Source organism: Chrysemys picta, chromosome 13 (assembly GCF_011386835.1).
Source record: "Chrysemys picta bellii isolate R12L10 chromosome 13, ASM1138683v2, whole genome shotgun sequence".
Lineage (NCBI taxonomy): Eukaryota > Metazoa > Chordata > Testudines > Emydidae > Chrysemys > Chrysemys picta.
The window spans coordinates 19,537,232-19,609,320 of NC_088803.1; the positions used below are offsets into that span (position 1 = coordinate 19,537,232).

The 72,089-nt window shown below is 44.1% G+C and overlaps 3 protein-coding genes and 1 pseudogene across 3 annotated transcripts; 3 read left to right on the plus strand and 1 right to left on the minus strand.

Moving 5' to 3' along the window:
• Positions 1-10,795: 10,795 nt before the first annotated feature.
• Positions 10,796-11,927, plus strand: LOC101952572 (olfactory receptor 11L1-like). Its single transcript, XM_024113856.2, has one exon. The coding sequence runs from the start codon at positions 10,796-10,798 to the stop codon at positions 11,774-11,776; it is 981 nt and encodes a 326-aa protein (XP_023969624.2). The 3' UTR covers positions 11,777-11,927.
• A 5,755-nt stretch (positions 11,928-17,682) lies between these two features.
• Positions 17,683-27,988, plus strand: LOC101952836 (olfactory receptor 5A2-like). Its single transcript, XM_005313825.2, has 2 exons — positions 17,683-17,688; positions 27,110-27,988. The coding sequence occupies exons 1-2, from the start codon at positions 17,683-17,685 to the stop codon at positions 27,986-27,988; spliced, it is 885 nt and encodes a 294-aa protein (XP_005313882.2).
• Positions 27,989-32,092: 4,104 nt separating this feature from the next.
• Positions 32,093-33,031, minus strand: LOC101953122 (olfactory receptor 5G9-like). The gene has a single exon (XM_005313826.2). The coding sequence runs from the start codon at positions 33,029-33,031 to the stop codon at positions 32,093-32,095; it is 939 nt and encodes a 312-aa protein (XP_005313883.1).
• Positions 33,032-55,104: 22,073 nt separating this feature from the next.
• LOC135975164 (olfactory receptor 8S1-like) lies at positions 55,105-55,709 on the plus strand (annotated as a pseudogene).
• Positions 55,710-72,089: the final 16,380 nt, after the last annotated feature.

Here is a 72,089-nt window from a genome sequence, read left to right on the forward strand (position 1 = left end):
TCTGTCTGTTATTACTTGGAACCACTTAAATCCTACTTTTTGTATTTAATACAATCACTTTTTACTTATTAATTAATCCAGAGTATGCATTAATACCTGGGGGGCAAACAGCTGTGCATATCTTGCTATCAGTGTTATAGAAGGCGAACAATTTATGAGTTTACCTTCTATAGGCTTTATACAGGGTAAAAGGGATTTATTTAGTGTTTGGACCCCATTGGGAGCTGGGCATCTGAGTGTTAGAGACAGGAACACTTCTTAAACTGTTTTCAGTTAAGCCTGCAGCTTTTAGGGGACATGGTTCAGACCTGGGTCTGGGTTTGAGACAGGCAAGCGTGTGTGGCTCAAACCAGGCAGGGCACTAAAGTCCTAAGCTGGCAGGGAAAACAGACTCAGAGTTAGTCAAAGCACATCAGGTGGCAGTCCCCAAGGGGGTTTCTGTGATCCAACCCATCACACTCAGCTTCTACTGCCATTCAATGATTATTGTCTGACCCACCCTAACTTCCCACAACTGTGAAAATTTAAATCAATAAAAACTGGGGGGGGGGGGGGATGCTTAAAGATCAGTATTTCTCATCACAGTTATATAAAAATAAAAATTGAATTCCTCCAAGCCTAAATATTCATTCACCTTCATTCTGGTCTTCTTAAGTGATTATCCCTACCCCCTCCACCCCACTGCCCCATTCAAGACCTGATGCCATATCCCTTACCAAGAAAAAGTCCCCAAAAGAATTTTAGCTGGGTGAGGACTTTTCAATTTCTTCATAGGAATGTAGCAGTACTTACATACTCACACTAAAGTTCCACGACTGCTTCAAGATAGACAACTGGGACACAAATGAAAACTCTTTAGGAACCGGTATTGAGGGAATATCTAGATGACCGCCTCAGGCAGGGAGAGATGGACAGAAATGTAAAAGGAGACAGCGTGGGATTTTTGCAACATGTTCTCAGCAGTGTAAAGAAACAAATGGCAACACTTTCACGTAGGAATTGATATTCTGTTGTCGTCTGAGAGAGTTATAGGGAATGCATCTTTTTCAGATCATCTTTTTCAGATCATCCCTGGAGACACAATCCCTAAAGCTTTGTATATGGAAGCTTAAATAAAATAAACAAGGTGGTTTGATTCTACCAGCTATACTTTGGACAGAAAGCTCTTTGAGGCTTTTGCTTCTGTTTTTGTACAGCACCTAGTAGAGTGGTGTCCTGGCTCCTAGGGGCTACCATCATCATCATCATCATCATCATCAAATGTTATGTCAGGCATCACCATAGTCTTCCAATTTCTTCTCCTTAGCATGTGCGCAAATTTTGACTCTTGGGAAGACATACAGGGTTGTTAGTGTTGGGTAATGCAAGGTTTGGCATGAAGGCAACTTTAGGAGAGAAAGAACTGCATGAGCAGGAGAGTTTGCTCTGTGCATTGAGCACAAAGTCAGTTCTTGAGGTGGAGTTGCTCCCTGGGAATTGGATATTGCTCTTGGACCAAGGAATGGCCCTGCATGCTGCTTCCCCACATCTGTTCCAGAACTGGTGCATGTGTGTAAATAAAGCATAGAATCCTAGAATCATAGAAGATTAGGGTTGGAAGATACCTCAGGAGGTCACCTAGTCCAATCCCCTCCTCAAAGTAGGACCAACACCAACTAAATCATCCCAGACAGGGCTTTGTCAAGCCGTGCCTTAAAAACCTCTAAGGATGATGATTCCACCTCCTCCCTAGGTAACCCATTCCAGTGCTTCACCACCCTCCTAGTGAAATAGGGTTTCCTAATATCCAACCTAGACCTCCCCCACTGCAACTTGAGACCATTGCTCTTTGTTCTGTCATCTGCCACCGCTGAGAACAGCTGAGCTCCATCCTCTTTGGAACCCCCTTCAGGTAGATGAAGACTGCTATCAGTTGGGGGCATTCTCCTCTCTTGGGGCCTGCTGAAGTCAGCATCTCAGCACCGTTCCAGGCAGTGCATCACTGTAGGAAACAGGGGTGGAGGGTTCAGTTTGGAACACGCTGGTCCATGCTGTCACAGTGCTATTTCTGGTGGAAGTTATATGGCTTAGGTGCGATACAATAATACAAACCCATCTATTGCCACCAAGTTTTCTCTTGTGCTGTTCACAGGTGTAGCGGTGTGCACTAGCTAGTGGCAGTATTTTGTAATAGTTTTTTCCAGCAGGGGGCAACAATGTTACGTCTACACTGGAATAAAAGCCCTGCAGAATTTACTGGTATAAATCACCAGCTGTCCTGGGTCAGCTGACTCGGCTCCCGGGGCTTGGCTTGTGGGGCTAAAAATTGTGGTGTAGATGTTTGGGCTGGGGCTGGAGCCTGGGCTCTGGGACCCTATCAATGTGTAGACATCCCAGAACCTGAACGTCTACACAGAAATTTTACAGTTCCACAACCTAAGCTCCGCAAGCCTGAGTCAGCTGAGCTGGGCCAGCCATGGGTGTTCACTGTAGACGTAGACACAGTTCCCACTTTGCATCAGGTGTTCTCACCTTCCTGCTTTAATCATCTGTTTAACAGTGCTATGTTGGCTTGCCTAGGGTTGCCAACCCTCCAGCATTGTCCTGGAGTCTCCAGGAATTAAAGATTAATCTTTAATTAAAGATCTTGTCATTGAGTGAAACCTCCAGGAATATGTCCAACCCAAATTGGCAATCCTACCTTTGCCCATAAGAGGTGGCTGCATTTCAGTGCTCGGATCCAGAGACCACCAAGTACATTACTATTTCACATTCAGTTTGATGCATTGCTAAAGCGCTTTGTGGTCCTGTGTGATGGAACCCAAGGCAATAGTAACCACACCAGTGAGACGTGACTGTAGTGTTTATGGTGAAGCAAGTACAGATACGGTCATGTGAATTTCAGAGACAAACGCACATGATCTCTGGATTCCAAATAGGCCCAGAAGAGCAGGGAGGGGATTATCTGCTGTTTTTTAGAGACACAAAGTACAGCAACAACTCGGCAGGGAAATGTTGAGTGGCGACAGCTAAAGGACATTGCATCATTTTTGTTGTTCTACATGAAACATCCTGGGAGTACTGTGGGAAGGGAAAGATTCTGCTCCCCCCAGGGAATTATTCTTGCCCTTCTTCTCCAGATGAACAGCTGCAGCTCCCATTGAAGTCAATGAGGCTTCAGCACCAGGGCCCATACGAACACTGGACTGATGACCAGGGACAATGCAAGGTCCAGGAATGTCTCTTGCCCTGGCCACACTCACAAATGCAGGGCAAACAGCTCAGCTACATTGTTGGAATAATTAATACCCTTGATATTAATTACTCTTAGCTGTTCTGAGGATGTTCATTGCCTTTGCCAACAGGGATTTACACTGCTCTGTGCTAACAATGGCAGGAACTGAAGAATTCAATCCCTTGACACCATTTATGACCATCCCTTGACTGCCCCCCCTCATCTCCACCTGCCTCCCAAAGGAAAGTGAGGTGCTCAAGGGATAAGTAGCCTCTGCAGGTGACTGACATGAAAATATACGGCCAGCTCCAGTGACTTACAGACCCAAAGCCTCCTGGGCATTAATTAGATGTTAATCATACTGAGCTGGCTAATGGAGTCTGGTGTAGCTCCACTGAACTGAATAGAATCATTTCAACCAAAGAGAAGTGGTGGAAGACATGGATGGTAATACTGAAATAATGAAACTATAATAATATTGTTCTTAGGGAAATATTGCCCCAGTGCCCATTATACAGTATAGCCACCCCTTCCCCCCAACCTCTGCTACCCCTAGTGCCCATTATACAGTATAGCCACCCCTTCCCTACCCCTCATCTTCTGCTTCTCCTAGTGCCCATTATACAGTATAACCACCCATTCCCCCCACCCTCTGCTGCCCCCAGTGCCCATTATACAGTACAACTGCGGACTTGTCACAAATCTTTTATTCCAGTGTAGACATATCCACAAAATCAAGATGCAGGATTTGTTGTGTCTAAACCATCCAAGACAGGTGACTGTCCAGCTTCCTTTTGAAAACCTCCAGTGAAGGAGTTTCTAGGACCTCCTGAGGCATCTGTTCTATTGTCCTACTGTTCTTACAGTTAGGAAGTTTTTTCTGAGATTTAATCTAAATCTGCTATGCTGTAGTTTGAACATATTGCCCCTTGTCTTGGCCTCTGTAGGAAGAGAGAACACTTTTTCTCCATCTTTTTATGGCAGCCTTTCACGTATTTGAAGACCGATATCATATCCCCCATTACTCTCCTCTTTTCCAAACTAAACATGCAATTCCTTCAGTCTTTGCTCATACAGCTTGCATTCCATCCCTTTGATCATCTTTGTCTCTCACCTCTGGATCCTTTCCAGTTTCTCTACATCCTTTCTATACATTTGTGACCAAAACTGGACAGAGTACTCTAGTTGAGGCCCAGCAAGCACCAAGTAGAGCGATACTATCACCTCCCATAATTTTCATGCTATGACTCTGTTAATGCAACCCAAAATTGCTTTTGCTGACTCATTTTGAGGTTGTGATCCACCACAGCTCCTAGATCCTTCTCAGCAGTGCTGCCGCCAAGCCAGTTACCCCCCGGTCTGTATTTGGGCATTTGTTTTTTTCTTCCCTAAGTGCAGCACCATACATTTGTCTTTGTTAAATTTCATTTTGTTGCCTAGAGTCCAATTCTACAATTTACCAAGATCCCTCTGAGTTTTAGCTCCATCCTCCAAAGTGTTTGCACCCCTCCCCACCAGCTTTGTGTCCTATGCAAATATGATCAGTATATTCTCTATTCCTACGTCCTGGTCATTAATAAAGATGATAAACAACACTGGACCCAGAACAGATCCCCGTGGAACCCCACTTGAGACCTCCCTCCAATCTGATACAATTCCATTAATAGCTTCTTTTTGTTTACAGTTTTTAACCAATTATCTATCCATTTAATGGTAGTTCCCCCAAGACCACCTTTCTCCAGATTACTTATGAGAATATCATGTGGGACTATGTCAAGACCCAAAAGGTAGACCCTGAGCATGTGAACAAGAACCAGCCAGCCCAGCACCTGAGTGAGAGAATGCTCGGTGCGATCTCAGACCCCTGGCTTTCTCCATCCAATGTCCCATCTCCAGCCATGGCCATCCCTGATGCTTTAAAGGAAGGAGACTAAAAATAAAAAACCTTCTCCCAGAATACATTGCAGGAAAAAAATTCCTTCCTGACCTCTGCAGGTGCCTGGCTGAAACCCTGAAGCATGAGCTTTTAGGAACATAAGACATACCTTGGAACTAAACTGTACTGTATTGGTAAATTTAATGGATGGAATGTCTCCATGCCCACAGCCACTAACATGCCCCTTCACACAAGGACAGATCCCGCCTCTGCCTTCATCCCCATTATCTTACGCATCATACTGGGGGAAGAGAAGGCTCTAAACCCAGTGAAAGTATCAGCTGAAAGCTGAGATGACATCCCACCAGTCTCTTCACAGGTTTCCTACTCTAGGCGGGTTTGTTTGACTGGGGAAAAGGTCCACAAGTCAGTCCAGGAGGCAGAAATTTAGTAGGAGGATACCATGGTGTCTCATTCCCCTCTCACTCACCCCACTGTAAATCAGGAGTTGCTTCACTGAGGTCAATAGTGGTATTGAATCACTGTAAGTGAGAGGAAAATCTGGCCCTTAGATGCCACCCACCCACCCACAGTGAGCCGTTGCAGACTTGCGTAAATCTGGAGTATTTACAGTGAGATTAGCACAGCTATTCTTGATTTTGGGGCAGTTCCAACACCCATTGATTTAGATGGATGGACAAGCTTTGGCTTCAGCAGACGCTGGATTGGGTCTTTACAGAGCAACTGAGCTCAGAATCCGCCCCTGTGTGTTCTCCATTGGTTTGACAGCTAATTAACTGTTAGATCCTCCTATGATGATCGGATGGTGCTTTAGGGACGAGGGACCCAAGGGGAAGTTAGAAGAAAAAGTGTTATATGCTCCCCATTTCTGTCACTTCAAATTAGGTGTAGCAAGGCCTGTAATCATCTCTTAAGCCTCCTGTTTAATTAGCTCTGAAATTCAACATTGTGTGGATACATGGTTTTTTCCCCTAATCTATCTGATTTGTTACTGATGATATTACATGTTTCTTGAAGAAATTCCATGCTCTGAACTATTTTTATAGGTGTCTCTTTGTGAAACACAAAACACTGCCTCAAAATATCTGATCTGTTAAAGTAAGTATTCACTTGGCAACATTTTCTAAAAATGTCATTTTTTTTTTATCCAGTGCAACAGCCATTGAATATAAGGGACAGTTTCCTTTTGATTTAAATAGGAGATGTCTACCTTCTCTATTCACAAAAGTTGCTCCACTTAAATTATGCCTGCATACTGTCGCTCTAAGTGAGGCAAAGTGATGTCCATTGTTTCTCTCTGAAGTTCACCATTGCGAGAATGCAAGACTTTTCCTAACCTTTCTGATCAATTCCTGATGTTATTACATGCTTCTTGATGTTAAAACTCCTCATTGTCTTTGAATTATTATTAATATTATTATTTAGGTGCATCTTTGGGAGATGAACAACACTGCAGCAAGATAGCTGATCTGTAGAAATTGCAGAAAGCGTAAGTGTTCACTAGACTTCATTTCCTAGATGTCTTCTTCTTTGGTCCAATCCAATGGCCATTGAAATAAATGAACAGTTTCCTTTTGATCTGAATGGGAAATTTAGACTTTGTCTACACTGGTATAATTAAAGCAGTTCAACTCCAAGTGTGGATGCAGTTATAGCAGTATAAATGTGCTTACACCATTACTGTACATATTGTATATATATCTGCTATTACCATGCAGGAAGGGGAATAAGATTTACTGGTATAAATCACCATTATTCTGGTATAGCTGCACCCATATTAGGGGCTGTACAGCTATGACTGTATCAGTTAAAACTAGACCTTTAATCAACATACTTATACTATCCCTATAACTTTGTGTAGACCAGGCTTTAAAGAATATTAATTATTGGAGAGAGTCAAAGAACTTCTAGAGAGACAGAAGGTGGGTGAGGTAATATCCTTTATTGGACCAACTTCTCTTGGTGAAAAGGACATGCTTTTGAGCTTTATAGAGCTCTTCCTCAGGTCTGGAGAAGGTAACTAGAGTGTCCAAGCTAAATACAAGGTGGGACAGATTGTTAAACGTAAGGCATTCACACAAGCTTTAAGAGACCACTAGAACCAAAGAGGGCAATTAATGGTTAGCAGGCAGTGGGGTGTGCTACAAATTGTTGTAAAGAGCTGTAAAGCCAGTGTCTCTGTTCAGCCCATGGCTTCTAGTGAGAAGCAGAGTTATGAATTTATGTTCTTAGGCTCAACACCCCACACGACACATCTTTCAAGATCCATGGGGCCTACATATGCCTATCACAACATGTCGTGTACTCCTCCAGTGCATCAAATGCCCCAATAAAAACTATGTGGGTGAAACCAGGCAATCACCATGCTCTTGCATGAACTCACACAGAAAAATGATAAAAGACAAAAACACCACATCACCTGTGGGTGAACACTTTTCACAAAGGGATCACTCCATTTTCAACCCATCAGTCCTCATCCTCAACAGATGCAAAAGGTGTGCCCAGGTACTTAAATTAGCAACTCTGCTTTTTGATATTTCTAGTTCCGTTTAATCTAAACTATGGTGCAATGTGTGTTTTATCTCTCTATAAAGACTTATGGCCACTTTTTAAAAGGTATTTAGGGACCTAATTTTCAAAGGCATCTAGGACAGGTGCTAGGCACCAAGGTGCTTTTTTAAAAATCCCAATAGGCACCTAAATACTTTTAAAAAATTTGCCTTTAGCCAATGAAGGTTGGGATTTTTGAAGCAGTTTCAGCGAGTTAGGCACCTAAATCATATTGAGAGGTTCCTTCGACAGTCCCAAAGTAAACCAGGGTCATTAAAATGAGAATCAATCCCATGAAGCATTCCTGCATTCCTGATCATGATTTTATTAGCACTTTTCTCCCCCTTTGCAGAGTCTAAGCAGAACTGAACTGTAGATGGTTGGATGGAATGTTAGAAGATATAACAAAAAGATACTTACTGTGCTTTCCCATAAACTAGAAGTGTCTGAAAACAAAATCTCCAAATACAAACATTCCCAATCCCAACTCTGTAACAAAGGACTTGATCCAGCACTCCACTATTGCAGTTTTGCACTGGGGATTTCAATGGAATTACAGGGGTATATAGCTGAAGAGGTTCAGCACTCAGTCACATTGCCGTAGTACCTACACCTGTGAGTAGTGCAGCTGCAATCAATGGGTTACTCAAGGGCAAATGTGCTGTGAGAGAAAGAATCTGAGCTTCAGGGAAAGATGTGGGATCAGATTCTAGCCACAGTCAAACCAGTGTAAAACTGGAGTAATTCCACTGAAATTTATAGCATTCCTCCAGATTTACCTGATATACCTGAGGGCAAAGGTTATGCCTTAGATAATTTAACCTATTTTGCAAGCAGATAACTATGTTCTTGAGTAGATTTGTTATTCAGAATTATTCTTCACATAATTGCTATCAATCATTCAGAGCACATGAATCTGCTCTTATTTACACTGCTATAAATCAGGAATAGCTTCACTGAAGTCACTGAAGTAAATGAGATCACCACTGTTGTGGATAAAAGCCCGATTCTAGTCTTATACCAAATTAAGTTCGCAGCAATCTGTCTATCTAGGTACTCATTATAAAGAATCAGATGTGTTGATTGGTTTTGATTTGACAGAGTGATATCCATTTGTGACGTTATTGATATAATCTGGGACCATATAGATCATTGTTGCAACCAAGGTCCTGTAGTGGCACGCAAATCTTGTATAAAGGGGGTCAAATGGGGTGTCTAAGACAAGGTTATGGTTTGCGGGTTATGATTATGCTGTCTATATGTGTGTATCAGTTTTGTAGTTGAAGTTATGAATATTGGCTCTATACTGTCTGTATTTCAAACTTATGCTATGCTTCTGGGTGACATCCCAGACAAACTGGTGTTAGCTCTGCCTAGCCTGCTTGATGGCCCATTAAGGACCATCAGCTATACAATGGACCCATTGAGAGAAGGCAGATACGCCTTGTAACTCAGCAAAGTATGCAGGGACTGGCCCATGTGGCTCCAGACTCCATTTTGTTGTAATTTTCCACAGTAAGAACAAGGAGGTGTTCTTACACCTGGAAAAGACTATATAAGGCTGATGCCTCATCTCCATCTGGTCTTCAATCCTGCTTCATACCTCTGGAGGAACTTTGCTACAAGCTGAAGCTTTGGACAAAGGACTGAGGACCCATCCCAGCGGGGGATGTATTCCAGAGACTTGATTTGAACCTGCAGTTTATTCCATCGCTGCTGCAAGCCTGAACCAAGAACTTTGCCATTACCGTATGTAATTGATTCCATTTAACCAATCCTAACTCTCATCTCTATCTTTTTCCTTTTATGAATAAACCTTTAGATTTTAGATTCTGAAGGATTGGCAACAGCGTGATTTGTGGGTAAGATCTGATTTGTATATTGACCTGGGTCTGGGGCTTGGTCCTTTGGGATCAGGAGAACCTTTTTCTTTTACTGGGGTATTGGTTTTCATAACCATTTGTCCCCATAACGAGTGGCACTGGTGGTAATACTGGGAAACTGGAGTGTCTAAGGAGATTGATTGTGGGACTTGCGGTTAGCCAGTGGGGTGAGACCGAAGTCCTCTTAGTCTGGCTGGTTTGGTTTGCCTTAGAGGTGGAAAAAACCCCAGCCTTGGGCTGTAACTGCCCTATTTGAGCAATTTGTCCTGAGTTGGCACTCTCAGTTGGGTTCCGCCAGAACCGCATTGTCACACCATTCTTTCCATTACCTAACTGAAAGAATGTAATGCTTCAAATCTATCTATCTATCTATCTATCTATCTATCTATCTATCTATCTATCTATCTATCTATCTATCTATCTATCTATCTATCTATCTATCTATCTATATACACGCCCCCCTCTCTTTCTTTCTCTCTCTGTTGTTAGATGTTTCACTGCATGTGTGTGCTTTTTTTGTGTGTGCTGCCCCACCTCTGCGCAGACAGCCGGCACAGTAGACGTTGAGTGAACCGCCCAATGACCACAAGATCTGTTAAGATACGAAAGCACCAGGGCAAGTTTATTGTCGCCAAAGCATGGTAATAACATCTGGCATACTGTATGAGGATACTAAGACATGTATGCCTGTGACAATGGACACAGCTCAGTGAATGGAGGGACTTTCCATTCCCCCCTTGGCTGGACAAAACAATCAGATTAGTTACTGCCCCCTGACCTGGCTAGTTATTACTCCTCACCTTATACATGTTGGTTCAATTAAAACATTTTTATTACATACTGTTATCATGACCTTGTCTTTTAGGAGGAGTCAGTATGTTCCTGTTATCCTTGGGGAATGTTTTTGTACAATCTTTGATATCAGAATGTTCTCGTACCACTAAATATTGGAATGTGTTTGCGTAAGTACTCTGTGCTTAGCACTTCTTAGAAATATGTATTTCTGCAATATCAGCCCTGTTCTTGCCAAATTCTGTAAACAGGTCCTGCCTGATACCAGGCCTCTATTACAAGGGCTTATGTCTCAGGCTCTCTTCCTCCTCCTCCTCCTCCTCCTCCTCTTCCTCTCTCTCTCTCTCTCTCTCTCTCCAGCCCACCTTCCTGCCACTTTAATTAATCATGTGTTTAATTCTAATAAGCCATTGTGTATTTTTCTTTGTATTAACCCCACAGATCTGACACTGTGTAGCTATGGGGGTTTGGAACACAACAATAGTAACCCACTTCATCATCCTGGGCTTCCCAAGCCTCCAGAAGCTGCAGCTCTTGCTCTTTTTTGTGGCCTTGATCATTTACCTCATGACCTTGTCTGGACATATCGTCATCATCACGATAGTACGTCTCAACCTCGGCCTCCACACCCCCATGTACTTCTTCCTCAGCAACTTCTCCTTCCTGGAGATCTGGTACACCTCCAACATTATTCCCAAGATGCTGCAGATTTTCCCGGCCACAGACAGGTCCATCTCATATGCCGGCTGCATCGCCCAGCTGTACTTCTTCATCACCTTGGGTACTGCCGAGTGCTTCATCCTGGCCATCATGGCCTATGATCGCTACTTAGCCATCTGCAACCCGCTGCGCTACCCGATCCTCATGAACAACAGGGTTTGTGTTTGGCTGGCCATATGCTCTTGGGTAGGCGCCTTTGTTGTCAATGTTCCACCTCTGGTCTCCCTCTGCAAGCTGCCATTCTGTGGGCCTAACGAGATCAACCATTTCTTCTGCGATGCCCCACCCTTGCTGAAACTCTCCTGCAGGGACCCCCACGAGGCTGAGACAGTCAATTTCATTATGGTCACCAGCGTCACTGTCAGCTCCTTCCTCTTGATCCTGGTCTCATATGTTCTCATCATCGTGACGATCCTGAAGATCCCTTCGGCTCTGGGGTGCCGGAAAGCTTTCTCCACCTGTGGCTCCCATTTGGCCGTGGTGGCCATCTTCTATGGCACCCTCATGTTCATGTATGTGCGGCCGACCTCCAGCTACTCCAACGACTCGGTCAACTTCAGCAAGCTGGTGTCCATGTTCTACACGGTGGTGACGCCCATGCTCAACCCCATTATATACTGTCTGAGGAACAAGGAAGTTAAAGAAGCTCTGAGGAAAGCAGTGATGGGAAGGTGTGTGCTGCTGCCCAAGGCTGGGAGCATTTCTAATGGGGGCTGGTAATAGAGGGGAAGGTGAAGCTGAGTATGGCAGGGAGTGCGTGTGTGATGTTAAATAAGTATTCCTCTAAGTCAATATGTTTCATTCCTTTTAACGTAACTAATTTTCTATGTGCTTTCTCTCTTTTTAACTCTCTCTCTCACTCTCATATGCAGGAAACCAGACTAGATGATCATAGATGTTTATCTGGCATTAAAAAATCTATCTATCTATCTATCTATCTATCTATCTATCTATCTATCTATCTATCTATCTATCTATCTATCTATCTATCTATCATCACCAAGCAAACATCCCCCCCGCCCGAAACACACACACTCTCTTTCTAACCTGTTTTCTATAGTGTCCAAGGGACATATCTTTAAAGGTATTTAGACAAATAGTGGGATATTCAAAAGCACTTCGGTGCCTAAAAGTAATTTATTTTAATTAGGCCTTGTCTACACTACAGGATAATTTGATGTATGTTACGTAACTTGTATAACTTAAGTCAACATAGTTTACATTGACTTACCGAAGTGTCTATGTCGGTGGGAGAGGCTCTCTCGTCAACATAGCTTCTGCCTCTTATTGAGGTGGTGTGCTGATGCTGATGGGAGAGCGCTCTCCCAGTGACTTATCGCATCTTCACCCGACCCACTAAATCAACATCGCTGCATCAATCACAGCACCGCCAATTTAGCCCCATAGTGAAGACAGGCCCTTAATGTTAGATGCCTAGGTGCATATGAAAATCCCATGAGCTCCTAAATGTCTTTAAAAATCTGAACTTGTATCTATTCAATTGTCTGCCAGTCGATTGTCTGCCACTATAATCTATCCACTATCCTTTCATAGACAGTGACTCTCTCTCTTTCTCTCTCTCTCACTCTCTCAGTCCATCCAGGGTCTTGTACTACACCCATGATACCTGAACAACTTCCTGCTGGACCATTCTCTTCTCCTCCATTATTATACCATATTGCATAGTTTAAACAGGTATATATACAAGCAGATGTTTTAACTATTGTAAAAGTCATTTGCAATTATAAGTGTAAATGAATAAATATATCTGTCATCTAGCCAATCTCTCTCTCTCTCTCTCTCTCTTTCTAATGTATCTATGAACGTATCATCTGAGAATCCTGCGTAAAACCCTGGCCCCATTAAGACCTATTGGTGCATGATTTTACCTGGACTAAGTTATTCCCTTTGGGTAGATCTGCCATCTGAGCTGGGAATGTGGTTCCCCTAGCGGGAGTTTAAAGAGCAGTATAGCCGTAGTAGCACTGCTAGTGGCAGCAGGGGCACGGCTGAGCTGTTCCAAGTACAAAACCTGCCTGTGGAACAGCTTGAACAAGAGAGACGGAGGGAAACCCACAGCAGAATATCCCATAGGCGTCTGGCTAGGACACCCACCCCAGAGGTGGCGGGGTTCCTCATCTACTCCTTTCTCCCCTCAGACAGAGTGCAGACTTCACTTGATCCAGAGGCACCCCCTACCCCCGCCTTGGCATCTCCCATTGGCTAGGTTAGATGGCTCTCTGACTAGTGTGCTGGCTAGTGTGAATCCCAGTCTGAGGCAGCTATCTCTCCGCATTCATTAGAGAGGGAGCTGAGGCGCCTAACCCAGGCTTTGGGGATCCCAGTGATTTCCTAGGTCCCTACAAGCTAGGTGCTGTCAATCAGTATCAAAACACCTAAGTCCCTTTGGGAATCTATCCCCATGTATCATTATCAGAGCAGCAGCCTCTAACCCCAGTTTAATTCAACAGCGGCATGAGAGCACACATTTCAGAGAGAAGTTCTCCAGGCCCGAGGCAGCCATTGCTGTGAGTGGCTGTAACTCTACAGAGTTCCAAAGAGTTGTATCTGTTAACACCAGAGTTAAATGCGCCCCCTTCTTGCCCTCCAGAAAGCACCCTAGATCTACAAGTCTTGTCTTAAACAAAGGAAAAACACCTATCTGTTTTCTTTTATTGAGCAGGTTTGTAACTGGCTGAAGTTTTCAATTTCTTTATTAATTTCTGCTGGTGAAGAATAAGTAGCAAGTGACGTGATGAACTAGCTGGCGCAGAGTGATCCAGATACATGACTGGCTTGCAGACAGCCTCCCAGCAATAACTTTGAGTGATGCATGTTCATTTTTTTCCTAGCTGCAAGCCATAACTAATGTGTTTATGGACATTCAGTGACGATAACTATTTGAGTCACAAGCAGGAAAAAAACTGATCTTGTAAAGAGTTCAGTGTATTGGGGATCATGGATTCTGGGTTCAATTCTCATCTCTAGCACAGAGTCACGGTGTTACCTTAATAGGTCACTTCAGGCCCAGTTTATAAAGATATTTAGGCACCTAGTGGGAATTTCAAAAGCATTTCAATGGCAATTAGGTGCCTAGGTGCTTTAGAAAATACCATGAGGTGCCTAAATACCCGTAAAATATCTGGTCCTTTGTGCCTCAGTTTCCCCTTGAAAAATGAGGATGAAGATGATGATAAAATTCCGACTGCCTAGAGGTGATGAGAGGCTCAGAGCTTGGCTACACTTGAAATGTTCCTGTGGCACATTTGCAGTGCTGTAGCTGTGCTGCGGAAGCTCTTCAGTGTAACCCTACCTACGCCAACCCTGAGAGGTGGGAGCTAGGTTGATGGAAGAATTCTTCCCTCCGCCTAGCACTGTCTACACGAGGACTCAGATCAGCTTAACTATGCCACTCAAGGGTGTGTTTTTTTCCCCACATCCCTGAGTGAAGTAGTTATGTGACCTAATTATCGAGTGTAGACTAGGCTTGTATCATTTAATTCTTGGGAGTCAGGTATTACAGTGACCAGTGCTGTATAAGTGCCAAGATAAATGAGTGGTAACATTTAGGATAATTACTAAATCAGAAATACCTGTAATTAGTTAAGAACAAGAAAGTCCATTAATCAAATCTCTAATGTAATAAATGTCTATTTCATGACTCTTCCGGGAATAAATTATTAATCTTCAAATCCAATAACAGCAGCCTCCTTTGTCCCAAATGAAAGTAGAGTGGTGGGACTTTAATACCTACAAAAGACCACATCCTGAGCCAAAGATCATTATGTAAAGATGGATTTGGTTGCTTGGAATCATGAGGACACAAAGTTCCTGTGGTTACATACAGGAAATGCAGGTAAGATAGGACATTGCAGAGATCTGGATTCTGAAAGTCATGCAGTCTAGCCTGATATCATTTGCAGCCATTTCATAGAAACTGGGGGAGTTTGATTATATTTTATATTCATAACATTCTAATATACCTTAAATAATAATAATCCAAGTACATATGACAAGGAGGAGGGAGAAAATTGTTCTTCTTAACCTCTGAGGATAGGACAAGAGGCAATGGGCTTAAATTGCAGCAAGGGCAGTTTAGGTTGGACATTAGGAAAAACTTCCTAACTGTCAGGGTGGTTAAGCACTGGAGTAAATTGCCTGGGGAGGTTGTGGAATCTTCATCATTGGAGATGTTTAAGAGCAGGTTAGACAAACACCTGTCAGGGATGGTCTAGCTAATATTTAATCCTGCCATGAGTGCAGGGGACAGGACCAGACGACCTCTTGAGGTCCCTTCCAGTCCTATGATTCTGTGATTCTTTATCAGGACAATATGACAGTATTTTTTGAAGTACAAAACACTTGAACAGATGCACTTGAAATTAAGTAGGGAAGATGGGAAGGGAAACAAAATAATATATCATTTTAAAGTGTTGATTGCAGTAATTCTGTAACCAGCTTGGTGCCAGGATATGAATGAGAGAAGGTGGGTGAGGTAATAGTTTGTATTGAACCAACTTCAATGGAATAGATGAGCTCTGGAGCTAAAAAGAGCTCTTCTTCAGGTCTGGACAAACTAATCAGAATGTCCCAGCTAAATACAATGTGGGTCAGATTGATAAAGGTAAAGGGTTACCATATTGCAGGAAACCAATTAGAGTGAAGTGGGCAATTAACACCTGTGCAGGCACTGGACAAAAGAGGTTACAAATTGGGACACTCTGATTGCTTTTTCCAGACAGGAAGAAGAGAGCTGTGTAGCTGGTGAGCTCACCCACCTTGTATCTCTCATTTAAAAAAAAACATTTGAAATAAAATCTGTTGTTTCTCATCAAAATTTGTAAAATTCTCATCCGCCCTTAAGCTTCATGCTGTTGATCATCTCAGGCATATTTCTGACACCCAAGACTGTTTTACTAACATTTTATTTTTGCTTAGATATTTTTTTAAACCAAATACTCCTTGCAAAACTCTCTCTCCTTGCAAAACTCTCTTTTCTACTGGCATTGCTCCAATACATGCTCCAAGGTGCTTCGTGCCAATGTTATGGTATAAGAACATAGACAGAGAGATGTTTGAAGCATAACTCATTTGGAGCCCGGTTCTGTCTTCCATTGTGAGGCACTCAAGTCCCAGATCCAGGCATTGTAATTTTACTCGACTAAGGTCTGGAGGATCAGACCCCGGAGTAATCCACACTACACACAAGAGTAGATTTTGATACGGTCTCCAACAGTATTCTTGCCAGCAAGTTAAAGAAGTATGAGCTGGATGATTCGACTATAAGGTGGTTAGAAAGCTGGCTAGATTGTCGGTCTCAACAAATAGTGATAAATGGCTCCATGTCTAGTTGGCAGGCGGTAACAAGCGGACTACCCCAAGGGTCAGTCCTGGGGCCGGTTTTGTTCAATATCTTCATTAATGATCTGGAAGATGGTGTGGATTGCACCCTTAGCAAGTTTGCAGATGACACTAAACTGGGAGGAGTGGTAGATATGCTGGAGGATAGGGATAGGATACAGAGGGACCTAGACAAATTAGAGGATTGGGCCAAAAGAAATCTGATGAGGTTCAATAAGGACAAGTGCAGAGTCCTGCGCTTAGGATGGAAGAATCCCATGCACTGCTACAGACTAGGGACCGAATGGCCAGGCAGCAGTTCTGCAGAAAAGGTTGTGGTGGACGAGAAACTGGATATGAGTCAACAGTGTGCCCTTGTTGCCAAGAAGGCTAGTGGCATTTTGAGCTGTAAAAGTAGGAGCATTGCCAGCAGATCAAGGGACGTGATTGTTCCCCTCTATTCAGCATTGGTGAGGCCTCATCTGGAGTACTGTGTCCAGTTTTGGACTCCACACTACAAGAAGGATGTGGAAAAAATGGAAAGAGTCCAGGAGAGGGCAACAAAAATTATTAGGGGACTGGAGCACATGACCTATGAGGAGAGGCTAAGGGAATTGGGATTGTTTAGTCTGCAGAAGAGAAGAATGAGGGGGGATTTGATAGCTGCTTTCAACTACTGGAAATGGGATTCCAAAGAGGATGGATCTACACTGTTCTCAGTGGTATCAGATGACAGAACAAGGAGTAATGGTCTCAAGTTGCAGTGGGGGAGGTTTAGGTAGTTATTAGGAAAAAACTTTTGCACTAGGAGGGTGGTGAAGCACTGGAATGGGTTACCTAGGGAGGTGGTGGAATCTCCTTCCTTAGAGGTTTTCAAGGTCAGGCTTGACAAAGCCCTGGCTGGGATGATTTAATTTGGGATTGGTCCTGCTTTGAGCTGGGGGTTGGACTAGATGACCTCCTGAGGTCCCTTCCAACCCTGATATTCTATGATTCTATGGAAGTCAATGGATCGGTGAAACACACCATCCAGTATTTTGGTGTGGTGGGATTTGAGCTTGGATTTTCATTTCATGGCTACTTCTGTGTAAATCTTCTGTAAACACAAACATCCACTCCTAAGACCCACATCTCACAAACACAAGCACACTGCACATAGATGCACAAACACACACAACAAAACAATGAGAGCCAAATCCCCAGCTGGGGAAAGTCAATAGAGCTACAGTGATTTACTCCACCTGAGGATCGGCCTGTGATGTGTGTTTGTGCATGTGTTTCGCTTTATGAAGGTATGTATTTTGTTTTTCTTTGTACATATGGATTTGTGAGTGTGCATGATGGTGTGCTTGTACATTTGAGTGTGTTTGTGTACATATGTTATTTTGAGCATGTCTGTGCCATGGGTGTTTACACATACGAAAAAGAAAAAACATGCAAGACATCCATGAATGTCATAAACACTCATATAAAACCATACCCAATTTTGTAATGTTTATTGAGATCAGTGGATTAAAAGTGCTGTAAAAGACAAGTACTATTATTGAACAGGAAATTTTTGATTTTCTAAAAAAAAAAAAAAAAAAAAATTCCTGTAGTGGGTTAAACTTTTAACCATAGAATAACTCACCCTGGCCTTAATTTTAATTTATGCCAAAACCATGGGTTTGAATGTTTAACACAAGCTATTGTATAATGTTTTTGGCTGGGACTAATGCTGGGGGATGAGTGGAGGTGGAGAAAAAATATAGTTTGGGGGGGGATAGGAGTTAATGAGACAATGAAAAATGAATGCATAGAGACAGGGAGAAATGAGGAATGCAGAGAGAAAAAAGCCATAGGTTGGAAAAGCAAGGAGAGACTGACGCTGAATGAAAAATGTAGAGTGACAGAGACAGAGAGAAACATCTACTTTGGAAGTTTAGTGTCCATGGTACTAGAGTATAGACAGGACCCAGCTTCTCATTATAGAAAGAGGATTCTTTCCTGGGGCTTTTGGAAACAGACAGATTTTGCGGTTCTCTAGTCCCCGGACTGTCACGAAAAAACTTCCTCTGCTCCCTTTTTCCCAGTCTCCCCAAAAAGCAAGGCAGATTTTGTCATACTTTCAAAGCTATCATTTTTTACTCAGTTTAAGTTAATGCATAACAAGTTCATCCAGAGTTTATTAAAACCCCTTGGCAATAACAGGAACTGTAAGTAAAATGGGAGCTTTTGAAAACATTACCATACATAATTACTAAAGAAACCTCTGGTTTATTAATAGTATATACTAGGTGGGGTTCTTATCATTTTCCTGTTTTACATATGGAGTGGGGAAAGTGGAGGTTACCTGGATTTTTGAAGCTTCAAGAGACCATTGTGATGTCCAGTATATCACAAGCCATAGAATTCCACCTGATAATTTCTGAATCTATTCCAAAAAATGTGTTGCTGTGGTAGAGCATATCATTCAGAGAGACATCCAGTCTTGATTGGAGGTTTTACAATGCTGGAGAATCCACCAACTCATCTGTCACATTGCTCCACTGCTTAATTATCCCCGGTGTTAAAGGTAAAAGGCCAATATTTCAAAGAATGGCCACCAAATGGCAGTGGGATCCTTTAAAGCAGATGAGACCACTCACCATGAGTAAAGGTGGTAGAACCAGGCTCACAACTCGTGAGGTTCATGGGACTGGTAAGTTCATCCAGCCCTATTTATTTTTGCCATGATCTCCATGCTGTGAATGGTACTCCATAAAAAATTCAAATCAAATTCATTTTTCCTTCTCTCTTCTTCATCACATACAACAAAAAATATGACCTGCATGAATAATAGTGGCAAGAACTTCCTATGCTTTATCTATATATCTATTCCACAACTGGGTCTGTGGATGAGGGGATGGGTCTGTGGATGAGGGGAAAGCAGTGGATGTGTTATTCCTTGACTTTAGCAAAGCTTTTGATACAGTCTCCCACAGTATTCTTGCCAGCAAGTTAAAGAAGTATGGGCTGGATGAATAGACTATAAGGTGGATAGAAAGCTGGCTAGATCGTCGGGCTCAACAGGTAGTGATCAACGGCTCCATGTCTAGTTGGCAGCCGATTTCAAGTGGCCTGCCCCAGGAGTCGGTCCTGGGGCCGGTTTTGTTCAATATCTTCATTAATGATCTGGAGGATGGCGTGGACTGCACTCTCAGCGAGTTGGCAGATGACACTAAACTGGGAGGAGTGGTAGAAACGCTGGAGGGTAGGGACAGGATACAGAGGGACCTAGACAAATTAGACGATTGGGCCAAAAGAAACCTGATGAGGTTCAACAAGGACAAGTGCAGAGTCCTGCACTTAGGACGGAAGAATCCCATGCACTGTTACAGACTAGGGACCAAATGGCTAGGAAGCAGTTCTGCAGAAAAGGACCTAGGGGTTACAGTGGACGAGAAGCTGGATATGAGTCAACAGTGTGCCCTTTTTGCCAAGAAGGCTAATGGCATTTTGGGCTGTATAAGTAGGGGCATTGCCAGCAGATCGACGGACGTGATCGTTCCCCTCTGTTCGACATTGGTGAGGCCTCATCTAGAGTGCTGTGTCCAGTTTTGGGCCCCACACTACAAGAAGGATGTGGAAAAATTGGAAAGAGTCCAGCGGAGGGCAACAAAAATGATTAGGGGGCTGAAGCACATGACTTATGAGGAGAGGCTGAGGTGGGATTGTTTAGTCTGCAGAAGAGAAGAATGAGGGGGGGATTTGATAGCTGCTTTCAACTACTGGAAATGGGGTTCCAAAGAGGATGGATCTAGACTGTTCTCAGTGGTACCAGATGACAGAACAAGGAGTAATGGTCTCAAGTTGCAGTTGGGGAGGTTTAGGTTGGATATTAGGAAAAACTTTTTCACTAGGAGGGTGGTGAAGCACTGGAATGGGTTACCTAGGGAGGTGGTGGAATCTCCTTCCTTAGAGGTTTTTAAGGTCAGGCTTGAAAAGCCCTGGCTGGGATGATTTATTTGTCAATTGGTCCTGCTTTGAGCTGGGAATTGGACTAGATGACCTCCTAAGGTCCCTTCTCACCCCGATATTCTATGATTCTATGATTCTATGAACTATACTCTTACTCTCTCTCTCTCTCTCTCTCAGCAATATCAAAAGGGAAATATGGTGGCATTTCTGAAAGCAAGATTCCTTCCGAAGATAATCTTAGATAATTTCAGATTGCTAAATACTGGGGTGTGTGTGCAGGTAGATAGATAGATAGATAGAAGAATCATAGAATCATAGAAGATTAGGGTTGGAAGAGACCTCAGGAGGTCATCTAGTCCAACCCCCTGCTCAAAGCAGGACTAACCCCAACTAAATCATCCCAGCCAGGGGTTTGTCAAGATGGCCCTTAAAAAACGCTAAGGATAAAGATTCCACCACTTCTCTAGGTAACCCATTCCAGTGCTTCATCAGCTTCCTAGTGAAATAGTTTTTCCTAATATGCAACCTAGACCTCCCCCACTGCAACTTGAGACCATTGCTTCTTGTTCTGTCATCTGCCACCACTGAGAACAGCCTTGGAAAGCTCCAACCCCTTTGGAACAACCTTCAGGTAATTGAAGACTGCTATGAAATTCCCCCTCACTCTTCTCTTCTGCAGACTAAATAACCCCAGTTTCCTCAGCCTCTCCTTGTAAGTAATGTGTCCCAGTCCCCTAATTATTTTTGTTGTCCTCCGCTGGACTCTCTTCAATTTGTCCACATCCCTTCTGTGTGTGTGTGTGGCGGGGGTGGAACTGGACCCAATAATCTAGATATGGCCTCATCAGTGCCAAATAGAGGGGAATAATCACTTCCCTCGATCTACTGGCAGTGCTCTTACTAATGCAGCCCAATATTCCATTAGCCTTCTTGGCAAAAAGGGCACACGACTCATATCCAGCTTCTCGTCCACTGTAACCCCTAGGTCCTTTTTTTCAGAACTTCTGCTTAGCCAGTCTGTCCCCAGTCTGAAGCAGTGCATGGGATTCTTCTGAACTGCTCTCTTTTCTTCTTTTTGTCAGGATCCTGAACTTGACCATATCATGCTCACTGCTGCCCAGGTTGCGACCCACTTCTACTTCCCCTACTAATTCTTCCCTGTTTGTGAGCAACAGATCAAGAGGAGTATGACCCTGTCATAACTATAAAGGGAAGGGTAACAATTCTGTGTGTGTGTGGAGGGGTGGGGGCGGGGGGGGGTGGAACTGGACTCAATAATCTAGATGTGGCCTTGTCAGTGCCAAATAGAGGGGAATAATCACTTCCCTCGATCTACTGGCAATGCTCTTACTAATGCAGCTCAATATTCCATTAGCCTTCTTGGCAATAAGGGCACACTGTTGACTCCTGTATACAATACTATAAAATCCCTCTTGGCCAGAGGCACCAAAATCTTTTTACCTGTAAAGGGTTAAGAAGCTCAAGTAATCTGGCTGACACCTGACCCAAAGGATCAATAAGGGGACAAGATACTTTCAAATCTTGGGGGAGGAGGCTTTTGCTTGTGCTCTTTGTTTTGGTGGTGTTCGCTCTTGGGACTAAGAGGGACCGGACATCAATCCATGCTCTCCAAATCTTTCTGAACAAATCTCTCATATTTCAAACTTGTAAGTAACAGCCAGGCACGGCGTATTAGTTTATCTTTGTTTCCTCAACTTGTGAATGTTACCTTTGCTAGAGGAAGGTTTATCCCTATTTTCTTGTAACTTTGAAACTTAGTCCAGAGGGGGTTCCTTTGGGCTCTTTGCATCTGATTACCCTGTAAAGTTATTTTCCACCCTAATTTTACAGAGATGATTTTTACATTTTCTTTTTAATAAAATCCTTCTTTTAAGAACAGGACTGATTTTTCCATTGTCCAGAGACCCAGGGGTTTGGGTCTTCGATCACTTTGTAACCAGTTGGTTAGGATATTATTCTCAAGCCTCCCCAGGAAAGAGGGTGTAATGGCTTGGGGGGATATTTTGGGGGAAGAGGAATTCCAAGTGGTCCTTTACCTGTTTCTTGTTAAATCACTTGGTGGTGGCAGCATACCAGGTTTTACCTAAGCTAGTAGAAATAAGTTTATGGACTTTCATGTGGGTCCCCACATCTGTACCATAGAGTCCAGAGTCATGAAGGAACCCTGACAGACCCCTAGTTGGTTTCTCCAGCACTTGAACCAGGAAGTTGTCCCCAACACTCTCCAAAAACTTCCTGGATTTTCTGTGCACTGCTGTATGGCTCTCCCAGCTGGATTTTCTATGCACTGCTGTATGGCTCTCCCAGAAGATTCATAGATTCTAGGACTGGAAGGGACCTTGAGAGGTCATCAAGTCCAGTCCACTGCCCTCATGGCAGGACCAAATACTGTCTAGACCATCCCTGATAGACATTTATCTAACCTACTCTTAAATATCCCCAGAGATGGAGATTCCACAACCTCCCTAGGCAATTTATTCCAGTGTTTAACCACCCTGACAGTTAGGAACGTTTTCCTAATGTCCAACCTAAACCTCCCTTGCTGCTGTTTAAGCCCATTGCTTCTTGTTCTATCCTTAGAGGCTAAGGTGAACAAGTTTTCTCCCTCCTCCTTATGACACCCCTTTAGATACCTGAAAACTGCTATCATGTCCCCTCTCAGTCTTCTCTTTTCCAAACTAAACAAACCCAGTTCTTTCAGCCTTTCTTCATAGGTCATGTTCTCTTGACCTTTAATCATTCTTGTTGCTCTTCTCTGGACCCTCTCCAATTTTTCCACATCTTTCTTGAAATGTGGTGCCCAGAACTGGACACAATACTCCAGTTGAGGCCTAACCAGCACAGAGTATAGCGGAAGAATGACTTCTCATGTCTTGCTCACAACACACCCGTTAATACATCCCAGAATCACGTTTGCTTTTTTTTACAACAGCATCACACTGTTGACTCATATTTAGCTTGCGGTCCACTATAACCCCTAGATCCCTTTCTGCCGTACTCCTTTCTATACAGTCTCTTCCCATTCTGTATGTGTGAAACTGATTTTTCCTTCCTAAGTGGAGCACTTTGCATTTGTCTTTGTTAAACTTCATCCTGTTTACCTCAGACCATTTCTCCAATTTGTCCAGATCATTTTGAATTATGACCCTGTCCTCCAAAGCAGTTGCAATCCCTCCCAGTTTGGTATCATCCGCAAACTTAATTAGCATACTTTCTATGCCAATATCTAAGTCGTTAATGAAGATATTGAACAGACCCGGTCCCAAAACAGACCCCTGTGGAACCCCACTTGTTATGCCTTTCCAGCAGGATTGGGAACCATTAATAACAACTCTCTGAGTATGGTTATCCAGCCAGTTATGCACCCACCTTATAGTAGCCCCATCTAAATTGTATTTGCCTAGTTTATCGATAAGAATATCATGCGAGACCGTATCAAATGCCTTACTAAAGTCTAGTTATACCACATCCACAGCTTCTCCCTTATCCACAAGACTCGTTATCCTATCAAAGAAAGTTATCAAATTGGTTTGACATGATTTGTTCTTTACAAATCCATGCGGGCTATTCCCTATCACCTTACCACCTTCCAAGGGTTTGCAGATGATTTCCTTAATTACTTGCTCCATTATCTTCCCTGGCACAGAAGTTAAACTAACTGGTCTGTAGTTTCCTGAGTTGTTTTTATTTCCCTTTTTATAGATGAGCACTATATTTTCCCTTTTCCAGGGCAAGATTGAAGTCCCCCATTAGCACCAGGGCCTGTGATCTGGAAACTTCAGTTATTTGTTCGAAGAAAGTCTTGTCTACCTCATCCTCCTGGTCTGGTGGTCTATAGCAGACACCGACCATGACATCACCCTTGTTGCTCTCACCTCTAAACTTAACCCAAAGACTCTCAACAGGCTTTTCTCCAGTTTCATACTGGAGCTCTGAGTAATCATACTGCTCTCTTACATACAGTGCAACTCCTCCACCTTTTCTCCCTCACCTGTCCTTCCTGAACAGTTTATACCCATTCATGACAGTGGTCCAGTCATGTGAGTTACCCCACCAAGTCTCTGTTATTCCAATCATAGATATACAGATAGATAGATAGATGATGTTGTATATGGTCCAAATCCTAGTGTACCTGCATCTCTTTTAATTCAGGGAATCTTTCTGATCTACATTGGCTTAAAAGAGAGGAAACATAAGAACATAAGAATGGCCCTACTGGGTCAGACCAAAGGTCCATCTAGCCCAGTATCCCGTCTTCCAACAGTGGCCAGTGCCAGGTGCCCCAGAGGGAATGAACAGAACAGGTAATCATGAAGTGATCCATCCCCTGTTGCTCATTCCCAGCTTCTGGCAAACAGAGGCTAGGGACACCATTCCTGCCCTTCCTGGCTAATAGCCATTGATTGACCTATCCTCCATGAATTTATCTAGTTCTTTTTTGAACCCTGGTATGGTCTTGGCCTTCACAACATCCTCTGGCAAGGAGTTCCAGAGGTTGACTGTGCATTGTTGCGTTTTATGAATAAATACTTCCTTTTATTTCTTTTAAACCTGCTGCCTATTATTTCATTTGGTGACCCCTAGTTCTTGTGTTATGAGAAGTAGTAAACAACACTTCCTTATCTACTTTCTCTACACCAGTCATGATTTTATAGACCTCAATCATATCCCCCCTTAGCCTTCTCTTTTCCAAGCTGAAAAGTCCCAGTCTTATTAATCTCTCCTCATATGGAAGTCGTTCCATACCGCTAATAATTTGTGTTGCCCTTTTCTAAAGCTTTTCCAATTCCAATATATCTTTTTTGAGATGGGGCTACCACATCTGCACACAATATTCAAGATGTGGGTGTACCATGGATTTAGATATTTTCTGTCCTATTATTAATCCCTTTCTTAATTATTCCCAGCATTCTGTTTGCTTTTTTGACTGCCATTGCACATTGAGTGGATGTTTTCAGAGAACTATCCACAATGACTCCAAGATCTCTTTCTTGAGTGGTAACAGCTAATTTAGACCCCATAATTTTATATGTATCCTTGGGATTATGCTTTCCAATGTTAATCAACATTAATTAATAATGTTTATCAACATTAAATTTCACCTGCCATTTTGTTGCCCAGTCACTCAGTTTTTAGAAAACCTTTTGTAGCTCTTTGCAGTCTTCCTGGGACTTAACTATCTTTAGTAATTTTGTATCATCTGCAAATTTTGCCACCTTACTGTTTACCCCTTTTTCCAGATCATTTATGAATATGTTGAATAGGACTGGTCCCAAAATAGACAGCTGGGGGACACCACTATTTATCTCTCTCCATTCTGAAAATCGACCATTTATACCTACCCTTTGTTTCCTATCTTTTAACCAGTTACCAATCCATGAGATTGCCTTTCCTCTTATCCCATGGCAGCTTACTTTGCGTAAGAACCTTTGGTGAGGGACCTTGTCAAAGGCTTTCTGAAAATCTAAGTACACTATATCCACTGGATCCCCTTGGTCCACATGCTTATTGACACCCTCAAAGAATTCTAGTAGATTGGTGAGGAATGATTTCCCTTTACTAAAACTATGTTGACTCTTCCTCAACAAATTATGTTCATCTATATATCTGACAATATTGTTCTTTATTATAGTTTCAACCAGTTTGCCCGGTACTGAAGTCAGGCTTTCAGGCCTGTAATTGCCGGGATCACCTCTGGAGCCCTTTTTAAAAATTGGCATCACATTTGCTATCCTTCAGTCATCTGGTACAGAAGCTGATTGAAATTATAGGTTACAGACTACCGTTAGTAGTTCTGCAATTTCATAATTGAGTTCCTTCAGATAAGCTTCAGTGAAGACTCAGAAAAATCAAATATAGGCTACAAGATTGGGAGACAATTTATTTATTTATTAGCTTAGATAGTTAAAAAATGTACAAGAGATATAGTTATTCCTGCTACCAAGTATCAGCCAATCCCAAAGTGATATGGATTATGAAGAAGCAGGCAGGTTATTCCCTTAATGTCCATTACATTTTCTTTCACCTTTCTCTGAAGTCCTGGTACTGGCCACTGTCACAAGGTACTGGGCTAGATGGACCAGTGGTCTGATCCAGTCTGGCTGTTCTATAACCCTGTATAGATTGGATGAGTAATTTTCAACCAATGAGTTATTCATGAGTGTTTCCCTTCAACAGCCTGCTATCCTTACTCATAGTGTCTGGCTGGTCATCAAAGCTACATAATATCATCCTCTCTCTACCAAGGCACCAGTAAGGTCTGCATATACCTACCACACAAACCTTAATGATGCCATGATCATTTAGTATGTTTACACTGGTCCGCCCTTCCCCTTCTCTCAATTATTCGATAAACCCACTTCACTGCCAGCAGTCATCATGCTATTCATGCTAGGTGAATTTAAGCACCTAGGTAGAAAGCCAGTGCACCACTTACTTTCCAATAAACCTTCAAATAGATATTTGGTTGTCCATAGATCTTGTGTTAGTCATTTGAACAAGGACACACTGGATCCATTGCTGTACACTTTATCACCTTTGACTCAGAGTTTCAAGATTATCTAGAGGGGTTATATACCTAATGATCATTGGAATTCAATTGTTGGGGAGTGGGCACATAATGCGGTTAGGCTCCTTTGAAAACCCCTGTTCTCACAACTGTTAATGTTTGTATTATTTTTCTCTTTACAGATTAGCATTTTGCTCAACAAACGAGCATGGAAAATCAAACCACTGTGACTGAGTTTATTCCAGATTTTCCTCTTCCTGGTGTTTTTGGTTATTTACCTAATCACCCTGCTGGGGAACATGCTGATCATGCTGGTGATAAGGGCTGACCCTCACCTACACACCCCCATGTATTTTTTCTTGAGTAACTTGTCCTTTGTAGATATCTGCTATTCCTCCATTACTGTCCCGAAGATGCTGGTGAACTTCTTATCACAGCAGAAAACTATTTCTATCGACAGCTGCCTCATCCAGATGTTCTTCTTTCTGGCATCAGGAACTACAGAGATCTTCATGCTCTCAGCCATGGCTTATGATCGCTATGAAGCAATATGCCACCCCTTGAATTACATACAAAACATAAGCAAATGGGTCTGTATCCAGCTTGCCGGAGGGGCATGGACAATTGGATTTACTGTTGCACTAGTAAACACCCTTCTTGTCCTAAGAGTGCACTTCTGTAAATTCAACAAAATCAACCATTTTTGTTGTGAAATCCCTTCCGTTCTGCATATCTCCTGTAGTGACACCTTGGCCAATGAGGTGGTAGTTCTCACATCCAGCGTTATTGTAGGACTGGGTTCGTCATCAGTTATCATTGTCTCTTACATTCTCATCATCTCCACCATCCTCAGAATCCGCTCCACCGAGCGGCGTCACAAAGTCTTTTCCACCTGTGGATCCCACCTGACTGTGGTTCTATTATTCTATGTAACAGGATTTTTTAAGTACCTGAGACCAGCCTCAGGATCCTCCTTTGAAAAGCTAGTTACTGTGCAGTACAGCATCTTAACCCCTATGCTTAACCCCATCATTTACAGCCTGAAAAACAAAGAGGTAAAGACCGCCCTGTGGAAAGTCCTAGGGAAAGGCCCATGTTTTCCAAGCACAGTGGTTCCAAAATAATTGTTTAATAAAGGTGCATCCATGTATGCCAGTAAACCCCTGGTTCTGTTTATCTTTATGAGTATTGCAAAGTGAAAATTAGAATTTTCTTCCCATGGGAAATTCTAGTATTTCAACATTCGTTTTTTGCCCTGAAAACAAGCACACACACACGCATCTATATCTATAGCGACATAGATAGAAATAGAGATAGAAATAGTGAAATGAAAAGTTCTGAAAATTTTCAATTTGGAAATGATAAGATATTTTACTTTGGCCTTTTTCAATTGAAAGAAAACATTTCAGTGTTCCTGAATTGAAATATTTTGGTCCCCTTTGTTGGGGGACTGACTTTTAAACAAAGTGGTTTGAGTCAATTCAGCATTAATCTGTATTTCCTTATGGCCATGCACAGCCTCAGGGGAGCTGTAGTTTGGGTTCCTGATGCCCCTATTCTCTGTTAGGGTATGTCTACACAGCAACTAGACACCCATGGTTGGCCAGTGCCAGCCGACTTGGGTTCACGGGGGCTGTTGGATTGCTGTGCAGACATCTGGGTTCTAGAACCCTGCGGGGTAGGAGGGTCACAAAGCTTGGGCTCCAGACCGAGCCCCCAAATCTACACAGCAGTGAATCAGCCCAGCAGCCTGCGTGCTATGAACCCAAGTCAGCTGGCAAGGGTCAGCCGCAGGATTTTCTTTATCATACCTTTATAGGCCAGGTTCCCTGGCCAGATTACATTTTTCATTTGCAGTGACGTGACTCCTGTGGAGCATGATGATGGGTGATGAAACAAAAAACACTGTTAGCACTTGTGAGAAGAAGGAGAATAATAATAAGAAGTGGTGGTGGTGTTAGAGACTCGGATTTTCAGAGGGAGTTAGACACACAAATATCTTGAAATCAAATGGGAATTTAAATACAAACTCTCTGATGCTCATTTGAAAAGGTCTGTCTCAGCCAAAGAGTCGAAAGTATTAGCATGACCCTGTAACCGTGCAACATTAAAGAGTGTTAAACACAGTTTGGGATTTGGTAATACAAAGACCTCAGCCTGTTTAGTATCATGGAAAACGCCCCATTAAGTATCTTTTAAACTTTTTATTAACGATAAAGGGAAAAAAAGAAAAAAACATTAAAGCATTTGAAATGTAAAGTATTAAGTCAGGCTGTCATTCCGACGACATCCTTTGTTCCCTTTCCTGTTAGCTGGAGAGGTTTTTTTAAAGGAAACACCCCTTGTTCAACAGTCTCTTAGATGATATTCAACATGGGAAGAACTGTCCTTCTTGGGACAAAGAGAAGAAGTGAGTTGAGATGGGTTGAAGCTGTCGTTGTTGTAAAAGACCTTTCCCGTCTGCTAGAAAACCAAACAAGACAAGCACACACAAAAAAGGAAAGAAAAGAATAACAAAGATATAAAATGCAGCTTCTGTCTCTTGTGTTGACTCTCACTTGCAGTCTCACTGTTGGAAAAACATGGGCAGAGCACCTGATCTTACCAGCCACTCTGAGACTTGGCAAACTTGAATGAGCATTGGGTTGTTCCGGTCATTGCATTTAGATGCCTCTCTGGTCACACGCTTACAGCAGTGTTGCAAATAAAAAAACCCAAACCCCACAGTTTTGGCTGTCTGAGCCAGGCTCTTTTTAACCAGAAGGACAAAAGAGAGAGCTAGGTAAGAGAAAAAATAAGGTAGGAAGGAAAAAGACACACTGGGAGAGAAGGGTAATAGAGTCTCATATCCATGGTGGTGTTTGATATTTAGCCAGAGCCACAGTGTCATCTGGCTCAATCTCTCTGACCCAATCTGGTCAGGATATCTCTCAGAATTAGGATGAAGAAGGTCCAGGGTCCCAGGACAAGTTGGGGGTGGCAACTATGGTGGTGAAATTTGCTCCTTCCCCTTCTTCACTCAGCTGGTTGCCAGCTTTCCCCCAAACGACTCTTCTTGTAAGGAACGGAAGAGGGAGTGATGGGTGGAATAGCTCAACCTACGTTATTGTGCTCACCAGTTAGGCCTAATTTCGGACACACCGATTTTGGTTCATCGATTGCTGGTCCCACTCTTCTCTTATTTACCAGGCATGATCTTAGCACAGTCCTTGAATTATATTGGGCAGACTTTTTGTTTAGACTCATTCAGTCTTTCTTTTTCCCTTTTCCCATCAACATTTGTTGTTATAGGTTACTGTGACTCCTTATAAACTTTCACTGGCTTTTCACAGTTAAGATCTTAATTAGGGTAAATTTATGGACCCAGTTACCACAAGAATACACAGACAAGAGTTTAAAGGAGTGTGTGAAAGTTGCTATTATTATCTCTAGGATTAACCTACATTTTCAGAGGTACCTACAAGATATTGCTCCCCAATTTGTATTAATATCACAGATCAGGGGTCGGCAACCTGCGGCACACGTGCCAAAGGCGGCATGCAAGCAGATTTTTACTGGCACGCTGCTGCCAGCTGGGGTCCTGGCCACCGCCCCCACTCAGCCCACCGCCGGCCTGGGTGAACGGAACCCCAGGCTGGCAATGGGCTGAGTGTGGCCGGCAGCCGGGACCCCGGCTGGCAGGAGCCAGCAGACCGAACCCCAGACCGGCGGTGGGCTGAGCTGCTCAGCCCGCCGCCGGTCTGGGGTTCTGTCCACTGGTGTAGTGTATTAAATTTCTCCCAGTAGGAATGTGCTACTTGCAGAGCACCAGGACTGGCAACCTAAGTAGTACACCATAAGTAGCACATTCCTACAGGGAGAAATTTAATACACTACACCCCGGTAGGGAAGGCTGTGCCTCCCCATACAGCCTGCCCCCTCCCACTTCCCGCCTCCTGACTGCCACCCACAGAACCGCCCACCCATCCAACCCCCTCTGCTCCCTGTCCCCTGACTGCCCTGACCCCTATCCACACCACGACCCCTGACAGGCCCCCCTGGGACTCCCACGCCTATCCAACCCCCCCTGTTCCCCATCCCCTTATACGGTGACCAGACAGCAAGTATGAAAGATTGGGACAAGGGGTGGGGGGTAATAGGAGCCCATATAAGAAAAAGACCCAAAAATTGAGACTGTCCCTATAAAATCGGGACATCTGGTCACCCTATCCCCTTACCATGCTGCTCAGAGCATCAGGACTGGCAGCCTTAAGTAGTACACCGTAAGTAGCACATTCCTATGGGGAGCAATTTAATATACTACACCTGGCCCCACTCAGCCTGCTGAGGTCTGGAGTTCTTAAAATATGTTCTCGCACCCCTTATCAAAAATTACACTACAATTAGCTTAAAAACTTGAAAACTTAAAAACTTTGTATATTACATTAATCATTAAAAAATGTATAATGTTAATAAATACATAGGTTTGATGAAACAAAATAGTTGTACTTACATGCCTGTGCTTAATTTGTGTTTTCGATGATTTACCTTCTAAAAAAATCTTGCATGTCTCGAACCCCCAGAAAGGGCATCCCAGGTTAAGAACCACTGCACTAAACTGATAAGATCTGCATTTTAATTTAATTTTAAATGAAGCTTCTTAAACATTTTAAAAACCTTGTTTACTTTACATACAACAATAGTTTAGTTATATAATATAGACTTATAGAGAGAGACCTTCTAAAAAGGTTAAAATGTATTACTGGCATGCGAAACCTTAAATTAGAGTGAATAAATAAAGACTCAGCACACCACTTCTGAAAGGTTGCCGACCCCTGTCATAGAGCAATGAAGATCATGTGGCGAGCTCCCATGAATGTAGGCTTGGATTTTTTTAAAAGATTCTCAAAGATTTAGGCACAGAAATCTTTGATGAAAATCTCATCACTAGCCAGTTTAATATTCATGGGCATTGTGGACCTACATCAGTTAAGTAGCTTTGAGAACTTCAGTGTAGGTGACTCACTAGAGGACTCAAGAAATGTAGAGAAGAGCCAGAAATTGAACTCAGATCTCATTAGTCGCAATCCAAAAGACCATCCTTCTTCTGTAGGATACATTGAAATAAATTAAAGTAAATAAATACATATGTTCTCAGTCTATATAATATAGGATCACAATATAGAAGCATCACTGACCAATGTTTCTTCTATACGTCTTTATTATACACCCAATGGATAACATTAAAACTATTTGAGGAACTTGAATTTTCTTGGCATTTTCCCAAGAGCTGTTTTCACTTCTTTGTTTTTCAGGCTGTAGATGATGGGGTTTAACATGGGGGTCAAGATGCTGTACTGGATGGAAATTAGTCTGTCTGGCATTGATGCAGAATCTGTGTTTGGTTTCATGTACAGAAAAAAACCCGTCAGGTACAATAAACCCACCACAATGAGGTGGGAGCTGCAGGTGGAGAAGACTTTATGCCTGCTCACCACAGACCGTATCTTCAGGACGGTGGAGATGATGTGAATGTAGGAGACCAGGGTGAGGAGGAAAGAGCTCAATCCAAATACCACAAGGGTTGCAAAAAGCACCACTTTATTGATGGTAGCGTCAGTGCAGGAGAGTTGTAGCAGGGGAGGGAGCTCACAGCTGAAATGACTGATTGCATTGGGCCCACAGAAACGAAGGTTAAGCACAGGAACAGTATTTATCAGGGCATGCAAGAAACCCAAAGCCCATGTACTCAGCACCACCTGGACACAGATACGTTTGTTCATTATGTCCAGGTAATGTAGTGGGTCACAAATGGCTGTGTATCGGTCATAAGCCATGACTGAGAGAGTGAATATTTCAACTCCAACAAACAGAGTAAAAAAGAATATCTGAGTAATGCAGCCATTAAAGGAAATTTTCTTCTGCTCTGCTAGGAAGTTCTCCAGCATCTTAGGCACCGTGACTGAGGAATAGCAGATATCGACAAAGGATAAATGGGACAAGAAGAAGTACATGGGGGTGTGAAGCTGAGGATCAGCCTTTATCACCCCCATGATCACCATATTCCCGGCAAAGGTGATGAGGTAAATCAATAAAAATACCAGGAAGAGGAACGGCTGGAGCTGTGGATCATCAGACAGTCCCAAGAGAATGAAGTCGGTCACTGTGGTTCGATTGTCCTTTGCCATTAATCCAGGAAACCCTTCCTCTGTAAGAGCAGAAACAGAATTTGTTTAAATGAAATTGCGATTCACCTGTGATAAATAGATAGTGAAACAGAGAGATGATCTAAGTGATAGGATAACTGTGAAGTCATCTTTACTAAATCGTTATTAACTCTCCATCATTACAATTATCTTTGCTGTTTGGTTCCAATTGCACAGGACTTTGCATTTAGTATTTCCATCGCAGAGCTTTCTTCCCTTTTGCTGGGAGCTCTACTTGCCTCTCTCCTGAAAACACTTTTCTCCCCCCAAGACCATGCAGGGCCCTGGTGTGCTCTCATTAACATTGGTGCAGTGTATAGCCCCAAGCATAGAACTGGATCCAGATACTTTAGCATAAATCCTCCCTTTCCAGCTTATTGTAAATACCCTTCCAACAATAAATACGGCACAGAAAATAGTTGAGAAACCCTCAAGGAACATAAAATTCTTTACCCTCCCCCCCCCCAAATCTTCATATTTTAGTCCCTGTAATCACTTCTCTGTACACCCCTCAGTGGTTGATACCATCTCCGATTCTGCCTCCCTTTTGACTAGAACATAAAATAAGTATTAACCAGGGGTAACTCTCTTGGTATCAAAGGGCCTGATTCTCCTCTTACCATAGCATCAATGAGGAATAATTCCACTGGATTTGATGGGGAAGATTCACCCCTCACTTGAGTTTTGCTGCTGTAAAGCTTTTGTAAGTGAGAGCGGAATCAAACCTAAAGATTTTGTATTTTTACCTGACGCCAAACATGGTGATGAAAGGGGGAATGTTCTGTAATATTTTTACGAGCACTGGTGTTGTCACCCATTAGGTGAAGAAGGGTTAAAATCCTTCCCCTGGAACAGGGGACAAGGCATGAAGTGTATAGGTCATGTCCCTGCCTGGAGGGGTATGAATGGGCCATCGAGGGCTGTCTGGAGCACTGGAGGACATGGAAAAGACATGGGGAAACCCAGTGACTGAACAGAAACACTTAACGAAAGGGAGGCATAGATGGGCTGAACGTGTGAACACAGGGTGGCGTAGCCGCGGCGGGACAATGGACTGGCGGTGTCAGGAGCCTGCACTAAGACCCGGATTCCCAGCCATTCACACAGCAGCTCTCATTTGGGGCTGAGAGTCAATGGGACACAGACGGATTATACAGGAGCATGACATTGTGGAGCCATGGCACCTGCTTTAACTGGTTTAACTGAACTCTGCTTTAACCGTTGCTTCACTATGCGACGCCAAATGCTTCCTGGCTCTGTCTTCCAGCTGTCTCCGGAACCCTATCCTCTTTTGGAAGAGGCTGCTCCGGGCTGCTGCAAAGACTCACTGCCTTGCATTGATCCCTGAAGGGGTAAAGTGTCTCTCAGGGCCTTGATTTCAGTTGGACTCGCTGCAGCGAGCTCACAGTGAGAAACGGGGGTGCTGGAGCCCAAAGACACAGTCTCAGCAGCATCAAGGCTGTGTGGCTGACCCTTCTGGAAAAGTGTGACCCTTTGGGATCTGGATACTCCCAGGAGACTGTTCAAAAGCCAGGGCACAGCACAGAACTGTAATCCCAAGGCAGCATGCTCCTATATCATTAGCATTATTATTATATGGTTATTCCATATTGTATGACAGATGCTACTGAGTCCCTCCTCATTGCCTGCAGACTTCTCTCCTCTTATTACTATATTAATGCTTCTGCAGCAGCAACTGCTGGCTCGCCCATCATTACAGTTGCCGTAGTTTCTTGCTAGACAACACTGAACATCTCCCAGAGGTGGTCTTGCCCTGAGACTTTTACAGATTCCCACAATTCTGCTGTCACCTGCAACTCCAAGACCCTGGACCATTTCAATGCCTACCTGCCTGGAAACAAAGGAACAAAAGGAGCTCAGAGAAGTGGCCATTAAGGCCACAATTAAGGAAAGTATCCTTAGGTCAGCACTTAAGCATGTGATTAAGTTAAGCATGTGATTAAGTTAAGCATGCAATTATGTGCTGTTCTGAATAGTGGCCTGGAGAAGGAAGATTAGATAGATAGATAAGGTGGGTGAGGTGATATCTTTTATTGGACCAACTTCTGTTGGTGAAAGAGACAAGGTTTCTCATTTACCCATAGTTCTTCTTCAGGGCTGGGAAAAGTATAGACAGATCAAATTTATGGCATGCAGAATCCTACTTTGATCTACGATTCAACTGTGACTTCTTCAACTTTGAGCTGCAATTCAAGACCTCAGGCTAATCTAATAATTGAAACTGATACCAGCAAAGAAACTGAGTCAGTCGGGTGTCAGGAAAGTGGCTGCAAAAGCAGGGAAACACATTGTTTGGGCCTCATGATAAATTCAGTGCAGGATCTCAAACAAGGGACATGGCTATGGAGCAGATGGGTGAAAGAGAAATAAAGAATCTTAATATTTACAGGCTATAGCATTCAATGAAGGCTCAAGAGAGTTGTGAGGAGGAGTGAGGGATTTGAAATCAAAAGTGGACGAACGTGAAAGACAGTGGGAAAAAATAATAAAATAATTCACAGAACTATAAAAATTACTGATCTTAAGTTTTATCAGAGGGACCCTTTTTGGGTCTTTAATGAAATTGGTTGATTGAAATAAATTAGCCTCTTGGTTATAAATGTTCACCTTCATATGTACTCTCAATGCTGTTTGATTCACCACCTCTTAGCATCAGGGATATTTTAACACATTGACCTGAAATAAATAATACAGCCAAACTCACCTGAGGACTGCATGGGAATGAGAGAAACCATGAGGCGGTAGTACTTGTCCTCTGGAGTTCTGGTGGCACAGATGAGAGAGTATCTATCTATCTATCTATTTCTTCCGATATTTAAGGAAATTGCCTGGTTTTTATGCTGATCAGCCAAATCCTTTTTGGCATAGGAGGAATTGGGTAGAACTGAATCTAAGTTACATCCAGACCTTCTTTCTCTTTCCTCGACTGAGCACAAAGAGATGGCCTTTATCTGACTTCAAATTTCTACTGATTTCTGGGAGGAGGGTGTTTACCTTTGGGACCTGTTCCCTGAAGTCTGTGTTTACATCACATTCCTTTGCCATCACATAAAGTTTATCCTATGTTTAGTATGTTCGCAGGTGTGGGTGGGGGCCAGGGCCAGGGCCAGGGAGTCTGATTGCTGGGAGGGTCTGCTAAATTTTAAAAAGATTTAGAACTGGTGTTCAATCCAGGAGTCTGGATTATCACCAGTGTACTGTGGAGTTGCTCCATGTTTTCAGAAAGGAAAATTCATGGATACTCATCCCCCCAACACCTGTTTACTTCCACAAGCATTTTGATGGGATGGCAAATGACTGCAGTGGAAAGTGCAAATGAATGGGAAATGTAGGGGAATCACAGTCATGTTTTATTATGGAAAGGACACATCTGACATGCTTATCACCTCCCTGCCCAAACTCCCCATCCCTGACCCCCAGATTTCCCCCAACACAAGTAGACCCCTTAATTACACTTTAATGCTGCAATTTGGACACATCTCACCATATTGTTTCCTGCTGTCCATTTCCTCTATTGGGTGTACTTTACTTTTTAGTAGGATCAAATCTCCTTTCGTTGCTTGCAGCCCCTTTCCCCTAATCCCACCCATGGTCATTTTCCAGGTTGATTGTCCTTGGGTTTTTCAAAGGAGTCTAAGGGTGTTAGGTACCCGGTGCCATTGAACATCAATAGAAGTTTGGAACCTAACTTCATTAGGCTCTTTTTAAAAATCCCACAATGGAGTTGATGCATTTTCTAAAGAACCTAAGGAAACCCATAGTGATGACCCATGTCTTGAACCCAAGCCTGGGAGTCCCCACACAGCTGCCACCCAATGCCTACTGAAATCTGGCGGGCTGAGAAGCTACTAACACTATAATCCCAGCCAAGATGCCACACACAGGAGCTCTGATTGGAAGATCAACCAGCTCAACTGATTGGTCCAACTACACCACAGGCTCGCTGCCGGGTTCTGTGGCCCCTTGGGTGTCCACAAGCAGATTTCAGGGAGCCCACCAAGGACTCGGCTTCATATCTGGGTGGAAGGGCTCAGGCGTCAGCCTGTATCCAACATAAGGCATTGTTGAGAAAATGAAAACTCCACAGCTAAGCGGATGAGGAACACTTGGCCAAAAAAAGAAAAAAAAAGTCAATTTTTGCACATGGTTTTGGCAGGAAACTTCTAAATGAAATTAAAGAACAGTTCTATTTAATTTTGCTTTAAATGCCCTTTTTACATTTTAAAAAAAATAACAAATGCTGAATTACAGAGGGAAGGCTAATTCAGGGCAGATAGTTCAGTTGGTTGAGCATTGCCCTGCTAAACCTAGGGTTGTGAGTTCAGTCCTTGAGGGGGCAATTTAGGGATCTAGGACAACCCCTTGCTCAAAGCAGGACCAATTCCCATCTAAATCATCCCAGCCGGGGCTTTGTCAAGCCTGACCTTAAAAACCTCTAAGTAAGGAGATTCCATCACCTCCCTAGGTAACCCATTCCAGTGCTTCACCACCCTCCTAGTGAAAAAGTTTTTCCTAATATCCAACCTAAACCTCCCCCACTGCAACTTGAGACCATTACTCCTTGTTCTGTCATCTGGTACCACTGAGAATAGTCTAGATCCATTCCCTTTGGAACTCCTTTTCAGGTAGATGAAGACTGCTTTCAAATCCCCCCTCATTCCTCTCTTCTTCAGACTAAACAATCCCAGTTCCCTTAGCCTCTCCTCATATGTCATGTGGTCCAGTCCCCTAATCATTTTTGTTGCCCTCCGCTGGACTCTTTCCAATTTTCCCCACATCCTTCTTGTAGTGTGGGGGCCAAAACTGGACACAGTACTCCAGATGAGGCCTCACCAATGTAGAATAGAGGGGAACGATCATGTCCCTCGATCTGCTGGCAATGCCCCTACTTATACAGCCCAAAATGCATTATCCTCCTTGGCAACAAGAGCACACTGTCGACTCATATCCAGCTTCTCATCCACCATAACCCTTAGGTCCTTTTCTGCAGAACTGCTGCCTAGCCACTTGGTCCCTAGTCTGTAGCAGTGCATGGGATTCTTCCGTCCTAAGTGCAGGACTCTGCACTTGTCCTTGTTGAACTTCATCAGATTTCTTTTGGCCCAATCCTCTAATTTGTCTAGGTCCCTCTGTATCCTATCTCTACCCTCCAGCTTATCTACCACTCCTCCGAGTTTAGTGTCATCTGCCAACTCGCTGAGAGTGCAGTCCACGCCATCCTCCAGATCATTAATGAAGATATTGAACAAAATTGGTTCCAGGACCGACCCTTGGGGCACTCCACTTGATACCGGCTGCCAACTAGACATGGAGCCATTGATCACTACCCATTGAGCCTGACGATCTAGCCAGCTTTCTATCCACCTTATAGTCCATTCATCCAGCCTATACTTCTTTAACTTGCCGGCAAGAATACTGTGGGAGACCGTATCAAAAGCTTTGCTAAAGTCAAGGAATAACACATCCACTGCTTTCCGCTCATCCACAGACCCAGTTATCTCCTCATAGAAGGCAATTAGGTTAGTCAGGCATGACTTGCCCTTGGTGAATCCATGCTGACTGTTCCTGATCACTTTCCTCTCCTCTAAGTGCTTCAGAATTGATTCCTTGAGGACCTGCTCCATGGTTTTTCCAGGGATTGAGGTGAGACTGACTGGCCTGTAGTTCCCCTTTTTAAAGATGGACACTACATTGGCCTTTTTCCAGTCATCTGGGACCTCCCCCAATCGCCATGAGTTTTCAAAGATAATGGCCAAAGGCTCTGCAATCACATCCGTCAACTCCTTTAGCACCCTCAGATGCAAGACATCCAGCCTCATGGATTTGTGCTCATCCGGCTTTTCTAAATAGTCCTGAACCACTTCTTTCTCCACAGAGGGCTGGTCCCCTCCTCTGCATGCTGTGCTGCCCAGTGCAGCAGTCTGGGAGCTGACCTTGTTCGTGAAGAAAGAGGCAAAAAAACCATTGAGTACATTAGCTTTTTCCACATCCTCTGTCACTAGGTTGCCTCCCCCATTCAGTAAGGGGCCCACACTTTCCTTGACTTTCTTCTTGTTGCTAACATACCTGAAGAAACCCTTCTTGTTACTCTTAACATCTCTTGCTAGCTGCAACTCCAAGTGTGATTTGGCCTTCCTGATTTCACTCCTGCATGCCTGAGCAATATTTTTATACTCCTCCCTGGTCATTTGTCCAATCTTCCACTTCTTGTAAGCTTCTTTTTTGTGTTTAAGATCAGCAAGGATTTCACTATTAAGCCAAGCTGGTCGCCTGCCATATTTACTATTCTTTCTACCCATCAGGATGGTTTGTTCCTGCAACCTCAATAAGGATTCTTTAAAATACAGCCAACTCTCCTGGACTCCTTTGCCCCTCATGTTATTCTCCCAGGGGATCCTGCCCATCAGTTCCCTGAAGGAGTCAAAGTCTGCTTTTCTGAAGTCCAGGGTCCATATTCTGCTGCTCTCCTTTCTTCCTTGTGTCAGGATCCTAACAAAGAAGATTAATGGGTGGCTTGATTACAGTCTATCAGTATATACATGGGAACAAATATTTAATAATGGGCTCTTCAATCTAGCACAGTAAGGTCTAACACACTCCAATGGCTGGAAGTTGAACCTGTACAATTTCAGACTGGAAAGAAATGTTTAACAGTGAGGGTAATTACACCTTGTGACAATTTACCAAGGTTTATAGTGGAGTCTCCACCACTGACAATTTTAAATTAGGATTAAATTTAATTTTACGGTGTTTTCCTAAAAGATCTGCTCTAGGAATTATTTGGGGGCAGTTCTCTGGCCTATGTTATCCAGGAGGTCAGACTAGATGATCACAATGGTCCCTTCTAGTCTCTGAATGTATGAATTTCAGCTATCTAGTGGACCTTGATTTAGTGGATCTAGATGGGTGGAAAATGATGGTGACCCAGTGGCGATTTAGGCCTGTAGTTTGTTCAGAACAGTCTTACAAACCATGTCCAGGAATTGCTCACTAAAGAGAGAGTTTTTAAAAGGATCCTATAAAAATAGTACATATTTATTCTTCCTGTACCTGGTTCTGGTCCATTGAAGTCTATTGCAGCTTACCATTGGCTTTATTGGAGGCAGAATCTAGCCCCCTGTAATATCTCTCAGTAGTTTAAGTCCCTGTAGTGCTGTGCATTTGCAGTTAAGTGACTAGGTATAGTTATTTATCTGAAGGATTTTAGCACCTGTTTTAAACAAAAATCATATCACCATGCAACCTGAAACATGGAACCGCCAAAGGTACCACCATAATATGTGTGGTGTAGGGGGCATTTCCCAGTCTGAACCTGATCTTGGTGTGGATTTCAGCTGCAGCCATGTGAGTAACTGATTTTCTGGTTCACTGGCCAAACTGAAAACATGGGTGGGGGGAAGGTGAAGGAGGATGGTTCAGGTCAATCTGAAACAATGTTTTTATTTCTTTTTTCAGGAAACCGATTAACATTTTCATTTTGGGTCAAATTTTATTTCATTTATGAAGTTTTAAAACTTTTAAAAATAAAATTTAAGTAAAGCTTGAAGCAAAAATCAAAACATTTCATTTAAAAAATGTCAAAATGTAATCTTTTGATTTTATATTTATACTTTATTTTATTTTCCAGAAAACCTTCAGGTACTGGTGAATTTTCTTTTCTCAAACATTCCCCCCAAGTTAGATCTAATTTCATGGCTGTTTCCTGGATCCAAAATGCGGCTGGTTTAAAAAAAAATCAGATTGGAAAATCCATGCTGTCCAAATCCTTATCTAGGTACAGATCTGAATTTTGTGACTGGCCCAATTTTTTCTAGGACTAGGTTCTGATCCCTTTCCTCACAAAGAGTGCCACCTCAACAACAGCATGCAAGTAGAATAATCAGAGTGATGTTTGACATATACCATGATCATTGTAATTTTCTGCATTTGTCACCTAATTATAGTTCAGCACTTCAACTGGTGGAAGGCAGTGTAGCGTGATGAACTTTGATAGAATGACACCATCTTACTTCAGCTAGGAATGTATCTAGATATTTACCCACATCTCATTTACCTATTTTATGTATTAACTGCCCCAAAACTTCCTTAACACAGAAGTAACATTGCCCAGGGCTTACTCATGTCCTTCCAGAATAATGAAAGTGGCTAAACTTAACCCTTTGAAAACCAGGTAATGCAGAGTAAAGGTAATGCAAACTGAAACTGCTGAAAAATTGGAAAAACAAAATTAAGGCATGTAGTCCCAAGTATGGGCCAAAAAAAGTTGGAAGTGTCACGGAATCCCCAGGCGATGCTTTGGAACTGCTCCCCACAAATTCAGTCAGGACTTTGGGGAGCCGCCTCTCCCTTGGAGCAGACTGTCTTCAGGGCAAGAAGCTCACACGGCTTCATCTTCCTGGGTCTGACCTTGGAGCATTCAGCATATGCCCCTCCATGTGCTTCCCACAGCAAGTCCACCCAGGCGGGGTCCTGGGGAAGCCAGAGGGTCCTGTACGCACCCCCACTTTGCAGTCAGACATGCCTCTTAGACAGCAGATAAAACAGAGATTTATTAGATGACAGGAACACGGTCTAAAAGAGAGCTTGTAGGTACAGAGAACAGGACCCCTCAGCCAGGTCCATTCTGGGACCCAGCGAGCCAGACAACCCTGTCTGCACTCACTTTCCATCCCCAGCCAGCCCAAACTGAAACCCCCTCCAGCCCCTCCTCTCTGGCCTTTGTCTCTTTCCCAGGCCAGGAGGTCAGCTGATCTCTTTGTTCTCCCACACCTTTAGCATCCCCTTGCAGGGGGGAAGAGCCCCTGCCATTAGTTGCCAGAAGACAGCTTGTCGAACAGAAACTGAGGCACACACACAGTATTCAGAGGAAACATTAAGAACAGTCCCACTTCGTCACAGGAAGAATCAGAAAAAAAATCAATGACATTATTTATTAGGGGGTAATTATCTCAAGAACCCCTTGTTTAAGTGAGCTCACATTTGGATCACTAAGCCTACACTGGCCATCCATGAAGCAATGAAATTTTCAAGACAATCCAAGTAAGCATACAGGTAATCTGTTAAACAGTAAGTGTGTCCACTTTAAGTCTACCACAGCTACCACGCTACTATAGTATACTAGATTCTACATTTTCAGTCTGGTTTCAGGTGCCTTGTTGTTTTGGGTGCCCAACTTCAGGCATGTTTTCAGAAAGTTCTTAATGGCCATCATCAAACCCAGGACCATTTAATGGGTCTCAACCAGAACAGCCAGAAATTAAGGCATTGAAAATTACTCATCAGGTTTGAAAAGGTCTATCATTTATTGCTCAATCTCTGCTATAGTGGTGCAAGGAGGCATGCTAGAGTAGAAGAGGTCTAGAGCCGTGGGAGTTTTTTAATGGAATGAAGAGACACAGGACAATGAGTGAAGAGGTAGGAAGGTAGGGTTATGTACTCTTGAAACTTAACTCTTGCTCCTCAGGAATGTTTTTCTCAGGGCCTCTTTCATGTCCTTGTTCCTTAGTGTGTATATTATCAGATTCAGCAGTGGGGTTATCACAGAGTAAAAAAAGACACCACTTTACTGACATCAGATTCATACTTCACTGCAGAGTTGACGTACATGAAAATGAGGGTCCCAAAATAGATGGTGATCCCCGAGAGGTGCGAGGCTCAGGTGGAAAATGTCTTCTTGTGGATGATGGCTGACGACATCCTCGGTATGGTGGCTATGATTTGGAAGTAAGAGACCATGGTGAAGAGGACGGCAGACATGATAATGACAGTGCCGAAGGCATAGCCTACTGCCTGGATGGTGTAGGTGTTGGTGCACGAGAGCTTAAAGAGCTGATCATCATCACAGAAGAAATGGTTCATCGTGCTGGAGGTGCAGAAGGAAATCCTGGCTAGCATGAAGGATGGGAAAGTGGGGCAGGTGAACCCCATACGCCAACATGCCATGGCCAAGTACTGGCAAATCTTAGGGTTGCAGATGGTGGAGTAAGACAGTGGGTTGCAGATGGCCAAGTATCTATCATAAGCCATGACTGTCAGGAGGAACAGCTCAATGCCAGCAAAGGAGAAGAAGAAGTAATACTGGGCAATGCAGCTGGAGGCAGAGATAGTCCTCCTATCTGCTAAGAAGTTGGCCAACAGCTTGGGCACTGTGACGGTGGTGTATCAGACCTTCACCAGTGGGAGGCTGCAGATGAAGAAGGACATGGCGGTGTGGAGGCAGGAATCCGTCAGGACGATGAGGATGATGAGCAGGTTACCCATGGTTGAGAAGATGTAAATGATTCGGAACAGCACGAAGAGCAAGATTTGGAACTGCGGCAGGCTGGTGAACTTCAGGAAGATGAACTCAGTGACCAGTGTCCGGTTCTACCTCTCCATGGGACTGGCTGGATCAGGGGTAGCCAACCTGTGTCTCTGGAGCCACATGCGGCTCTTCAAAAGTTAATATGTGGCTCCTTGTATAGGCACCGACTCTGGGGCTGAGCTACAGGTGCCAACTTTCCAATGTGCTGGGGGGTGCTCACTGCTTAACCCCTGACACGGGCCCTGCCCCCACTCCACCCCTCCCCTGAGCCTTCAGTGCCCTTGCACCTCACCCACCCCTCCCCAGAGCCTCCTGCATGCCACGAAACAGCTGATCGGGAGGTGCAGGGAGGGAGGGGGAGGTGCTGAATGGCGGGGCTGCCGGTGGGTGGGAGGCACTGGGAGTTGGGGGGGGGAGCTAATTGGGGGCTGCTGATGTATTACTGTGGCTCTTTGGCAATGTACATTGGTAAATTCTGGCTCCTTCTCAGGCTCAGGTTGGCCACCCCTGGGCTAGATAAACTTTTATTAATAATTCTGTAAATAAACAGGCATATCAGCTACTCCATAACCAAGTGGCCAAATCATATGAGTTACATCAGGGATGATTTAACTGTTAGGAATATCTACTAGCTGGCTGGCTAGCTAATCAATATCTTTCATTAAAAACCCTTTTTGATGAAAAATGGCTTTTTCATCAAAATGAAATTTCTTTGGGAAACGCCTATTTTTTACTAATTTTTCCAGATATTAATGAAAAAATTAAAAACTTGTAACTGGAAAAAACTGTTCTCAGGTATTCTTTCTTTCTTTCTTTCTTTCTTTCTTTCTTTCTTTCTTTCTTTCTTTCTTCTGAAAAAAATATTTTGAGGAAATGAATGCTTTGCTGGTTTCCATCAAAGTTTTCCACAGTAACTAAACTATTTCTTGACCAGTTCCATAATCTCTATTTCTCACTGTCCTTAAATTTCATCCTTAAATTTCTAATGTCTTTACTATGGGTTAAATTGTACCATCAATTAGAAGTAGAATTCTCCACTTAAGTTGAGTTCTACTGAAAATCTGATAGTATGGAATTCACTTAGAAGTATAAGAATAAACAGTCATAGGCAGTATGCAAACTTTCTCAGAATGAAGCTCTTCAGAGATCAGATGAGTGACTGAAATAAACTAACACTTTCATTCCCAGAATCCTGGCCATCAAGGAATTTTAAAATTCTATCCTTTATTATAGAAATTGTTTATAGAGCCGATGTTAACATTGATTGGGAAACTGTTCTATACTGCAAAAAGCTGCATCCTACCAGACACCCAGAGACGGGCATGGATCAGCGTTCATGTCACACTCCCTGTCAGTACCTGGTCTGGGGAAGCTAATAATCCAACCAGTGGACCAAATTTGGGGATGAATCCTGGCCTCATGCCACCTGAGGCATGTTATGCATATGCTAAGAAGAAGACACCCAGACTGTAAGTTGTCTCAGGCATGGGAGCTGGATTCTCAAAGGGATTTAGACACCTAATAGCCACTTTCACTGAAATTCACAAAAGACCCGCTCTGAAACCCCTGAACACTGTAGGCACCCAAACGCATAGCACCTAACTTTCCACTGTAAAATCTCCCTATATTTCTGCCTGTAGTCATGTGCCTGCTTGAACTCCATACAAACTGACCAGGAGGGAGAGGACTTTCCTGGTGACCTTTAGCCCAGAGGTTAGTGAGCTCACCTGCACATGGGAGGTGCCTGGTTGAAGTCCCACCTCTGCCTAAGGGGGAGAAGGGATTTGAAGAGGGATGTGGCATCTCTCAGTTAACAACATCCATAGTGGGTCAGACCAAAAGTCCATCTAGCCCAGTGTCCTGTCTTCTGACAGTAGCCAATGCTAGGTGCCCCAAAATAAGAAACAAGGCCCTAGTGAGATTTGAACTCATGACCACTGGTTTACAAGACCAGTTCTCTAACCCCCAAGCTATGGAGACAATTTTATAGCTATGTCATGGATTTGAGAATCCAGTTTCTGTTGGTGGATTTGACAAGCCTTAGTTTTCCAAAAATCAGATCAGTCCCTCTTTCTGGGGTATATCTGGAGTCAATGGGATTCATTCTCATCTCATGCACTCTGGTGTAAATCAGGAGTGATTGTATTGTAGTCACCTGGGCTTATTCCTTTCTCTCTGACCCTGTGGAAATCAGGAGAACTCCATTGGAGTGAATGGAGCTGATTCTCTTCTCATTCACCCTGGTGTAAATCAGGAGTGATGCCTAAGGCTGGTCGAAGTTTTTTAACGAACACTTTTTCATCAAAAATAGTTTTATAGATTTTTTTTCACAAAAGGTTGAATATTACAGCATTTTTAAGAGAAAAAAATTAAAACAATATAAAACAAGGGTTTTTGTTTTTGTTTTTTAAGCCTGCCAAAAGAAAGTGTTTTTGAAAACAGAATAATATGAGGGCTTTGATTTTTGGTTTTCAGTATTTTGTTTTGTTTTTTCACTCTCTGCTCCTCTTTTCCACTCAAAACGTAAGAAAATAAAAAAGGGAGAAAGTGTATGTCAGGAGGAATTGATTTTTTTTACCATTTTCCCTACATTTTTTTCTTTTGTTTTTCTTGTTTTTTCCTCTTTTACCAAGGAGAGAAAGCGCTGCGGGGAAATCTGAAAACAGAGATATATGTTTGTTTGCTTTTCAAAACAGAAACAAACAAAAAAATTAAAATTGCAATTTGAAATAAAAAATATTAATCTCATACCATTTTTCTTGGTGGGGGTCTAAAATACAATTTTTTTCCAAACAATTACTTGTTTGTAATCTTTGGTGGACATAAAATAAGATTTTTCAACCAGCTTGAATAACTCCATTGGAGTCAGTGGAGTTTCACGTGTGTAAAATAAGCATAAGTGCGAAGATTAGGGTTAGAAGGGATTTTTACAGTGACATTTATGGACCCCCTCCACACACCCTGGGAGCAGTGTACTGCTGGATGCATAGAAACAGAAGCCTGGAGAGAGATCTGCTTTGTCTTAAGCAATAATCTTGTTCAATTAGCTTCTCCCCACACCACTAGCCCTATGCTGGAGATGGATTAGAAGTTACCAGCCAGTACACACATCCTTTCTTGAAGGGTTTCTTTACACTTCAATTGAGGGTGCCATTTTGCAGCTCCAGTAGGCATCCCAGAGTTAGTGTTCATTTAGCTACCACTCTCAAAATACCAGCACAGATCTGGTGGCATAAGCTTCCATATGGGCTAGTAACATGAGTGTGTAGAAGGAGGGGTACTGAAGGTGGACCTCAGGAGGTTCCTAATTCAACCCCTGGTATGACACCTGAAATGGCATTTATCACCCAAGGGGGGATTTGAACTGCTGTGGTCTTCAGGTGCTCGGTAGAGATTCCTCTGCTAAGAGAAAACATGTAAGCCCCTCAGCAGTCTACTTTACCTGCCCCCCCGCCCATGTGTCCAGTCTACAGAGGCTGAGAAAGTGTTATATGTTCTGGCTAGAAGTTAGTGGCTCATTAGCTCAAGGTGTAATGACTCAGGTGTTCCTCTGGGGAAGTCTCAAATTCCCTCTCTGCTGGTGGGCAAGAGACGACTGAGTTACAGAGTGCCGGGAGCCTAGAGATGGGGGTAATTAGACAATCAGGCTGGCTGAGATAAGGATCTAATTGTCCCATCAGTGCAAGGCTGATAAAAAGGCAGGAAGTCCCAAAAGGAAGGAGATAGAGGGGACCAGGGCTAGCTGAACTCAATTACATGGAGGCCTCAATGGGGGAGGCTTCAGTTCCCCTCTGGTCCTGAGGGAGAGGGCCTGTGGGTGCTGTAGATAGATTGTTGCATGGTGGTTGTGGAAATGGTGGAGGGAACTTAAAATCACAGGGTACAGTGAAGGCACAACCAGTGGAGTCTGTGCAGTTTCTGCAGGGAAGAAGGCAGGAGAGAAGCCATGCTTCGTGACAGGCTGACCCATCAACAATACGGCTTTACATGGTCCCATATGGAGAGATGCTGTGGTGACCTGATCCACTGATGTCCCCTGTGACACTGCACCCAACATTTGTCGTAGTAATATTATTAAGATATGATCATGGCATAATTATGATGCATTTTGTACAAGATAAGTCACGTGAGGTGTCATTGGAAAAGTTATGAATTGTTGAATATGATTATCCTATTTCTATGCATGTATCATTTTTGTATCTGAAGTTATAAATACTATGTATTTGTACTTCAAATGTACTTACAAATGTGTAATGCCCACTAGACAAGATGCTTTCAGTCTAGATAGCTGGTTGGCAAGGGCCTGTTCAGGCCAATGAGCCATTAGACAAAACAATAGGCCTTAGGAGAAGCTTATCTCCCACCTGGTGAACATTCCTGAGAACACTCCAGACAGCCTGTAAGTGTAATGGCTGCTATTACTCTACAAGGACATGTGTCCACGCCACATGACTCTGGACTCCATCTTGGGATATCAGTATTTTTCCACAAACCGGTCTGGGGACCAAGTTTTGAAGCAAAGGGTTCTCATCATATGCAAAAGCTATATAAGGCAGGGAGTGGATCATCTATTGTTCTTCACTCCCCACACAGCAGCACTCCTGAAAACACCTGAGGAACAAAGACTGAATTGGGGGATGTGCTGGACCCAGGCTAAAGGGATTTCTAGCCTGTGTATGAAACACCTGGGGATTCCAAGCTGTAAAGCAAGTGCAGCTTGCCGCTCAAGAATCTACAAATCTGCCTGTACCATCAGTTAAGGTGAGACTCTGCTAATTCATATCCAGTCTATCTAGTATATTAAGCTCAGTTTGCATTTTTGTTTATTTACTAGGTAATCTGCTTTGATCTGTTTGCTATCACTTATAATCACTTAAAATCCATCTTTTGTGGTTAATACATTTATTTTATGTTTTAATCTAAACCAGTGAGTTTGGAGTGAAGTGTGTGGGAATCTTGGCTCAGAGGGGCTGTTGCATTTTCTTTCCACATTGAGGGGGAGACGAACTGGATAATAAATTCATACTGGTCAGAGTTGGGACCAAGCCAGGATGGTACAACTCTGGGGTCCTAGACCAGGAAGCGGGTGGTTACCTTGGCTACCTCTCTCTATTGTTGGTTCATATGCAGTGGCTGGTCAGAGTCCCTGTATATAACTGCAGCTGGGTGTATTCCTACCTGTGTGAATGCTGGTGGAAATATAAGACTGGGAGCGTGTCTGCAGCTTGTCACAGCAGCACAGTGTGAAAGGGAGCCCAAGCTGGTGAGTCAGGGGGCTCAGTGGTACCCCAGGTCCAGGTGGTACACCGGGAGGAACCTGTCACATCTCCCTTCCCAGATGACCTGATATGCAACATAGCTAGGAGACCATACAAATCTACATGTGTCGTGAGCAGATAATCTAACAGCCTTCGACAGCACAGCATCCATTCCTGCCGAACGCTCATGGGGAAGAGTAGCCATAACCCTAAATAAAAAACTAAGAGTGTCAAGGATGTGTTCTCACCCGAGAACCTCAAAGAGACACCCCCAAATACTGCAATAAAATGTACATGGTGCAACCAAGAGATGGTTAAAGCTACCTAGGAAATAAATGGCAGATGGGGAAGATTAACTTGGGAACAGATTGCCATGGAGAGAACAAAGTCAATGGGGCTACACTGATTTTCTCTCTCTGAGGATTCGAATCTTGGTACCTATGTATAAATCAAATCAAATCAAATCATGTCTTTCCTAGAACTTTACTTAAGGCTGCAAAATGTAGGAGGCTAAAAGTTTTGATTATTTATTGAGTGAAAATAAATGTGACACATGAGAAACTTCAGGGACCTATGCCCAAGGGAACCTGGGGATTATCTCAGCCATTAACCTCAGCTATTATTCTGGAATAAATTGTGCATCTTTCAATGAGATAAAGGGAGCCTCTTAATCCCTTAGCAAGGGTATATCAGGGCTTTGTGAATGTTAGTTGTACCATCAGTGAAGTCCCTTCAGTGATTTGTTCATTCAGGGTAATGCTCATTCCATGTCCTGTAACAATGGATTTGTAAGACAGAGGATGCTTTTACTTATATGATTCCAAAAGCTACAGGTCAGGGTGAAAACTTCACATCAGCAGTGCTCCTCATATGGAGTCCAGGTGAGTTTCAGTCTTTTTAATCAGCTCTACTCTTTTCCTTTTTCAAAGACATTTTACTTATGAGCGATTGGAGTTCCACACCAGCAGTGTGGGTTTCTTTCCTGGCTCTTCCATTGGTCTGATGTGGCCCATACCTGCTCTGTACCTCACAGTCCCCATTTGTAAATTGGGGGATGGTGATATTTACCCTGTTTGCTCAGGTACTCAGAGGTCCACTGATGAAAAGTGCTAGCTCAGAGATAGGGTTGATGAAGATCATCGTCAATTTGCACATGAGAGAATCAAGTCATTTAAAACTCCCATCTCCAATGACCCAAGTAGATCTGTTTTTTAAAATACCTAGCCCCCCAAACTTTGTCTTCGCTGCCAATAGATAGATAGATAGGTATTTTGAAATAGAAGTCTCTATTTAAAAACCTAGTGGAGACAAGTCACAGGTAGATTTTATCATTGTGTAGCTAGTCAAAGTCAACACTTTTCTCCTCCACCTGTACTGCCACCTGGTGTTGACCTCTACTAACTATGCCAAAGTACAGTGTAAAATGTAAATCAGGAGTAACTCTGTCAGTATCAATAATGTTACTGGTTTGGGGAATTTTTCCCAAATTGTCCACAGTGCCTGGAGAAGCCGATATGAAAATAACAAGGAGGCCTGTTGTGGGGTTCCATGCGGAGCAGATAAAGCACACGACCAATGTGGTTGCAAGCTGAATCCGAATTCTGTTTATTGCAAGCTTTCTTTTATAGTTTTTCTTAACATTACATAACACAATTAGGCTATAATCACACATCTACCGATTGGACAAGAAGGAGAATCATGTGTTTATCACATGTATAGCCCCACACCGATTGGTTCAACTGTTCCTTACATAAGGCCATGATTTGTTTACCTCATCTTATATAATCCTAGACCACCAGGGGGCCTTACATAAGGCCATGATCATCTTATATAATCCTAGACCACCAGGGGGCCTTACATAAGGCCATGATTTGTTTACCTCATCTTATATAATCCCTAGACCACCAGGGGGGCCTTACATAAGGCCATGATTTATTACCTTGCAAGTGTCCCATCGTGACCCTTACCTCCTCATGGAACTTTTCATTAGGTTGGTGTAGGGATGATACATCCCCACACCTCCCCCCTTTTTTTTTAAATAAGGAAACGTAATATTATGTAAATGCCCATGAAAACCATTGGGGTGTAAATAGGGATAACCAATAAGATATGTTCTAAAGGGATCCGATGGGGTGGCCATGGACAAGCAAAAAGGGCTTCTTGGCCAGTCTGGTTCGCCCAGGTGATTCAAACATTTTGTCGTGGGTTAACAAAAGGTACAGAGTTTGGACATACAAAGACCCCTGCTCCTATAATAAGGAGTTTGAACAAACAGAAGTACAGCATTATCAGGTGTTTAGGCTGTGACAAACAACAAGTGCAGGTCCGGTATCACTACTGGATAAGCCTCGGGCGCAAATTCCCCCTCTATATGGGCTTCCCTAATAAGTCCGTGCCAACGCCTTACGGAGTCCGGGGGGCCCGAGCCGCCCGGGATATTGTCCGAAGCATGTCGCAGGGTGGAAACATCGGATGAGTATGCCGGAGGCTTTGGAGCAAACGGGTTGGCGACATCCAGTGGCCGGTGCGTGGACACGTTATTTCGTCCAGTGCACCCAATTGCGCAGCCCCACAAACCACAACGAGGACAGGGGGTAGCTACATCATCCGCCGGAGGGATCTTATCCGGTGTTTTTTTTTTTCTATATGTCCTTTTAAAGTTAGATAAGCCTGGCTCCGCCATTTTTTCCAACCTATTTTGCAATTGCTCACCCTGCCCCGGAAACTTCACCTGGAACTCTGGGGTACAAACATCACTGGTGACAGGAAAGCCGGGCTGGTTCAGGGCTCGCAATGTGTGGGACTGCGGGGGATGGCTCTCACCGGCCAAATGGGACAACTGATTCAGCATGTCCTGTAGCTGAAGGCCCTGTTTGTACATTCCCGCGTTTCTGCCCCCATTTAAACAAACGGGACAACGCGTCAGAGGGAAGCTTTTCTCCCCGCTTTTTAGCGATGGGTAATAAAAAATTATGCACCGTCTCCTCCTCTGCAGACAAAGCAGAGCCCATTTTATTAAATGCAGCCGCTCACCTGTGAGCTTACGAACGTCTCTCTCGGACGACCAGGAGCCGGTATCCTCCGGTACCTCCTGCCGCAGCTGCCACCTCCGCCTTTTCTTACCGAACGCTTCAGTCGGCTGTGAGCTCACGAACGTCTCTCTCGGACGACCAGGAGCCGGTATCCTCCGGTACCTCCTGCCGCGGCTGCCACCTCCGCCTTTTCTCACCGAACACTTCAGTCGGCTGTGAGCTCACGAACGTCTCTCTCGGACGACCAGGAGCCGGTATCCTCCGGTACCTCCTGCCGCGGCTACCACCTCCGCCTTTTCTCACCGAACGCTTCAGTCGGCTGTGAGCTCACGAACGTCTCTCTCGGACGACCAGGAGCCGGTATCCTCCGGTACCTCCTGCTGCGGCTGCCACCTCCGCCTTTTCTTCACCGAACGCTTCAGTTTTTGGTCGTGCTCCAGTTGACACTGAGCTTGGCAAACCATCTAAATCTTGGTAGCCTGCCCTCTTATTTCCACAGATTCCCTTTCTTTGATGATCTTTGTGAAGAAGGCCTGTCTCCACCTTAACAGAGCACGGCTGTTTGCGCTTTTTGGTAGAAGGAGTGCTGGAAGGAGAAGAGCCAGCACTGAGAGCCTCTTCAATATTTAAATTCAATTGTTCCAGTTTCTTCATGAGAGATGACATAGAGTCTGACCACTCAGATCCTTTTTCTGGTTGGATCTGCTTTCTCTTTGCTCAGCTTCTGAGACAACACCTGTTGGGTCTACTGTCTGAGAACATTGATTCCTGCTCCACTGGCGGCTGTGTCTAGTATGATCTCTGCTAGCTCACTTTGGGCAAAGTCCTGGCTGCCTTGATGTCCAAGCCGAATCACGTCGGGGTCACCATTTGTGGGGTTCCATGCGGAGTAGATAAAGCACACGACCAATGTGGTTGCAAGCTGAATCCGAATTCTGTTTATTGCAAGCTTTCTTTTATAGTTTTTCTTAACATTACATAACACAATTAGGCTATAATCACACATCTACCGATTGGACAAGAAGGAGAATCATGTGTTTATCACATGTATAGCCCCACACCGATTGGTTCAACTGTTCCTTACATAAGGCCACGATTTGTTTACCTCATCTTATATAATCCCTAGACCACCAGGGGGGCCTTACATAAGGCCATGATTTATTACCTTGAAAGTGTCCCATCGTGACCCTTACCTCCTCATGGAACTTTTCATTAGGTTGGTGTAGGGATGATACATCCCCACAGCCTGTATTCACAGCTTCTTCCCTGTGCTTGGCATTCTCCTTCAGCTCCTAGACAGACATGACCCAACCTTGCTGTCTCATGTTCTCTCTGAGCACCAAGTTTGTTCACTGCAGCTCCAGACTCTCAGTCAGTCTGTCCATCCGTCAGCCTCCAGCATGCTGACCATGCCCCCCTCCCTCTTTGTCGGGGGCAATTCTAACACATCAATGTCTTTTGACCTTCTCAGCCATGGCCAAACAGCCCTGTCTCAGGATAGAGACTGAGTGCATCCCTCTACCTGGGTATAAATCTGGTAATTGAGTTTGAGGAGACGTTCTCTTTCTGTGCCATTTTTGTACCCTTCCTTAGCACCCCTGCACCCTCTCTTACGCCCTCCTTACACTGAACTTCATGCATCAGGTAGGTAATACCAAACTGACCAGGAAACACAGTAATACATAATATTAATAAGGTGAATAGAAAGCTGGCTAGATTGTCGGGCTGAATGGGTAGTGATCAACGGCTTGATGTCTAGTTGGCAGATGGTATCAAGCAGAGTGCCCCAGGGGTCGGTCCTGGGGCCGGTTTTGGATGGGATTAATTGCACCCTCAGCAAGTTCGCAGATGACACTAAGATGAGGGGAGAGGTAAATATCATGGTGGGTAGGGATAGGGTAGGGATAGGGTCCAGACTGAACTAGACAAATTGGAGGATTGGGCAAAAGAAATCTGATGAGTTTCAACAAGGACAAGTGCAGAGTTCTGCACTTAGGAAGGAAGAATCCCATGCACAGTTACAGGCTGGGGACTGACTGGCTAAGCAGCAGTTCTGCAGAAAAGAACCTGGGGATTACAGTGGAGGAGAAGCTGGATATGAGTCAGCAGTGTGCCCTTGTTGCCAAGAAGGCCAATGGCATATTGGGCTGTATTTGTAGGAGCATCGCCAGCAGATCAAGGGAAGTGATTATTCCCCTCTATTCGGTACTGGTGAGGCCACACCTGGAGTATTGTGTCCAGTTTTGGTCCCCCCACTACAGAAGGGATGTGGGCAAATTGGAGAGATTCCAGCACAGGGCAATGAAAATGGATAGGAGGCTGGGGCACATGACTTACGAGGAGAGGCTGAGGGAACTGAGGTTATTTAGTCCGCAGAAGAGAAGAGTGAAGGGGGATTTGATAGCGGTCTTCAATTACCTGAAGAGGGGTTCCAAAGAGGATGGAGGTAGGCTGTTCTCAGTGGTGGCAGATGACAGAACAAGAAGCAATAGTCTCAAGTTGCAGTGGGGGATATCTAGGTTGGATATTAGGAAACACTATTTCAATAGGAGGGTGGTGAAGCACTGGAATGGTTAGCCTATGCAGGTGGTGGAATCTCCATCCTTAGAGGTTTTTCAATGTTCAGCTTGACAAACCCTTGGCTGGGATGATTTAGGTGTTGTTGGTCCTGCTTTGAGCAGGGGATTGGACTAGATGACCTCCTGAGGTCTCTTCCGACCCTAATATTCTATGATTAATAAGAAACAATACAGACATTTTCCTGATTTGTCACATAGGAGAAGCCCAACGTCAGTCTGCAACTAAGAAATTAATATAAGTTTCTAAAGTATATCCCAGTGAATAAAAAGCACAGATGCGAAATGAGAGGGTAGAACAAAGATACAGCACACACATGTATGCTTCTCTGGGCAGGGACTGTCTTTTTGTTCTGCGTTTGTACAGCAGCTTGCATCATGGGATGCTGGTCCAAGATTGAGGCTCCAAGAAGCAACCACAATACAAGGGTTCTACCCAATTCAGGGAATCTCAGGGACCAGGGATTGTGACCATTAGTTGGGAGGTGTCCAGAATGAAAGTTGCATCTTAGGAAGTGACACAGTATGGAAAGCTCTGAGAACTACACAGCTGAATTGTCATTGTAAATGATTACCATCCATGCTGAAATGTCCAGTTCCCTATGATAGCACATGCATGTGTGTTGTCACATTCACCCCTCTCAGAATGTCAATTACTGTAATTTTATTCCCCCACCCCATCCGCACAGCTCATCACTTTATGAATAACAGTCAATGAAAAGTCAAAACAATTTGAGTGAATTTATTCTCTTGGGACTTTCCACCGCTCAATATTTTCCTCTTCCCAGTTATTTACATATTTACCCTGCTGGGGAATGTGGTGATCATGCTGGCAATAAGGACTGATTCTCAGCTTAACACACCCATGTACTTCTTCCTCTTCCACCTCTTCTTCCTTGTTGTCTTCTATTCCTCTGTCACCATCCCCAAGATGCTGGAGAACTTCCTCTCAAAGCAAAAAACTATTTCTGTCTATGGCTGCTTTGCACAGGTTTTTCTTATTATACTGTCAGGTGGTACTGAAGGATTCATGCTTTCAGCGATGGCTTATGACTAGCACGCTACCATATGTGACCCACTGCACTATGTGAACATCATGAACAAGCGAGTCTGGAGTCACCTGGTATCTGGTTCATTGAAAATGAGTTTTTTGTTTGCATTCGTCAACACTCTTTTTCTATTCAGCGTAAACTTTTGCAGACCCAATGAACTCAATCATTTCAGCTGTGAGCTCCCTTCACTGCTAGCTGTGTCCTGCACCAGACCTTCACCAATGAAGTGGTTCTTCTTACGTCCATTGTGATATTTGGATTGAGCTCCTTCATCCCCATTTTGGTCTCTTACATTCACATCATCTCCACCATCCTGAGGATATTCTCCATGGAAGACAGGCGTATAGCTTTCTCCACCTGCAGCTCCCACCTCACTATGGTGTGTTTATTGTACCTGACGTCTCTCTTCCGTATATGAAACTCAGGGCAGCATCCCCCATGGTTCTCAATGAATTCTTCTCCTTCCAATACAGCATCTTACCTCCCATGTTAAACCCCATCATCTACAGCCTGAAAAACAAAGAAGTGAAAATGGCTCTGGGAAAAATATGCTCAAGTCATGTTAGTGATGTTCCTTAACAAGCTAATAAAGATGCACAGAAGAAATGAGTGTTCAATAGCCTGAGGTCATACAATGAACTGAGAATGTGTACTCATGTCGTTACATTTAGAAGTACTTAATTTTTTTCTTTAATGATATCTGTGATAGAGATGACAATTTCCTGAAATATGTTTGGGAGATCTTACTGTAGTAAGTTCCTGCATCGTTGTGGACCAGGCACTGTCTGTAATTCCATGTGGGAGGGTGACATCAGCCCTGGAGGAACTAAGAATGGGGTGGGGTGGTAATTAGGCAAATTCACTCAGGTTGTAACACCTCAAGAAAGGTACTCCCACCTGGTTCCAACTGGATTCTCCAGAACCTAACACACCAAGAAAGGACTTTTGGACAAATAGCCTAAGTTTAAATCGACTCAGGGCCTTCCTTCTGATCCAGAAAAGAGACAGGGCCTTCAGTTTTGGGGGCCCTCAATCCTTCCTGACAGAGAGTGAAAGGACTTTGGCCTACTGAGGCGCCATAAGATGGATGGATGACCTCTGGTAAGCTTTTAGCTCCACGGAGTCTGTTATGTCTTCACAGAAGGCAATTAGGTTAGTCAGGCATGATTTGCCCTTGGTGAATCCATGCTGACTGTTCCTGATCACTTTCCTCTCCTCTAAGTGCTTCAGAATTGATTCCTTGAGGACCTGTTCCATGATTTTTCCAGGGACTGAAGTGAGGCTGACGGGCCTGTAGTTCCCCGGATCCTCCTTCTTCCCTTTTTAAAAGATGGGCACTACATTAGCCTTTTTCCAGTCATCCGGGACCTCCCCCGATCGCCATGAGTTTTCAAAGATAATGGCCAAAGGCTCTGTAATCACATCCGCCACCTCCTTTAGCAACCTCGGATGCAGCACATCCAGCCCCATGGACTTGTGCTCGTCCAGTTTTTCTAAATAGTCCCGAATCACTTCTTTCTCCACAGGCTGGTCACCTTCTCCCCATACTGTGCTGCCCAGTGCAGCAGTCTGGGAGCTGACCTTGTTCGTGAAAACAGAGGCAAAAAAATCATTGAGTACATTAGCTTTTTCCACATCCTCTGTTACTAGGTTGCCTCCCTCATTCAGTGAGGGGCCCACACTTTCCTTGACTTTCTTCTTGTTGCTAACATACCTGAAGAAACCCTTGTTGTTACTCTTAACATCTCTTGCTAGCTGCAACTCCAAGTGTGATTTGGCCTTCCTGATTTCACTCCTGCATGCCTGAGCAATATTTTTATACTTCTCCCTGGTCATTTGTCCAATCTTCCACTTCTTGTAAGCTTCTTTTTTGTGTTTAAGGTCAGCAAGGATTTCACTGTTAAGCCAAGCTGGTCGCCTGCCATATTTACTGTTCTTTCTACACATTGGGATGTTTTTTTTCCTACAACCTCAATAAGGATTCTTTAAAATACAGCCAGCTCTCCTGGACTCCTTTCCCCCTCATGTTATTCTCCCAGGGGATCCTGCCCATCTGTTCCCTGAGGGAGTCAAAGTCTGCTTTTCTGAAGTCCAGGGTCCGTATTCTGCTGCTCTCCTTTCTTCCTTGTGTCAGGATCCTGAACTCAACCATCTCATGGTCACTGTCTCCCAATTTCCCATCCACTTTTGCTTCCCCTACTAATTCTTCCCTGTTTGTGAGCAGCAGGTCTAGAAGAGTTCTGCCCCTAGTTGGTTCCTCCAGCACTTGCACCAGGAAATCGTCCCCTACACTTTTCAAAAACTTCCTGGATTGTTTGTGCACCATTGTATTGCTCTCCCAGCAGATATCAGGGTGATTAAAGTTTCCCATGAGAACCAGGGCCTGCGAACTTCTGCTAGTTGCCAGAAGAAAGCCTTGTCCACCTCATCCCCCTGGTCTGGTTTTCTATAGCAGACTCCCACCACAACATCACCCTTGGTGCTCACACTTCTAAACTTAATCCAGGGAATCTCAGGTTTTTCTGCAGTTTCATACCAGAGCTCTGAGCAGTCATACTCCTCTCTTACATACAGTGCAACTCCCCCACCTTTTCTGCTCTGCCTGTCCTTCCTGAACAGTTTATATCCATCCATGACAGTACTCCAGTCATGTGAGTTATCCCACCAAGTCTCTGTTATTCCAATGACATCATAGTTCCTTGACTGTGCCAGGACTTCCAGTTCTCCCTGCTTGTTTCCCAGGCTTCTTGCATTTGTGTATAGGCACTTAAGATAACTCATCTATCGTCCCTCTTTCTCAGTATGAGACAGGAGTCCTCCCCTCTTGCGCTCTCCTGGATCCCATTTCCCCACTTACCTCAGGGCTTTCTGCTTGCAAAGATGGCTAACCTAGTGAGGAGGCCTTTAATCTAGGTTCACCAGTGGAAGGAGACCAAAGCCCTGAGGTAAGTGGGGAAATGCGATACCGTGAGGAAGGACGTGCAGGAGAGTGCAAGAGGGGAGGACTCCTGTCTCAGACTGAGAAAGTGGTTTAGCCTAACCAAAAGAAGGCTGAGGGGAGATATGATTGCTCTCTATAAATATATCAGAGGGATAAATATCAGGGAGGGAGAGGAATTATTTAAGCTCAGTACCAATGTTGACACAAGAACAAATGGATATAATCTGGCCATCAGGAAGTTTAGACTTGAAATTAGACAAAGGTTTCTAACCATCAGAGGAGTGAAGTTCTGGAACAGTCTTCCAAGGGGAGCAGTGGGGGCAAAAGTTATATCTGGCTTCAAGACTAAGCTTGATAAATTTATGGAGGGAATGGTATAATGGGATAGCCTAATTTTGGCAATTAATTGGTTTTTGACTATTAGCGGTAAATATGCCTAATGGCTTGTGATGGGATGTTAGATGGGGTGGGATCTGAGTTACTACAGATAATTCTTTCCTGGGTGTCTGGCTGGTGAGTCTTCCCACATGCTCAGGGTTTAGCTGATCGCCATATTTGAGGTCGGGAAGGAATTTTCCTCCAGGTCAGATTGGCAGAGGCCCTGGGGATTTTTCACCTTCCTCTGCAGCGTGGGGCATGGGTCACTTGCTGGAAGATTCTCTGCATCTTGAGGTCTTTAAACCATGATTTGAGGACTTCAATAGCTCAGACACAGGTTTGATACAGGAGTGGGTGGGTGAGATTCTGTGGCCTGCGTTCTGCAGGAAGTCAGACTAGGTGATCATAATGGTCCCTTCTGACCTTAAAGTCTATGATTCTATGTCTATGTATTATTTCTATTACAGGAATAGATAGAGACAACAACCAAGAGTGGAGTCCCATTTTGGTAGGTACTTTTTAAGCATACAGGGCTAGATTTTTAAAGGTATTTTGATGCCTAAAGAAGCAGATAGGGGTTTAGTGAGATTTTCAACCCTGCCTACATGCCTTGATTTCAGTGGGAGTCAGGTGTCTTGGCACTTTTGAAAAACCCACTAGGTGACTGTCTACATCTTTAGGCATATCTCTGAAATTCTGGGACATAGTGAGACTTCATGTGCTTCTAAGCAAGGTTATGGTTTAACCGGATGTTATGGGCTGTATTATGCAGGAGGTCAGACTAGAGGATAAAGATGGCCCACTCTGGCACAGAGATTTGAAGTATTTGCAGCAAGGTCAAACAGAAGGTCACGGTCAGAGCTAAGAATAGAACCCAATGTCCTGACTCCTGGGGCAGTTCTAAGTCCATTTCATCATTACTGATAGACCATGAGATCTCTTGCTTGGTTTCATCTTTTCCATGTTAATGCCCATCCCTCCGATTCTCCTCTTACCTGCTCAATTACTTTGCCTGCCAAGAGAAGAACAGAGAGGCAGGGTACTGGTAGGTATGGCCATTAGCACTGATTGATCCATTAGTGAATACCAGGTGATTTCCAAAGACTTTGAAGGAGGCATACACAACCTGGGTCAGCATTTGCCCCAAGGGTTCCTCACTGGCTTTCACCAGCTATAACAAGAGGAATCTAGTTTAGGTTCTGATTTGACAGCAGATTGTGCTTGGACAGAAACCTGAGCCCCTATTGTGTCCTAGAAAAATCCATTCATTGTGGCAGGTCTATAGTGAAGATAAAATTGAGGGGGCTGGGGGGAATACTGGGAGTTAATTCTGAGATATTCCCCCATATAAAACACAATCTGCTTATACAAATTAACAGCCTAGGCCCCACTGAGATTTGAACTCATAACTCCTGGTTTACAAGACCAGTGCGCTAACCCCTGAGCTATGGAGCCAACACAAGTAAAACAGTGGTAAAACATCTATGGACTTAAAAAGGCCAAGATTACACCATCGCTGTCTGCATTTGTTCTCCTATGTTATTTCACCCATCATCATAACCTGCTGACTCCGAGCCCGTCCCAGCAATCTGTGGAAAGTACAAGTTATACACACTGTACAAAGTGGAATTGAGTTTAACCTTATTGAATTACGTTTAAGTATTTTCAGAGTTCACTGTATTAAAAATGCAAAGGTTTATGTGCTGTTGTGGGATTGTCTATAACTTCTCGAGGAAATGTGACTCATGTAAATCTTTGGAGGTGTTATGAGCTTCAAAGGAATCCTTGAAATCATGTGCTAGACAACCACAGTTCTGTGGGATGCTAGGAAATACCTGGGAGGAGGAGAAGGCAAATTCCTTCCCCTGGAACCATCCTTTTAAAGCTGCATCCTAAGGAAAAACCCATTATCTGATGATAACCTGTCACATGAGGACCAGACCAGAGACCCACATGAGATAAAACTGACTGTCAGATTCATGGGTGTGCTTGCTCTGAGAGAACAGCTGTCGTGAATTTGTAACCACTGGGGGGAAAAAACAAAAAAACAAAACCTGTGTGAGTACCAAAAGACTGATCACCGGCAAGGTCCCTTGTTGGAGTTGGGATCATCTCTGGTAGACTTATTAGCATGCATGTGTGATGTTCTATACTGTGGGGAGCATCCTGGAAACCCCATATTCCTCATTTTTATATAATCGTGATCTTACATACAAAGCATGCCTTGTAAGGTATCAGGGGAAAGATTATGATCTGCTGAAAGTCATTTCTCTGTCCATATAGGTGTATCATTGATGCATATGAAGTTATGAGAATTGTGTGGTATGGTGGTCGCTAAAACATGCTTTAACTTGGGATATCAGCCAGATATTAGCTCCCCAGAGGCAACAGCAAGGAAAGTAACCAACACTCAGGTGGGATATCAATCAACCCATCAACAACCATTGTCCAGCAAGGGAGCTACGACACAATGACTCACCTGCATGAGGCCAGACCAGGAGAATTTCTTAACCTTCCCTGGAGACTCAGCAATGCCCACCCAGACATGCCTGGACTTGTGTTTTCAAGCACATGGACTGAGGGTATAAAACCAAACACAGAGGGCCAATGTTGGGCCTTTCTCCTTCCCCCACCTATGCTGCAAGCAACAAGGACACTCTGAAGACTCCAACAGAGGAGACTGGCCCAGATTTCAAGGGTGAAATCTGTATACTATGGACTGCAATATCCAGTGGAGTGAGAAAAACAGCTTAATCTACATGTTGCCCAATCTAACAGGGTTGAGAGTTTAGACTACATGGCTATATTTTATTTTATTTTGGTAACTAACTCTGACTATTTGTGTATCACTTAATATCACTTAAACTCTATCTTTTGTAGTCAATAAACTTCTTTTACTGTTTACCTTTACCAGTGAGTTTGCCTGAAGTGATTGGCAAATGTGCTCAGGTTTGCAAAGGCTGGTGTATACCCACTTTCCATTGATGAAGTGGTGAACCAATTAATAAATTTGCATTGCTCATCTTGAGCAGTGCAAGATGGTATATTTCTGAGGTACAATGTTGGGAGCTGGGGGGATTTGGCTCTGGTGCCTTTCTCTGTGTGATTCATGAGTGGCTCTGGGAGCATTCATGCAATCTAGCTGGCTGTGGGGTCTCCACATGTGGTTGTGCTGAGTGATAACAGCACCTGGAGGGGTTTGCTGCTGGTCACTAGCAAGGCATTGTGAGAGTCAGCCAGGCTGAAGAGAGTTAAAGGGGCACAGCAGTCCCACGGTCCGAGGCTGAACTCCGGGGATCCCGTCACAGCATGTAAGTTCTGTTATTGTTTTAAGATGTTTTCTCTGTAATGCTTTCACCTTAATAATAACTGTGTTTGCTTATAGAGAGTTCTGTGCTGACTGAACTGTGGGCAATTACTCTGCGTATGGCCTCAGAGGAGAAGAGGAAATCCTCCAAAGCAGGCCTGTTGAGGCAGTCCATATTGCTGGGGAATTCGCAATTAGACAGGGAACAGTGTGGCCTGGAATAACCCTGGTCAGGAGAGAGAGAGACATGTGTCTCCACCCAAGAGAGGTGAAGCTGGGAGCCTAGAGCGGGTGACCTTGTTGGACCATAGTGGGGAAACACAGATGCAGTTGCCCTCAACTGTGATAGACTACACAAAGTTACTCAAGTGTTACAGTGTTTACAGAATCAGGTCCTGCAGATGACACAAAGATAAGTGGTGTGGTAAATAATGAAGAGGAGAGGAGAGAGATCTGAATCACCTGGTTAAATGGTCACAGTGCTACAAAATGTGTTTTAACACTGCAACATGCAACGTAATCCATATGGGAACCAAGAATGCAGGCTGTTACCAACAGGATGGGAGAGTCTCTTTGAAAGAAGTGAATCAGAGACAGACTTATGGGGTCAACCTAGATGATCAGCTCAATACATTCACTGGCTAGTTATGGAAAATAAAAAATGGGAGGGACTTAGGTTCTATTCCCAAAAGGGCAGCTGTGGTAGAGGTGAAGGTGCCTTCCTTATAATGCTTAGCTCAGTGGTTAGGACGCTTACTTGGTTATCATTAGTGGCAATACAGCATCATTCATAATGCACTGGGACAGAGTGAATATGCAAATGACTCTAGCCTGATAGCTGGGGCATGAAAGGTGAATGCAGTGCCAATGACTATTTATACAACAGGGAACACCTGTGCCAAGAGAAACTCAGTTTACTCCCCTACCAGGCTAGCTTAGTAGCTAAGGTGCTCTTTTGCAATATGCAAGACCACAGTGCTAATCCTTTCTCTTTAGGAGGGATAGGCTATAAGTCCCTACAGGAGGGGAACCTATGACAATAGGTACTGGGGGTTACTGAAATGTCCACAGCACCACTGTAAGCTCAGGGGTGGATGGGTAGGGTGGGGTGGGGGTGTGTGCTCTGCTGGAGGGCCCTGTGGAATGAGGCTGTGCAGGAAGTACGCCCAGCAGGGCCTGATTGGTGGCCCCGTGCAGCCCACTGATTGTCTGATACTAGTATTTAAACCAGGAAGCCATGATTGGGGGTGGGGAGGGGTTATTTGAGCAACAGTGTTTGTGTCTTTCTGCTCTGGATTTTGCTTACCATGGGCCCTAGACTCTGGCTTCTGGCCTTGGTTTGTCCGTGACTTTGCTCTTTGCTTGCTGTTTATAACCTGACACCAACTTTTGATCTCTTGACCTGGCACAACCCCGACTCTGCTATTTACCTGCCGCCTGCAACTTGGTGCCTGGCCCTGGCATTCTGATCTGGCTCGCTCCCAGCCCCGATACTCATTGCCTGGCCAGTTCACGCAGGCTGCCCCTGTCCCAACCCTTGTTGCCAGCTTAAAGGGCCCGAGGGGGCAAAAGCGGGGTTCGTTGCCCAGTGTGCTTTGCACCAATAATCACACCAGGGGTGGAGAAACAAACCAACTTTATTCAAGAGCTCTGAATAGGCACTAGGAGACCAGCATGTCTCAAATCAAGCGCAGCAAATACAAGCAAATTTTCCCTTTTATATTCCAAGCAGTTTCTGTAAGCTTTTAAGAACATAAGAACAGTCATACTGGGTCAGACCAAAGGTCCATCTAGCCCAGTATCCTGTCTACTGACAGTGGCCAATGCCAGGTGCCCCAGAGGGAGTGAACCTAATAGGCAATGATCAAGTGATCTCTCTCCTGCCATCCATCTCCACCCTCTGACAGACAGAGGCTAGGGACACCATTCCTTACCCGTCCTGGCTAATAGCCATTAATGGACTTAACCACCATGAATTTATCCAGTTCTCTTTTAAACTCTGTTATAGTCCTAGCCTTCACAACCTCCTCAGGTAAGGAGTTCCACAAGTTGACTGTGCACTGCGTGAAGAAGAACTTCCTTTTATTTGTTTTAAACCTGCTGCCTATTAATTTCATTTGATGACCCCTAGTTCTGGTATTATGGGAATAAGTAAATAACTTTTCCTTATCCACTTTCTCCACATCACTCATGATTTTATATACCTCTATCATATCCCCCCTTAGTCTCCTCTTTTCCAAGCTGAAGAGTCCTAGCCTCTTTAATCTCTCCTCATATGGGACCCATTCCAAACCCTTAATCATTTTAGTTGCCCTTTTCTGAACCTTTTCTAGTGCCAGTATATCTTTTTTGAGATGAGGACACCACATCTGTATGCAGTATTCGAGATGAGGGCGTACCATCGATTTATATAAGGGCAATAATATATTCTCAGTCTTATTCTCTATCCCCTTTTTAATGATTCCTAACGTCCTGTTTGCTTTTAACGTTCTGCACACTGCGTGGACATTTTCAGAGAACTATCCACGATGACTCCAAGATCTTTTTCCTGACTTGTTGTAGCTAAATTAGCCCCCATCATATTGTATGTATAGTTGGGGTTATTTTTTCCAATGTGCATTACTTTACATTTATCCACATTAAATTTCATTTGCCATTTTGTTGCCCAATCACTTAGTTTTGTGAGATCTTTTTGAAGTTCTTCACAGTCTGCTTTGGACTTTACTATCTTTAGCAGTTTAGTATCATCTGCAGACTTTGCCACCTCACTGTTTACCCCTTTCTCCAGATCATTTATGCATAAGTTGAATAGGATCGGTCCGAGGACTGACCCTTGGGGAACACCACTAGTTACCCCTCTCCATTCTGAGAATTTACCATTAATTCCTACCCTTTGTTCCCTCTCTTTTAACCAGTTCTCAATCCATGAAAGGACCTTCCCTTTTATCCCATGGCAGCTTAATTTACATAAGAGCCTTTGGTGAGGGACCTTGTCAAAAGCTTTCTGGAAATCTAAGTACACTATGTCCACTGGATTGCCCTTGTCCACATGTTTGTTGACCCCTTCAAAGAATTCTAATAGATTAGTAAGACATGATTTCCCTTTACAGAAACCATGTTGACTATTGCTCAACAGTTTATGTTTTTCTGTGTCGGACAATTTTATTCTTAACTATTGTTTCGACTAATTTGCTCGGTACAGACGTTAGACTTAACAGTCTGTAATTGTTGGGATCACCTCTAGAGCCCTTTTTAAATATTGGCGTTACATTAGCTAACTTTCAGTCATTGGGTACAGAAGCCGATTTAAAGGACAGGTTACAAACCTTAGTTAACAGTTCCGCAACTTCACATTTGAGTTCTTTCAGAACTCTTGGGTGAATGCCATCTGGTCCCAGTGACTTGTTCATGTTAAGTTTATCAATTAATTCCAAAACCTCCTCTCGTGACACTTCAATCCATGACAGTTCCTCAGATTTGTCACCTACAAAAGCTAGCTCATGTTAGGGAATCTCCATAACATCCTCAGCCGTGAAGACTGAAGCAAAGAATCCATTTAGTTTCTCCGCAATGACTTTATCATCTTTAAGCGCTACTTTTGTATCTCGATGATCAAGGGGCCCCACTGGTTGTTTAGCAGGCTTCCTGCTTCTGATGTACTTAAAAAACATTTTGTTCTGTTACTTTTCCCCCTACCCCTCCTTCCCCTCCCTCCTCAAGCAGTTATAGTTAGAAAAATTCCCATTCGTCTACTATCTTTGGCCTTCGCAGGCTAAGACGTAGAGGCTTCTCCCTCCTCCTTCCTTTCCCCTGCTCTTATCTCTACTGTGTTTGTGAGCGAAACTACAGCTGTCTGCTAGAAAAACTGACCCTTACATTTCTGCTTCAGCCTGCTTCAGCATGTAAGCAGTTAGCATAGAAGTAGGTGAGAGTTCACAAGATGGAGTCACTGTGGTTCACTTAGACCCAGAGCGCAGGAGTTTCATCGGCACTTATGACCTTCCACTCCCACGAGTTACCTGGTAGCTATGCCTAGTGACACCAACAATCCCTCCTTTGAGAACACTCAACAAACCTTTGGCAGAGTTTTCTCATACTCTAACGACAAAATGCGATTAAGCTCCATGCAATTGGGATCATCAATGAGAGAGTATAAAGCAACTTCTGGGGAATGGGAGGTACAAATCTTACGTATGAGCACTTTACAGCAAGCGAGCAAAAGGAAAAGGACAAAACGTATCACAACACCTGTGAGCAAGATGTGAACAATGCCTCCCCCTAGTCCCCTTAGACCAGGTAACCAACCCCAAAGGGAATGAAAAATAGTGGGTTCCCCTTCCTGGGCCTTCCAGTGGTTCAAGGCCTCTTCGGCTGACAAGATATGCTTGTTAATATCCTGTGAAAACTCTGGGACATAGGTACAACATTCTTCTCCAATAAGGGCACAGACCCTGCCCCGTGAGGCTAAAACATAATCTAGGGCCTGGCAGTTTTGTAGAGCCAGCAGTCGAAGCTGGTACAGCTCAGAACTTATGCTTTTCTCTATGGCCAGGGTATCATTGGCAAACTGAGTGAAACAGTAGGTAGCAGAAGGAGTGCTTCTGTGACAAAAAGGAATGTTGTGAGAGACCCTAAACCTGAACCCATATTGTGATTACAACAACCCAAATGCCCAGAAGATAAGAATTATTGATACCAAACAAATAAAAAAATAAAAGGACCAGGACCATAGGCTAGGTCAGCCTACTGTAAATAGATAGAACCAATGCTCAGGGTTCTCGCGGGGAGTGTGCTGTGGCTGTTCAGAGAGATCACAAAGCATTCCCAGTGACCCTTACTGTCTTTTGAATAACAGCTTAAGTCCCAAATCGTCACTGGCAGTCTTCTCTGCAGGCTGGACAGTCCACTGTTCAGAAGTGGGTACTGCTTTCAGTCAAGAGTGATGAATCCAGTGATGAATTCTTGTGTCCTTTGACCTTTGCCGCTGTGTGGGAAACAAGTAGGACGGTGTGGGGTCCCTTCCACTTCTCTTGAAGAGGTTCGTCCTTCCAGGTCCGCACGAGTACAGAATCGCCTGGCTGCAAGGAGTGGACTGTGAGGAGAAGAGGCTGTGAATCTTTGGTGTATCTGTGAAGAGAAGAAAGAACAGCAGACAGAGAGCACATGTACTGAGACAAGAAACCACACCCCATCTCCCACTCCCCTGCCAGAACCAGTGTACCATTCAGAGGCCATGCCCTTCCAAACATAATCTCAAAGGGACTAAGCCCTAACCTGCCCTTGGGGAGAGCACGAATGCGGAGTAACACAAGGGGCAAAGCATCAGGCCACCTAAGAGAGGCGTCCTGACAGACCTTTGAGAGGTGTCGCTTGAGTGTCTGATTTGTGCGTTCCACTACTCCACTGGCTTGTGGTCGCCATGGTGTGTGGAGCTTCCAGGGGATTTGCAGAGCACTTGATATCTTTTGAACAACTCGAGATGTGAAGTGTGTTCCGTTATCAGATTCCATCCACTGGGGGAGGCCGAAGCGAGGAATGATCTCCTGGACAAACTTAAGAGCCACTGTTTTGGCAGTGTTGTTACGACATGGGAAGGCCTCAGGCCATCCACTGAATCGATCCACCAAGATGAGGAGGTACCTATACCCTTGGGTCCTGGGAAACTCAGTAAAGTCTATTTGCCACACCAATCCTGGGCCTGGGGTAGGTTCCAGAGTGGCTGGCAACACTGCTACTCCTGGTCGAGGGTTGTTCTTCTGGCAGATTAAACATTCAGCCTGTACCTGTGATGCTAGGGGTTTAAGTCCAGAGGTTAGAAAATACTTATTCATAAGCTGGGTAAGAGCCTCTCTGCCTGCGTGTGTGGTTTGATGCAGTTTCTGCAACACCGGTCGGATTAGGCCCTTGGGCAAGAGGATTTTTCCCTCTGTGGAATAAAGCCATCCCTCCTTTTCCTGGAAACCAAGCCTGTCAACTAGGTTTCTCTCCTCATGGGAGTACTGAGGAGCTGCAAGCTCACCTACTGATGGGATGAGGGCATGCATTTGAGCATTCTCCTCTGTTGGTGACTTCAGGGTAGCAGCGCGCTTGGCTTCCCTGTCTGCTCTGGCATAGCCCTTGGTTACATCTTGATCTTCCCTTTGATGGGCTTTGCAATGTACCACTGCTACTGCTGCAGGGAGTTGTACCGCTTCTAACAGCCAGAGAATTTGAGACCCATGCTTAACCGGAGAGCCTTGGGCTGTTAGCATTCCCCTTTGCTTCCACAAACCAGCGTGAGCATGCAATACCCCAAAAGCATACTTTGAATCAGTAAAGATATTAACCCATTTGTCTTTTGCCAGCTCGAGTGCACGAGTCAGGGCCACTAGTTCAGCAAGTTGGGCAGATGTCCCAGCAGGTAAACTATCAGCTTCCATGGTATCATGGAGAGACACAACAGCATAACCAGCCCTCCTTTGCCCATCTACAACAGTACTACTGCCATTGGTATACCATTCCAAGTCAGCATTTGGGAGTGGTTGATCTTTTAAATCTGGGCGGCTAGAGTAGTGGGCATCTATGATTTCCAGACAATCATGTTCCTGCTTTTCTGTTTCTGGTAACAGGGTAGCTGGATTAAGGGAGGGACAGGTTTGCAGGGTAACTTCAGGATTCTCTAACAGTTTTGCCTGGTACCGAGAAACCCGAGCCTGTGTGAGCCAGAGACCACCCTTAGTATCCAACAGGGCTTGCACCATATGGGGAATATACACTTGCACAGTTCCTCCCAGTGTCAGTTTTTCAGCTTCCCCAAGCACTAGCACAGTGGCTGTGACTGCTCGCAAGCATGCTGGCCACCCCTTTGAAACTTGATCGAGTTGTTTAGAGAAATATGCCACAGAACGTTTCCAGGCACCTAATAGCTGAGTAAGCACTCCCAGGGCTACCCCTTTCCTTTCATGCACATACAGTTGGAATGGCTCAGAGAGATCTGGCAGACCCAGGGCTGGGGCTTCCATCAGCTTCCTTTTCAAGATTTTAAATGCCCTGTCCGCTTCTGGGGACCACTGAAAGGGGGCATGATCTTAACACATTCATACAGAGGTTTAGCCCACAGTCCAAACTCTGGGATCCATATTCTACGAAAACCTGCCATGCCCAAAAATGCTCTGAGCCATTTACGGTTGCTAGGGATAGGAACTTGGCAAATAGCCTCCTTTCTGTCATTTGAGAGTCTTCTCTCTCCCTGCCTGATGTGAAATCCCAAATACTGTACTTCAGAGAGTGCAATTTGAGCTTTGCTTCAAGCTACCCTATATCCTCGGAGTCCAACAAAGTTCAGGAGGCTCACAGTAGCTTTAAGACAAGGGATTAGACCCACAGCAGCAATTAGCAAATCATCTACATATTGCAGGAGGAGGGCTTTGTCCTCATTGTCCCACTCCTCCAAGTCTCTGGCCAGAGCCTGGCCTACAAAGTGGGGGAATTTTTAAATCCCTGGGTCAATACTGTCCAGCAAAGCTGCTTTTTAACCCTTCTGTTGTCCTCATTATGCCTGGCAGTATTTTGCAGATCTCACAGTTGCTTGGGCACATTCAAGCCCCCCTTTCTCTTGGTTGTCAGCCAAGTCTTAGCTGTGAACAATGTCCTTGGATGGGGCCAGCATGACTGAGCTTGCTAGCTATATTTTCCCAGTTAACTCATTATGTTCTTTTTCCTTCTCCCTTTCTTGGCTTCTTCTAACTTACAAAGGAACATTCCACTCTTCACTCATACACCTTTTCTCCAACAATGAACACATACACATTGCCATTATATACCCTTTCAGTAACATAACTGCTATACAGAGCTTTGAAGCAACAAACCAGGAAGAGCACACTCACTTTTGAGGATTCCACTCGGTACAACCTCTGGTGTCCAATAGCTTTCCTTTTTAAACCTTAAATGCCTTCTCTGTGCCTCCTCCTCTGCCTTAGCTATAACCTGATTCTGCTCCACCTCAGACAACAAGGTTCTCATCAGTATATTGCAATCATCCCAGTCAGGCTTATGGTTTGTAGTCACCCTTCAAAGATTGAAATTAACTTGCTTGGATTTGTTGAGAATTCCCCTGCTTCTGCCTTAAAGGCAGCTAGGTGCACTGGGTTAAAAGGAACATGAGAATACACTGGCACAATCTGGGCTGCACGCTCCTGTGTTCCTGGACGGGCTACCACATTCTCAGTAATCAGTGGATACAATCCCACCAAGGGGGTACTCTCTGGAGCCTATGGGGGTGGAGGAGCAGAAGGGGATACCGATTCTGCCATTACATCTGTAGGAGGGTGCTGGGGTTTAGCAGCAGGTACTACCGAGCCTGTCGGAGTCAAATGGCACTTGTGCAAAATATCAGTCCTATTTCTTAACACCATACACGTATACGCATAGAGATATTCATTCCATTTACCTGTTCTCTGACAAAACAAAAGTAACTGAAGGATCGTATTGTAATTAAGTGATCCTTCCGGTGGCCACCTTTTTGGGCACTCTAGCTGATATTGAGGCCAATCAACTGTACAGAACCTTTTCAATTTACTTTTAATCAACTGGTCTGATCCAAACACTTTCCAGTTCACCAGAATGCATTCTAAGGGCGTACACTGTACCCTGCCGGCTGTACTCTGTCCCTGCCCCATACTCTAGGGAGACACTGGGCGTCCCCAGGTCAAAACAGGTAAAGTCCCCACTGGACTGTTCCTACCTTATCCAAGGGTCCGGTTCTGCACCGTCACCCACAACTGCTTTTCCACTACTCGAGTGCGTTGCACCATTGTGCCCTCCAGGGTCGAGCAAACAACGTCTCTGCCGAGGCCCCCGATGAAGTCACCGGTGCGCGCTGGGCGTTGGTCATCACTGTAATCTGTCGGCCGCCAGGAGGGATCTGGGCAAGGCTAAATTTCAGCCTCGAGCCCACCCAGGGACGCCAAAACTGTTGCCAGCTTAAAGGGCCTGAGGGGGTAACAGCAGGGTTCGTTGCCCGGTGTGCTTTGCACCAATAATCACACCAGGGGTGGAGAAACAAACCAACTTTATTCAAGAGCTCTGAATAGGCACTAGAAGACCAGCATGTCTCAAATCAAGCACAGTAAATACAAGCATGTTTTCCCTTTTATATTCCAAGCAGTTTCTGTAAGCTTTTGTTCTGTTACTTTTCCCCCTACGCCTCCTTTCCCTCCCTCCTCAAGCAGTTAAAGTTAGAAAAATTCCCATTCATCTACTATCTTCGGCCTTCACAGGCTAAGATGTAGAGGCTTCTCCTTCCTCCTTCCTTTCCCCTGCTCTTATCTCTACTGTGTTTGTGAGTGAAACTACAGCTGTCTGCTAGAAAAGCTGACCCTTACATTTCTGCTTCAGCCTGCTTCAGCATGTAAGCAGTTAGCATAGAAGTAGGTGAGAGTTCACAAAATGGAGTCACCGTGGTTCACTTAGACCCAGAGCGCAGGAGTTTCATCTGCACTTATGGCCTTCCACTCCCCCGAGTTACCTGGTAGCTATGCCTAGTGACACCAACACCCTGACATAGAGGGGTGGATTAAACCTGGGCCTTCCATGTCCCAGGGGAGTGCCCTAACCCTCCATGCACCTGAAGAAGTGAGGTTTTTTACCCACAAAAGCTTATGCCCAAATAAATCTGTTAGTCTTTAAGCTGCCACCAGACTCCTTGTTGTTTTTGTGGATACAGACTAACACGGCTACCCCTCTGATACTTGCCCTAACCCTGGGACTAAAGGTCACAAGGAGAGCACAGTTGTTTGCTGAAAGGTGCCTAAATTCCCTAACCCCTGCAAAATTGCCCCAAACCATTTGGCAAATGTTTGTAAAATTGGTGACTAGTTTAGGATGAATAACATTGCCTTTCCCCCCAAATGAACTATTTAGCCAACAAATTTTGCCCCGCTCTGAATAGGGGTATCTGGGTGAGACTTAATGGCCTGTATTATACAATAAGAGATCAGCCTAGCTAATCTAGTTGTCCCTTCTGGCCCTAAACACTACAAAACCTATGAAAGCATGACATTTCCCACACTCTTCATATGATTAAATAACTTCGTTAAACTAATGAGTGTAATGTTCACTTCGCGGGGCCGTTGGTTCCCTCCCACCCTTTTTCTGTCTTGTCTATTTCCATTATAAGTACGCTTGACAGAATT

What these genes read in the sequence shown, in the direction of transcription:
- LOC101953122 (XM_005313826.2), bottom strand. Translation starts at nt 33,031, where the DNA reads ATGGCAAAGGACAATCGAACCACAGTGACCGACTTCATTCTCTTGGGA.
- LOC101952572 (XM_024113856.2), top strand. Translation starts at nt 10,796, where the DNA reads ATGGGGGTTTGGAACACAACAATAGTAACCCACTTCATCATCCTGGGC.